The sequence below is a fragment of the Staurois parvus genome, unplaced genomic scaffold (assembly GCF_062004578.1).
Source record: "Staurois parvus isolate SC_StPar_1 unplaced genomic scaffold, SC_StPar_1.0 ptg000019l, whole genome shotgun sequence".
NCBI classification, from domain to species: Eukaryota; Metazoa; Chordata; class Amphibia; order Anura; family Ranidae; genus Staurois; species Staurois parvus.
Window position 1 is genome coordinate 34,359,111 of NW_028317815.1, and position 72,089 is coordinate 34,431,199.

Below are 72,089 nucleotides of genomic sequence, written 5' to 3' on the forward strand. Positions count from 1 at the left end.
AGTAGGTATGTATTCTCAAGGTGATGACTGCTATTAACCATCTGCAAATCTGGGGAATTCATAAAGAATGTCATAGACACCTTTTAGAATTTAATCAGGGTACAGCACTGAAAGTGGCAGTGCTTTTTACTGATTTATGTACCTGTCAGAGAAAGGTAGATGAATCTCTCCTTGCTGGCACTTAGGGAGGAGTGTCCATACTGGTCATTCCTTCTTCTGTGCAAGCCCTCCCTCCCCAGCCAGTTGGGGGGCAAGTTGTCTCTATGCTGTACACATGTAATGTTTCTGCTAATGTTTAAACACATACAGCACACAGCATAAATGGACCCTATTGGAAGTTTTCACTGTGGAGTCAATGGCCCAACCTCCACTGATCATATACTTTTGAAAGTAATGTATCAGCTCTGTATGAGTCATTTATGTATAGAATATTCTGCCTTGAAGCACTGAGGTCCCTGGCTTGAATCCTGATTAGGACATTATATGCATGTTTGCATGTTCTACCTGTGCATGCATAGGTTTTCTCCAGGTAGTCCCATTTCCTCCCATGCTACAAAAGTATGCTGGTAGTTTAAGTGGCTTTTTACAAAGTGGCTATTTTATGTGTGTGTATGTATGCATATGAGTTAGGGACCTATGTTTTGAGGGCAGGAACTGCTGTGTATATTCAGTTTGTAGAGCACTGAGTAAAATTGTTGGTGCTGTAGAAAAACCTGTAATAAACAAATAAATGATCTTGATTGCATGTGCACCACCACCCTGAGTAGTTGTATCGTATCTGTTACACTCCTTAAAGGCTCGCCCACAATTGTGCAGGATGCTGTGATCAATTGGTGGATGGTGCCACTATGCAGTCATAGAAAAATAAGGATCTTCATGAGCACAACTTGGTATAGTATACTTAAGATGCCTGTTGCTTGCAAAGGACACAATTACCACTATACCAAGGTGTGCTGGTGAACATCCGTATTTTCCTATCCCTCCCTATGAATGACTTCTTCAGGGATTATATGCAAATATTAATAGTCTATAACCATCAGTGGTGTTGCCACTCCCTACAAACTGTTGACATTTACACATTGGGCCTGAGGACTGGCAGTGACCAATAGGGTCCATGTAGGCTATGTCGTTTACACATGTAAATGATAGCACAAATGTTTACAAGTGTACAGTGTAAAACATGGTCCAAATATGGCCCTGGATGCAGTGTTGTTCAATTTTTATATGCTTCCTAATGCAATACAACATTACATTACAAGATGCAGCTATGTGAAAAGGCCCATAGCCTTCTATACTGCTGTGTACAGGTGTGTATAAAAGTATATGCTTTACACACCTGTACATAGCTTATTATATGTCCATGTGACTGAACCTGTAGACTTGAATGGAGTTGTATTTTAAGTTTACTCATTCTCACCCATTGTTTTTTTATAACCTAGCACTGGCTGGCACCATGTTTTAAAGAAAATGAAAACATTCCTAAAACATTACTAAATAATGTTTAGCTTAATTTGGAATTTGTTAAAAACTGTAGGAATTAAATAGTTAAATATGTCCTAAGCAGCAATGTATTTGTAGTTCTTTTTATTTGTTTATACTGATAAGATGACTGTCCAGTAAGTAAATGTATATTGTGTAAGGTACTTGTAAAAGGTTTAGTCCAGAGTGGAGCTTTGGCTGGTTGGAGCATTAGTGTAGTCAGGCAGGCCTGGTCAGCAACAAATCTTGATAGCTAGGTACAAAATCAGAATCCAGAAGCATAGTCGAAGGCAGGCAGGGTCATACACAGACTGGCAGAGTAATGTAGAATCATCAGGCAAAGAGAGTAGTGCAGGAATCAGGCAAAGGTCAAAGTCCAGAATTTCAATAGCTTGGAAGTATAGCACACACCCAGGGAAACAGATCCAACAAACGGACACAGTCCATAAGAAGTCCTGCAATTTAAGCTGATCTGATTGTGGATTGATTGCAACTGGAAGACAGGAGGGGCTAGAGAGTACTAGGAGCAGAAGTACTATGCTAGGTGCATACAGCAAGACTCGGGTTCCCTACGGGCAGAACAAACAGAGCCCCAGCCTAAAGACAGAGGGACCCAGGCACATGCCCAGGTACATGATAATAGCTTTAATTGTGCTTACAAATGGTATAAAATTGAGCTCTGTATGTGCTAAATGTACCATGTGTGTGTATATCTTGTTTGTTTGAAATAAACTTCAAACTCTCTTTTAACCCAAAGACAGTAAGCATTAATTCCCCAACAAGAATATGGTTTTGGTTAAATAATTCAAGGAAAGGAGAGCATTAGTGAGAGAAACAAAAAAAAGGCCAATGGTAATTCTGAAATAGCTAAAGAAATGCATACTCTATATAGCAGAATACATAGGGAACATTATAGACACTCCACAAAGCTATACACTGCCTAATAGGAAAATATAGAGAAAGAAGAGATTGCTAAAAATACCTATATAAAACCCAGCTTGGAATATGCTAAAAGGCATGCAAGAGACCTGTGGTGCCTGTTGCTTTATATCAGTGGTTCTCAACCTTTCTAATGCCGCGACCCCTTAATACAGTTCCTCATGTTGTGGTGACCCCCAACCATAAAATTATTTTCGTTGCTACTTCATAACTGTAATTTTGCAGTGGGAGGAGTAGTGCCATGTCATTGGTGTCAGTGGAAGGAGTAGTGCCCCATCACTGATGTCATTGGGATGAATAGTGCCCCATCGTTGGTATCAGTGGGAGGAATAGTGCCCCATCACTGATGTCAGTGGGATGAATAGTGCCCCATCATTGGTATCAGTGGGAGGAATAGTGCCCCATCGTTGGTATCAGTGGGAGGAATAGTGCCCCATCACTGATGTCAGTGGGATGAATAGTGCCCCATCACTGGTGTCAGTGGGAGGAATAGTGCCCCATCACTGGTGTCAGTGGGAGGAATAGTGCCCCATCACTGATGTCAGTGGGATGCATAGTGCCCCATCGTTGGTATCAGTGGGAGGAATAGTGCCCCATCACTGATGTCAGTGGGATGAATAGTGCCCCATCACTGGTGTCAGTGGGAGGAATAGTGCCCCATCACTGGTGTCAGTGGGAGGAATAGTGCCCCATCACTGGTGTCAGTGGGAGGAATAGTGCCCCATCGTTGGTGTCAGTGGGAGGAATAGTGCCCCATCGTTGGTGTCAGTGGGAGGAATAGTGCCCCATCGTTGGTGTCAGTGGGAGGAATAGTGCCCCATCGTTGGTATCAGTGGGAAGAATAGTGCCCCATCGTTGGTATCAGTGGGAGGAATAGTGCCCCATTGTTGGTATCAGTGGGAGGAATAGTGCCCCATCGTTGGTGTCAGTGGGAGGAATAGTGCCCCATCGTTGGTGTCAGTGGGAGGAATAGTGCCACATCGTTGGTGTCAGTGGGAGGAATAGTGCCCCATCGTTGGTGTCAGTGGGAGGAATAGTGCCCCATCGTTGGTGTCAGTGGGAGGAATAGTGCCCCATCGTTGGAGTCAGTGGGACAGTGGGAGGAATAGTGCCCCATCATTGGTGTCAGTGGGAGGAATAGTGCCCCATCATTGGTGTCAGTGGGAGGAGTAGTGCCCCATCATTGGTGTCAGTGGGGGGAGTAGTGCCCCATCATTGGTGTCAGTGGGAGGAATAGTGCTCCATCACTGGTGTCAGTGGGGGGAGTAGTGCCCCATCACTGGTGTCAGTGGGAGGAGTAGTGCTCCATCACTGGTGTCAGTGGGAGGAATAGTGCCACATCATTGGTGTCAGTGGGAGGAATAGTGCCCCATCATTGGTGTCAGTGGGGGGAGTAGTGCCCCATCATTGGTGTCAGTGGGGGGAGTAGTGCCCCATCATTGGTGTCAGTGGGAGGAATAGTGCCCCATCACTGGTGTCAGTGGGGGGAGTAGTGCCCCATCACTGGTGTCAGTGGGAGTAGTGCCCCATCACTGGTGTCAGTAGGAGGAATAGTGCCACATCATTGGTGTCAGTGGGAGGAATAGAGCCCCATCATTGGTGTCAGTGGGAGGAATAGTGCCCCATCATTGATGTCAGTGTGGTGGAGGGGAGAATAGTGCCCCATCATTCGGGTCAGGGGGGGGGGGAAATAGTGTCCCATCATTGATGTCAGTGTGGTGGAGGGGAGAATAGTGCCCCATCATTCGGGTCAGGGGGGGGGGAAATAGTGTCCCATCGTTGGTGTCAGTGGGGGGAGGAATAGTGCCCCATCATTGGTGTCAGTGGGAGGAATAGTGCCCCATCATTGATGTCAGTGTGGTGGAGGGGAGAATAGTGCCCCATCATTGGGGTCGGGGGGGGGGGGAAATAGTGCCCCATCGTTGGTGTCAGTGGGAGGAGTAGTGCTCCATCACTGGTGTCAGTGGGAGGAATAGTGCCACATCATTGGTGTCAGTGGGAGGAATAGTGCCCCATCATTGGTGTCAGTGGGGGGAGTAGTGCCCCATCATTGGTGTCAGTGGGGGGAGTAGTGCCCCATCATTGGTGTCAGTGGGAGGAATAGTGCCCCATCACTGGTGTCAGTGGGGGGAGTAGTGCCCCATCACTGGTGTCAGTGGGAGTAGTGCCCCATCACTGGTGTCAGTGGGAGGAATAGTGCCACATCATTGGTGTCAGTGGGAGGAATAGAGCCCCATCATTGGTGTCAGTGGGAGGAATAGTGCCCCATCATTGATGTCAGTGTGGTGGAGGGGAGAATAGTGCCCCATCATTCGGGTCAGGGGGGGGGGAAATAGTGTCCCATCATTGATGTCAGTGTGGTGGAGGGGAGAATAGTGCCCCATCATTCGGGTCAGGGGGGGGGAAATAGTGTCCCATCGTTGGTGTCAGTGGGGGGAGGAATAGTGCCCCATCATTGGTGTCAGTGGGAGGAATAGTGCCCCATCATTGATGTCAGTGTGGTGGAGGGGAGAATAGTGCCCCATCATTGGGGTCGGGGGGGGGGGAAATAGTGCCCCATCGTTGGTGTCAGTGGGGGGAGGAATAGTGCCCCATCGTTGGTGTCAGTGGGGGGAGGAATAGTGCCCCATCGTTGGTGTCAGTGGGGGGAGCAATAGTGCCCCATCGTTGGTGTCAGTGGGGGGAGGAATACTGCCCCATCGTTGGTGTCAGTGGGGGGAGGAATAGTGCCCCATCGTTGGTGTCAGTGGGGGGAGGAATAGTGCCCCATCGTTGGTGTCAGTGGGGGGAGGAATAGTGCCACATCGTTGGTGTCAGTGGGGGGAGGAATAGTGCCCCATCGTTGGTGTCAGTGGGGGAGGAATAGTGCCCCATCGTTGGTGTCAGTTGGGGGAGGAATAGTGCCCCATCGTTGGTGTCAGTGGGGGGAGGAATAATGCCCCATCGTTGGTGTCAGTGGGGGGAGGAATAGTGCCCCATCGTTGGTGTCAGTGGGGGGAGGAATAGTGCCCCATCGTTGGTATTAGTGACACAAATGATGGGGCACTATTCCTCCCACTGACACCAATGATACTTACTTTGCTGACCCCTGCTCCAGCCTGGGCTCGCTCTCTCACTTACCTGTCAGCTGTCTTCCTTCTCTGGCCGCTCTCCTCTTCACTCGCTCCGGCAGCTCCCTCGATCTTCTTTGATGTACGCGCGCTGCCGCTCGGCTCCTCCTCTCCAAGCTCCACCTCCTCGCCGGTGATTGGCCGCCTGTGTGCCTCTCCTGAGCTACAGTTCCGGTGGCCAATCAGCAGCGAGGAGGCGGAGCTGCTGAGCGATCCCGGAGGTGTGGCCAGGTGACAGGAGCAGCGTATCATCCCGCCCACACATCGCCTGAGACGGAGGAGCGGTGTCTCGGTTCCTAAGACCATCGGAAATATGTGTTTTCCGATGGTCTTAGGCGACCCCTGGGAAATGGTCGTTCGACCCCCAGGTTGAGAACCGCTGCTTTATATGAATAAATTACAAAATTATCACTACACTGATGCCACCTATTCAGGGCTTATATGTAAACATCAAGAGTGTGTAAGGATCAGCAGTGGTGCCACTGGCTACAAATTGTTGACATTTTCACGTCAGCCCTGAGGAGTGGCAGTGACCTATAGGATCCATGTACACCATATGTTGTAGGCTTGTAAATGTTGACACATACATTGCAGCATGGTTATCCAGTTCTGGGAGGGCATCATATGATGTCCTCCCAGAACGCCCCTTCCACGTGCCCCCAGTGGCACGCACCCGGCTGTCTCCTTGATCGCTGTGTCCTACGGATGATCAGTGCCTGATGATCAGTGCCCTGCAGTACCTCCCACCAAAGTCACCCAGCAGTGCCCAGCAGTGCCTTCCACCAGTGCCTCCTGTCAGTGCCCAGCAGTGCCACCCATCAGTGCTTCCCAGCAGTTGTGCCCATAAGTGCCGGCCATCAGTGCCCAGTAGTGCCGCCAGTCAGTGCTATCAGTCAGTGCTGTCAGTCAGTGCCGTCAGCCAGCGCCGGCCATCAGTGTCACCTATCAGTGCCACCTATCAGTGACCATCATTGCTGCATATCAGTGCAGCATCATCAGTGCCTCCTCATCAATGCCCACCAGTGCAGCCTCATCAGTGCCACCTCATGAGTGCACCCTTTAAGTGCCCATCAGTGCTGCCTGTCCATGCCACCTTGTCAGTGCCCATCAGTGCTGCCTATCAGTGAAGCCTCATTAACGCACATCAGTAAAGGAGACAAATTACATGTTTGCAATATCTTATAATAGAAACAAAGAAAAACTTTTTTTTTTCAAATTTGTTGCTCTTTTTTGTTTATATTGCAAAAAATAAAAAACCCAGCGGCAATTAAAAAACCACCAAAAGAAATCTCTATGTGTGTGAAAAAAATAAAAAAAGATAAAAATTACATATGGGTACAGTGTTGCATGACCGCACAATTGTCATTCAAAGTACGACAGCACTGAAAGCTGAACATTGGCCTGGGCATGAAGGGGGTATAAGTGCCAAGTAGTCAAGTGGTTAAAAAGATAACTATAAAAAAAATCTAATTTAGATTTTTTTTCCAAAAGGTGAGCAACACAGGAAACAACTGGCATGGTTCTTTGGTCTGAATTGTTAAAAGTTTATAAAACTTTATCAGGGGAGATCAATAAAGCACTAACATCACTTTTTTGGAGGTATGGGGCCTTTAACATTGCCTTCACCTAATTCATAAAAGTCTTTCACCAGTTTTGGTACAATTACTGAAACCTGCGCCAGATTCAGATTGTTTTTTTTTCAAAATAATTTAATTCAAAACTTTTTAACAGTACAAAAGTCAAAACGAAAAGATTAAAACAAAGTAAGGTACAGAGCATTAAATATAGCATAATTTCTAGTATGAAACATGCAATTTTGTTGTACAAATACAGTGTGTGTCCAGCACTATGTGCAAAGAGAAAAATCAAGCAAATATAACCATAAAACAAAATAGAAAAAAAAATAGAACTTTGGGACTTCAACATCACATCCACACAAGCCATACTCTGTCTATGACCATGTATTAAACCTGTGTGAAAGGGAAATTATTTCAACAGAATGCATTTACGAGCTAAAAATAATAGTCTGGATAAAGATGTCTGGGCATGGGGAGTCAAAAGCTCCTCATCCAAGAACCCAAGGATGCATGTCAAGGGGTCATTGCGTAGGTGAATCTGAAAAGCCCGGTTAATAATATTGATTATATCTAGAGATGAGCGAATCGAACCTGGCGAAGTGGAATTCGTTTCGAATTTCAGGAAAAATTCAATTCGCATCGAATTCGAAATTTAGCAAACTTCGGGTGCACGAATCGAATTTTTCCAATCAGCCGGCAAAAGTGTCACTACAGAGAGCTCCGCTATTTCTGACAGTTCTGACAGTTCATTTACAGCGGTTGAAACATTGTATCTATTTGTTTCCATTTAGGATACAGATGTTTTTATTCGGAAATAAATAGATACAATGTTTCAACCGCTGTAAATGTGAAGGAACTGTCAGAGAACTGTCAGAAATAGCGGAGCTCTCTGCAGATACACTTTTTGCTGTACTGGAATACTTCTTCTTTTCATTCTTCTTCTTCTTCTTTTCATTCTTCTTCTTCTTCTTTTCATTCTTCTTTTCATTCTTCTTCTTCTTCTTTTCATTCTTCTTCTTCTTCTTTTCATTCTTCTTTTCATTCCTCTTCTTCTTCTTTTCATTCTTCTTTTCATTCATTCTTCTTCTTCTTCTTCTTTTCATTCTTCTTTTCATTCTTCTTCTTTTCATTCTTCTTTTCATTCTTCTTCTTCTTCTTTTCATTCTTCTTTTCATTCTTCTTCTTCTTCTTTTCATTCTTCTTCTTCTTCTTTTCATTCTTCTTTTCATTCTTCTTCTTCTTCTTTTCATTCTTCTTCTTCTTCTTTTCATTCTTCTTTTCATTCTTCTTCTTCTTCTTTTCATTCTTCTTCTTCTTCTTTTCATTCTTCTTTTCATTCTTCTTCTTCTTCTTCTTTTCATTCTTCTTCTTCTTCTTTTCATTCTTCTTCTTCTTCTTTTCATTCTTCTTTTCATTCTTCTTCTTCTTCTTTTCATTCTTCTTTTCATTCTTCTTCTTCTTCTTTTCATTCTTCTTCTTTTCATTCTTCTTCTTCTTTTCATTCTTCTTCTTCTTTTCATTCTTCTTCTTTTTCTTTTCATTCTTCTTCTTCTTCTTTTCATTCTTCTTTTCATTCTTCTTCTTCTTCTTTTCATTCTTCTTCTTTTCCTTCTTCTTCTTCTTCTTTTCATTCTTCTTCTTCTTCTTTTCATTCTTCTTCTTTTCATTCTTCTTCTTCTTCTTGTCATTCTTCTTCTTCTTCTTGTCATTCTTCTTTTCATTCTTCTTCTTCTTCTTTTCATTCTTCTTCTTTTCATTCTTCTTTTCATTCTTCTTCTTCTTTTCATTCTTCTGCTTATTCTTTTCATTCTTCTTTTCATTCTTCTTCTTCTTCTTTTCATTCTTCTTTTCATTCTTCTTCTTCTTCTTCTTCTTCTTCTTCTTCTTCTTCTTCTTCTTTTCATTCTTCTTCTTCTTCTTTTCATTCTTCTTCTTCTTCTTCTTCTTCTTTTCATTCTTCTTTTCATTCTTCTTCTTCTTTTCATTCTTCTTTTCATTCTTCTTCTTTTCATTCTTCTTCTTCTTCTTTTCATTCTTCTTCTTCTTCTTCTTTTCATTCTTCTTTTCATTCTTCTCATTCTTCTTTTAATTCTTCTTTTCATTCTTCTTTTCATTCTTCTTTTCATTCTTCTTCTCATTCTTCTTCTTCTTCTTTTCATTCTTCTTCTTCTTTTCATTCTTCTTCTTCTTCTTTTCATTCTTCTTTTCATTCTTCTTCTTCTTCTTTTCATTCTTCTTTTCATTCTTCTTCTTCTTCTTTTCATTCTTCTTTTCATTCTTCTTCTTCTTCTTTTCATTCTTCTTCTTCTTCTTGTCATTCTTCTTCTTCTTCTTGTCATTCGTCTTTTCATTCTTCTTCTTCTTCTTTTCATTCTTCTTCTTCTTTTCATTCTTCTTTTCATTCTTCTCATTCTTCTTTTCATTCTTCTTCTTCTTCTTTTCATTCTTCTTCTTCTTCTTTTCATTCTTCTTTTCATCCTTCTTCTTTTCATTCTTCTTTTCATTCTTCTTCTTCTTCTTTTCATTCTTCTTCTTCTTCTTTTCATTCTTCTTTTCATTATTCTTCTTCTTCTTTTCATTCTTCTTCTTCTTCTTTTTATTCTTCTTTTCATTCTTCTTCTACTTCTTTTCATTCTTCTTCTTTTTATTCTTCTTTTCATTCTTCTCATTCTTCTTTTAATTCTTCTTTTCATTCTTCTTTTAATTCTTCTTTTCATTCTTCTTCTCATTCTTCTTTTCATTCTTCTTCTTCTTCTTTTCATTCTTCTTCTTCTTCTTTTCATTCTTCTTCTTCTTTTCATTTTTCTTCTTCTTCTTCTTCTTTTCATTCTTCTTCTTCTTTTCATTCTTCTTTTCATTCTTCTTCTTCTTCTTTTCATTCTTCTTTTCATTCTTCTTCTTCTTCTTTTCATTCTTCTTCTTCTTCTTTTCATTCTTCTTTTCATTCTCCTTCTTCTTCTTCGTTGTGCCCCGTGACTGCCCAAATGAGTGAAGTGTGCGGTGATTCTAAGATCGACGGCACTCATCTGCATGTCATACTGACTGACAGTATTATTTCTCTTCCCCAGCAGACTCCAAGGGCATTTAAATTAAAGGTACAGTGTTCTGCACTAATATAAAGGCTCTCTGAAGCCTAGAAACCCTTTAAATAAGTTAAATTCGCGGCGAATAAATTCGCATCGAATCGAATTTCTCCCGCAAATTCGGCGAATCAGCCAAATCAAATTTTTTAATAATTCGCTCATCTCTAATTATATCCTGCCAATATCTAACTAATTTCAGGCATTCCAGAGCATATGAAGGAGGTCTGCCGTGAAACCGGCACATCTGAAGCAATCTGGACTATCCCTGTGATGCTATTGGTACAGCTTCTGTGGCATGCGGTGCATGCTGTGTAAAATAAAAAGCTGGGACTAATGTTGGGATGTTGAAAGGGACACTAGAGCAACCTGTTCCAGAATGGCTTGCCAAATCTCCCCATCCATGGAGGCAATATCCTTAGCCTACCCTACTCTACCATGGAGCTGGATGTTTCCAAGGAAGTTGTTCAATAGTGATTTGTATATAGATGACATAAGTCTCCACTTGTTAGTTGTAGTTTCAACTGATCTATGAGTGGGGTGGACACCAGCTTAAGGTTAGTCTGCTTAGCTTGTACAGACAGGGCATACCAAAGCTGGAGAAATTGATAGAACCACTGAGGAGGAAGAACAAACTCTGTATGTATATCTTGGAAAGATTATAATCGGTCAATAGTATATTATTGGTGTAGAAAGCTAATGCCTTTAGCGTAACAGTCTTCAAAGCCCTGCAACTTCTATAGCTCAGTCAAGCGACCCCTCTCCCACAGGGGCAAATAAGAAGCCCTACCCCTGTAGCCCATGATCCCCTTCATTTCCTCCCATACTTTAAGCATAAGAACCAAGGTGGGATATTGGGAGTTGTCCCAATATCTCCCCAATTTCAGTTGAGCCACCCTTGACAAGAGTATGGTTTGTATAGGGTCTCTAACGTTAACAGCACCCCAACCAGAAAAATGCTGTAGCTGGCCAGCAAGAAAATATATTCTCATTGAGGGAATAGATAGGCCTCCACCATCTTTAGGCAATTGTAAACTAGGTAGGCGAATTCTTGGATTCTTACCCCTCCATGGTCCCTAAATAGGCAGCCTATGTGTTTAAACCAATGCTGGGTAATCTAGGTAGGAGAGCTATGCAAAACATAAAGTCATTGTGGGGCCCAAATCATTTTAATAAGATTAGACCATCCTACAATGGAAAATAATGTTCTTACTACTGCCCCTTTTAGAATCTGTCACAATGGCTGTGACAGATTCTAAAAAAATTGCTGCTACTTCGCAGACAAGCGGTAACAAAGATCAACTCAAGGTTGGCATACAGGGGGTGGTGTTTAGTGTTCAGTAGTTCATTATTATGTTTAAATGTGCTTTACATTTACATAATTGGCTACTAGGATAAAGGTCACCCAAGTCCTAGCAACTAAGGATGCAGATCAAACTGACCTGACAGTGGGTAAAGCCCACGCAACAGCAAATGCAGCCATGAATTTGAGTTATCAGGTGGATGGAGCATGATAAGGAGCTCTGAGAGACTGGTTCCTCATCAGGTCCACATTAGCTATGATAGACAGCGGATGGCAGTGGCTGAATTCTATAGGTGTTATTCAGTCATATAGCAGCTTTGATGTCTACCTACTGCAATCTTGCTCAGCTAGATACTGTGTAAATCGGTGCAGCCATGTAATTAAGGCCTATGGGGGATATCGGTAATACATTCTAGCCATTTTCAAGGTTTATAGGCAAGGGGTCAGGAACTGACATGAGGGACATGTACCAATGTAAAAAATAAATAAATAGTACCATACAGTGGAGAGAGGGTCATCCACTGAATTTAACTTTTAAGAGGACATAGGAAAACACCATACATGTTTGGGAGATGCCTTTAAGCTATATATGATGTCACAGAATAGAAGGCACTTCATGGACAGTGTCAATTACACTGTAGTTTAACATCACAGATAAGATAAATAGTAAACATCCGCATAATACTCGTAACAAAACACTAACCCTGACCAATTCGTTATCCAACTCGTATTAATTTTTACATTTATGGACTTAAAAGCCCACATAGAAATGCTCTCTCGATACCAATTTGTTATAACTTTTAGGTTTCCTATAACGTCTGCCGGATAGTAATAATTCAAATAAGTGATAGCCAGGATGAAATTAATAACTTAATATTTTCTCCACTCTACAAAGACAGTGAGACTCATACATTTCCACTATGGAGGGGAGTTTATGACCCAATATTTTCTGCACAGTGAAGATTAATTTCTGAAGAGCATTCCTGTCAGCTGAGGTACAATTGGGGTACCATACTAAAATACACTACATCAGTGCTCTCTCAATTGATGAACAATGGAAGGTCTCTAATACTTTCCCCCTGACTATTTTTCCTAAGTAATCTCAGAAAGTTGAATCCCTGTTGAGCTTTTATTAATAACAGCATTTGCATTTACTGACCATGAAAGATTATCAGAAATATATCCCCGAGCAACTTTAACTATGTGGAGACCCTCTCCACATAGTCACTCTAATAAAAAGTGGAGCCATTGCAGTCTTATTTTTCCTAAAGTCCAGAATTAGCTCTTTAGATTTCCTCATGTTCAAGGTTAAATTTGCTGCACACCACTTTACTATATTGTCAGCCTCCACTCATCCCTTCATTTAATGCAACAGACTATCCCCAGTAAATTTAATAACTCTGTGTGTACAGTAATACAGTGTACGATCATTGGTATAAAGAGCATAAAGAAGAGGGCTCAACACACAGCCCTGTTGAAATCCGATATTAAATTGTCACTCAGAAGAGGAATATCAGCCCATTTTAACCACCTGAAATCTGTTTGCAAAAAAATCCTTAAGCCAAACGCAGATAGAAAGTGGAAGACCCAGCTTCAGAAACTTTTCAATCAGTATGTCTAGAATAATGGTATTAAAGGCCAAACCATAGACTTTAAACAGCATTTTCACATAGTTTACTGGGACCTTCAGAAGACTCAATGCCATATGCAGTGCTAACGTAATGGCGTCCTCTGTACTTCTATTTGCTCAGTAGGCAAATTGATGGGGGTCAGGACTACTTGGTAAACGTATCTTAATATACCTCATGACTAATCTCCTTTGGCACTTCACAATCACCAAAGTAAGCACTGTTGGCCTGTAATAGTCCAGGCTGTCTATAACTGACTTCTTGGGGATAGGGATAATAATAGTAGATTTTAAACAGGATGGGACAATAGCTAACAATAATCACAGATTAAAGATCTTAGTGAAAACCCCAGCCAATTGCTCTGCATATTCCTTGACAGCCTACCCTCGATAACCATTTGTTCTAACTTTTAGGTTTCCTATAACATCTGCCGGATAGTAATAATTCAAATAAGTCATAGCCAGGATGAATGAACCCCAGCCAATTGCACATTCCTGGACAGCCTTCCCTGGGACTCCATCTGGACCCATCATTTCCCATGTATTTACAATTTTGAATACCTATCTCACCTTGTGTTCCTGCACAATTAGTTTAAAATTGCATTATCTAACAAAAGCCTTTTATTATGCTTTATTTTGGATTTTTTATCTTTAAGTTATTGATTGCAACAAATACAGCAGCAGCACTCAATCTGATTTATTTGGAAAGCCTGTTAAAGTTAAAGCAGCCACAATGAATCTAAAAACCATAGGAAAATGTACAATTTAAATAAAAATCAAGCTAAAATGTTAAACTCTATACAAGCTGGCAGTTGGAAAACATTATTTCATTGTGGATGGGTAAGTATATTTTGTGATTGGAAATATAGTATCCGGTTATTTATAAAGGTATTGCCTAGTTTGCATTTTCATCCTTGGCCATGTTTACTTCATCAGGATGGACTTACAAGCGAAAAACAACAACAATTTAAAAATTAAATTGTACATATGTAATAATTTGGGCTGTCTATCTAGTCTTTTGCTTTTTTGATTTATCATCATGAACATGTATTCATTATAAAATTATGATATGAAAACAGCTTTTAGACAACTGTCTCACAAGTCAACATATATTTGTTATGTGTATAGAAATAGGTGAAGCAGAATAAAACAATTTTAGTTTCTTGTGCACCTAACATACAGAAAATAAAATTAAATAATTGCTGGCATTTTATGTTTAGGTCACAGAACTCCAATCTTTCTCTTCCTCACCACCATCACCCACACATGTCTTCTTGCCACCAGTACCACAACATGCCGATACCTCCTCACCACCAGCACCCCAACCCTCCTCCTCTTCCTTCTTAATGCCAGAATCCTAAACCTCCTCCTCCACTGACTCTTGCTGCCCCATGCTGATGGAAGACAGATGGAAGACAGATATGACCTTCTGAGTGAAATATTGTGGCTCATGTATTACAGCATAATGATGGCATTTAGGTGCAGGCCACAAAATTAGATAAAGGGGTTTGGTAAAGTTGGCAATAAGCTGCTGGGCATAATTTGCACAATCATGGGGAATCATACAAGCATAGGAAAGAGCAGGCAGCAGCAAAAGATACAAAAAAAAATCCTCCTATCCTGGGATGAAACTAATTATTGAGGCAATCTGGATCTTCAAATCAGTTGTCAAAGACTGGAGGTTGTGTTCAGTTTGTGACTGAGCATACAATTATTTTACACATTTACTTAATTAAAAACTTAAATTTTTCAAATTTTCTTTTAATCTTTTTTTTTTCTTGAAATGCCTTCATGGTTTTGGTGAAGCAAACACAGGCAGGGACAGCAAGGTACTAGGTGCTTCCTTTATAAAAAGGTATAAAAAGGTTCTAGGCATTTCTACCACCTTGCCTCTAAGCAAAAGTAACAAAGGCATGTCCGCCTTTCCACAATGCAGAAAGGGCAGGCAGCAGCAAACAGATTCAAGACCATATGGATAGGGGGAGGGGAAGGGAGCAGCAAAAAGATAAAAGAACAACCATATGGCCATAGGTTGGCTGTTCTATGATGGGCAAACATATCAGAAAGCATTATGGAGGAGAACATCCAACCTCATAGACTGGGATTTGTATTTTGTGGCAGTCATAAACATTCTATTATTTACATATTTACAGCATTGTATTTACAATTTCTACTTATATTTTTTTAATGTTTTTCTTGTAAGAATATCTATTCCCTTGTTAATCAAACATTAGTAGTTCTACTACTTTGGGTACTATTTGTAAAAAAAGTAAATCCTAGCCCTAAACCCCACCTTCCTCTCTGTAGAAAATTAAAAAAGGCTGCCCAAATTTACACAATGCAGCTTTATAGGCAGGCAGTAGCAAATGGAAGGGGCAAATGATACAGCCAGGAGGTATGGCAGGCAGCACAGAAAGATAAGCAAAGAATCTTTCTGGGGATGAAATAAATTATAGAGGCAATCTGGACTGTGACATCAGTTGCCCTAGATTGGAGGCTGTGTTCTATTTCGACCTGTGTGGTAGTTTCTTCCACGTTTTCTTTACCTTTTTTTTGTTTATTTGTTTTGTTATTGTATGGCCATCCCTGCCTTGGTGAAAGAAACACAGTGGTAAATATGCTTCTGTGGTGGACACAAGTGATATACTATCAGACAACCATATACTTGTGGCCCACTTTGACCTTTGTGGTTGTGTGCCTTTCCCAGGGAGGACTGATCTCAACATATATGGACGGCATTCTGCTCTATACGGATCTCACACCATGGATTGTTTTTGACTATATATGTTGGCTGGTTAATGTGTATCAAGCACATTGGGTAATCCAGGACTCTTCGTACACCCCTGAAGAAGAGGATAAGAATATCAGCTTGAAACGCATGGTTTGTTAGGAATATCAAGGGTGTTTCAATTTGTAAAGTATACTGTGTATAGATTGCTCCTTGCTGTATACCCTGTTCAGTTTTTTTTTTTCAATGTGCTGTACCATGTGCATTTGTAACTACAAGTCACTTTTCTTAATTTTTCATTTTAGGTGTTTGTGCAGTAAAGCTTTGTTATACTTTTATATATTAGAGTCATTGCCTTGCATACTATCTTAAAAACAGGAAGTCCAAGGCCTAAGTCCCACTTTGGGGGAAATGATACAGCTAGAGGGTATGGCAAGCAGCAGCAGAAAGGAAATCAAATAATTTTGTGGCCATAGAGTGCCTATCATTCCTTTGATTATTAAAAAAAAAAATCAGGGAGGCAGTTTGGAGAAGGACATGGACTGTCATAAATTGTAGATTGTGTATGCTGTGATGTGGCTGGTATATACAATTATTTTATACATTTTATTATTTATATATTTCCTTTTGTTATAAGTTTTATTTAACACCTATTGTATATGCAAGTCGGTTCATCAGTTCTAGAATGACTACTGAAGAAGATGGAGCAGGAAAAATTACTTACTAAATATATTTTATTTTCTGCTGAATTAGCCAGCTACTACCTGAGACACATATTTTTGCAAAATTGGGTAAGTTCAACAATTGTGTTATGATTTGCTCTTCCTCATGTGGCTTTTTCCTTTTATATTTACAGAGACTGATAATAATATTTTAATTAAGCTGACCCTATTTATACTTACTCTATAATAAAAATTGCTGACAGATTCCCTTTAATTTTGATATCTGTAAAACTGCAGCTATAAGTTTCAGCAAAAAGGTCTCACTGTCTGTGGCCTTAATACCCATAAACCTAGAGCATAAGTCAATAAGCAATCAATTCTGTAACATCTGTCTAAGAGATTGCATGATAGATTTCCAGACATCCAATTGTTTTAGTAACAAGCCTCGACAATCCTTTCAGCAGAGAGGGCTCATTTAATGACACTAACAGCATGACCTGTTTGTGTCACTGCCGAATTGTACAATATTTTATAATTTGGTGGCCTATCATTACTGTTTAACTTGGTCTGAAAGAAAATGTTTTCCTGTTCTGCATGGTTCTAGCTGCATGAGCTTAGAAAGAGTGACAGTCCATAAGAAGGAATCCTTTTATCATGGAGTTAATTGTATAATGTTATCACCACTACATGCAGCCATATATTCCCAGATTCATTAGGTGCTTTGCAATAGATTTATTTTTGACATTTGGATTTCAGGTATCATCTGCAGGTGGCAATAAGAAACAATATGGTACGCTTTATCAGTTCAGCTACAGAAACAAAAGCCAAGGTAATTACTGTCATTCTGAGCAGCTAGAGACTTTTCAGACTGCAATAGGGATCCTGACAGCTCTGTCTTCCTCACTGTGGTTGATATCTGCTACAATGAACAAAGTAGTGTGCTCAGAAAAATCTTCAGTAGAATACATTAATAGAAATGTCTGACAAGTATTTATATTGCCAAATACAAGTATTCCACTTAATGTGCTCCATTTTTGTTTATGTAGCTCATCCTTTTAAATCATTTTAAATAATTATTTGAATAATACATTTTTACTATTTAAAAAAAAATAATAATAAAAGAAAAAAATATATATACACAGTATGTACATCACATATACAGAACACTATACTGTTATCAGTCCTGCCTGAGTTTTTCTTTCTGGACTACACTGCATCTGCTTACACTATATTGCCAAAAGTATTGGGACACCCCTCCAAATCATTGGATTCAAGTGTTCCAATCACCTCCATGACCACAGGTGTATAAAATCAATCACTTAGGCATGCACATTGCTTCTACAAATATTTGTGAAAGAATGGGTATTCTCAGGAGCTCAGTGAATTCAAGCATGGTTCTGTGATAGGTTGCCACCTATGCAATATGTCCATTCATGAAATTTCCTTGCTACTAAATATTCCACGGGCAAATGCTAGTGGTAATATAACAAAATGGAAGCAAATGGGAGCAACAGTAACTCCACAAAATAGTAGGCCACGTAAAATGACAGAGCGGGATCAGCACATGCTGAAGCACACAGTGCTCAGAGTCAATAGCTTAAGACCTCCAAACTTTGTGTGGCCTTCAGATTAGCACAACAACAGTGCATAGAGAGCTTCATAGAATAGATTTCCATGGCCGAGCAGCTGCATCGAAGCCTTACATTACCAAGTGCATTGCAAATCGTTGGATGCAGTGGTGTAAAGCACACTGCCACTGGACTCTAGAGCAGTGGAGACGTGTTCTCTGGAGTGATGAATCATATTTCTCTGTCTGGCAATCTGATGGACGTGTCTGGGATTGGCGGCTGCCAGAAGAACAGTACTTGCCTGACTGCATTGTGCCAAGTGTAAAGTGTGGTGGAGGGGGGATTATGGTGTTGGGTTATCTTTCAGATAATGGGCTTTGCCCCTTAGTTCCAGTGAAGGAGAACTCTTAAGGTGTCATCATACGAAGACATTTTGGACAGTTTCATGCTCCCGACTTTGTGGGAACAGTTTGGAGATGGCCCCTTCCTGTTCCAACATGACTGCGCTCCAGTGTACAAATCAAGGTCCATAAAGACATGGATAAGCCAGTTTGGGTGGTAGAACTTGACTGGCCTGCACAGAGTCCTGACCTCAACCCGATGGAACACCTTTGGGATGAATTAGAGCGGAGACTGTGAGTCAGACCTTCTTGTCCGACATCAGTGTCTGACCTCACAAATGCGCTTCTGGAAGAATGGTCAAACATTCCCATAGACATATATATATATATATATATAGCATATTGTTTGTATATGTTTAGAATATACAATTACAATTAGCCAAGTTTCAGAAAGAATTTAAGGGTTCTATTTATGAATTTGTTCACCAGAGATTCACACATTTTTTTTACCCAAGATTCACAAATTTTTCTAAAGCTGGCCATATATGGATTGAAATTAATTCAGTTCAACAGGAACTGGTTACATTTCAATCCATCTATGGCCATTCCCACTAGAGAGAAGTCAATCTAATGACTGGCTTCTCTTGAATGTGAATGCTGGAAGTTTGATTAGTGTATTCTGACAGCGGAAGAGTCCTGCTGTCCAAATAAAATTGGGCAGTGTGGAGGATTCCTTCATCATGCCAAATATGTGGATGGAGAGATCTGTTCTTTTTTTTTCACTGATCAGAAAAAAAGATCCATCTTTGGCCAGCTTAATTGGATTCAATTAGAAAATGTGTGAAAGCTGTGTGAATCTTGAGTGAAAACATTTATAAATAGACTGCTGTTGTTTACATGTTTTACAACTCTGCAAGCATTAATCTTTTCAGCATAATATTATATTATAGAGAATTGTCTTTAATAGCATTTACACAAATGAAATAATCTGTTTCAAATATATATGTAATATGAACATGTATATATGGACTGCAAAGACTGCTTACACATCTATATTTTTAAATATGAATGTATGTAATGGACAGCTAATTAGAGATGCATAGATATTGGGGCTGATTACTGAAAGAGACATCCCTTTGCATAGTGAAGGTTCACTTCCCAAAGTAAATGTTCACAGAGCTTACTAAATACAGTGATGCTGTGGGTAATGCAATTACCCAATTCTGTGTAAAAAATAATTTTCTGCATTGCTCTTGCAATTGGTCTTCTGGTACGCATAGACATGAGACTTGCTACTTGATATGGCCAATGCTGACTATAGCAGTATAGCTGTATCCTAATATCTAATTGTAATGGCTGCTTTTTGTCAAAACACAAAGATCGAGGTGGACCATGCATTTTTATATACACTGTGTATATAAGACACAGTGTGAGCTATCCCAAGGGAACATAACTTTCACTGTGCACAAATTGCATTAGAGTACAGGCAGCTTTAGAGTCAGTAACAGTAGCCATTGCTGTTTGCAGTATTAAAAGACCTTCAGATCTTACAGTCATCTCTGCTATCTGCTTGTCTTTGTTAGGCCTCCTCATTTTACCTTCAGTGAAAACAATTGAGTTCCTGACCAAATTTCTTTTGATCTCAGTCGACAAAATGTCTGGAAAATTACCTAATATCAGCTAACCGTTTTACATATATGCAGGATATTATGTGTACCATTATTTCAAATGGTTCCTTTCATACCTTGTGTCATGCTCCTCATTCTCTAACCCTAGGTTCACACCTAAGCATTTTCTGCAGCTTTTTTCTATTTTGCAGAAATGCAGTACAGTCCATGTGACATGATTTCCTATGTTCACATCTTCGCGTTTTCACCTGGTGCATTTTTTGGAAAGGGTCAGGGTCTTTGTTGAACACAAAAAGTTGCATTTTTGGCTCTATAGACTGCAGAAAAGCATTTAGTGCATTTTTCCTGTGTTTTTGCCATTCTTTTGATGCATTTTAAATCTGCCTAGCAACAAGAAAAAAAATGAAAAAAAAAACGCATCAAAAACACGGCAAAAACACTTCAAAAACTCAGGTACAAAAATCCAAAACGCAACACAAAACTCAATGCAGAAATGGCTCAAACACAACCTGCATAGGTGTGAACCTAGTCTAAGTGCCAGAAATTAAACTACCACTAAAATATGGAAAGAAAATGATATCTGCAGACAGTGAATATCACACAACCACCTGACATATAATTAAAAACAATACAAAAAGCAATCCAGACTGCAATGTGTATACAAATAAAGTGTCATAGTGGATAGATAGTGTGATAAGGGACGCTAATGTTCCTGATAAGGAACAGTCTGTGGGCAATCAAATCATATCCTGAACAGCAAAACTATAGACAATGATGAATAGTCTCTGTTCATGAATCTGAAATTGAAGACACATTAATCATGTAGTCAGCAGCCGAATAGATGATATGGCTACAGTTAAAGTAGTTGTCCCAGGTTTATGGAGAGCAGTAATGTATAACCATCAGATAATGAGGACAAGAGGGCCAATAATCTCTGACTGAATCGGATGGATATCCGAGGAGGCGTCTTGTGTGCATGTGGAAATTGTAAAGTATAGAGTCACTTCATACTGTCTTATGCACAGTGGAAATGGTAGCCGGAGATGATAAACCGCTAGGTAGACTGTGTGTATGTAGACAGAGGAAGAGATAATATTACCTCAAGCAGAGTGTGGATCATGCCAACATGAAATCACGAATGGCTGGTTCACATACTTACTGCTACCGGGTTTCCAAAATGCAGACAGTCCAATCTCTCTTTTGGTCTCGCCTTAGATCAAAGCTCCGTAAGCCGTGCAGTCGGTATTTCCATCCTTATCCATGAGTAGTCACTGCCCACACCTCAAACAGATATAAAATAATCTGTGATTCAAGGTAGAATACTCTCATGGTGCTCCAGGAAAGATGATGATTGCTCTTGCGTCATGGAAAAAATCTCAAAAGTCCGAGATGCAGACCACGTGGGACGCTGCTTCCGGGTGTGATGACATCATTAAGTTGATGCGTTTTGTCTGTCAATCAGTGCAGACTTCTTCAGAACAAGGAGGAGTCAGTTTCAAGCTGCTTAAATACTACGCATATTTTATCAGGAACATTAGCGACCCTTATCCCACTATCTGTCCACTATGACACTTTATTTGTATATGTATTGCAATCCGGATTGCTTTTTGTATTGTTTTTAAATATATGTCAGGTGATTGTGTGATATTCACTATCTGCAGATATCATTTTCTCTCCATATTTTAATGGGAAATTAATAAATATGTATTTTTACATGTGAGCTACCTTGCTTGGGTGTATTATTACCTACTTTGGTAGTCTGCTTCTTTTTGGTTTTCGTATTTAATTAGGTTCACACCCACATTTCATTTTGGTGAGTCTCAGAGCTTATCATAAGGCTACCCCACCTAATTTTGGTGGTATTTTTTCCATTTGATTAAACTACCACTACCTAGATTGGATTGTGTGTCCTGTCTCCCAAAGCTAGAGAACAGGTATTATCAGATCTCAGCAGAGCTATTTTTTAGAGCTAATGGGTAAAACCCAAGGTAGGAACCAGCCAACCTTTTCGGTCCATGTGTACAGCTGTCTTAAAAATAAAGAAACATTCAATCAGCACTTGCAGCCAATGACTGTCAGAATACAATGTCTCAGCGGGAGAGATCCATGCCGCATCATTGCTTGGGATCAGTCAGTTTTTTTTCATTTACCCACTGGTTCAACAAATAAAAAAAATTGTGTGTGTACCTAGCTTCAGAGATTCTCCTTCCCCTACAGTTTTCATTGTTTAGACCTTTAAGTGTCACTATGATTTTTGTGCAATGAAATTGTGCTGTTGGATTTACCGGTACTAAAAAAAGGAATTTGCATATACTTTTTATGGTCTGTGCTATTTAGTAAAGAGACAAAAATAGAATCTGTCTCAGGTTCACCAAAACTAAAGAGGATTTTACAGCTATAAAGCTTTTCGTGCAATGTTAAAGGATAGGTTCACCTCAAAAAAATAAAATAAATGCCCTTTTTTTTTGCAGGTAAAAAAATTTGCATTTGTTCTTTTTTTTGTGAGCTTGTAAAGCATTGCACCCATGATGAGTGGATTGTGGGTGCAATGTCAATATCTTGCAGACTGTCAGTACACTGTCTGCCTGTATCTCCGCTACAGGCAGACAGTTACTGATGTCCAGAAAGAATCAATGAACTAAAAGGATACTCAACAGTGCCCTCACAGTTCAATGATGACTACAGGACATCAGCTGCAATGGATGATGGTACTTGTTGGTATTCATTCACAGAACTCTTTTTCAAATTGTGGCAGCAGGTGTGGAGAGGTCCTCCACCTGCTGTCACAAGGAGGGAGCAGACTGGGGGGTAAATAAAGGTGTAAAATGTTGAGAAAGGTGAACTTACCCTTTAAGCACTTAAACTCTGGAAGATTTTACTCCCTTCATGAACAGGGCATTTTTTGTTATTCGGCACTGTGCTACTTTAACTGGCAATTCCACAGTCAAGCAACACTGTACACAAATTACATTTATATAATTTTTTTTACACAAATAGAGCTTTCTTTTGGTGGTATTTGATCACCCCTGGGTTTTTAATTTTTTATTATATACAAAAAAAATGTGAAAACAAATATATTTTTTACTATTTTTCTGCTATAACACATATGCAATAAAAAAAATCTATTCTGCTACATTTTGGTAAAAAAAATCTCAATAAGTGTATATTGATTGGTTCGTGTGAAAGCCATAGCATCTACAAACTGTGATATATATATATGTGAAACTCGAACCGTGATTTGTCATAGTTGTGATGATTATGGCTTACAGCTCATGAAAACCCCAAATCCACAATCTCAGAAAATTAGAATATTGTGAAAAGGTGCAATATTCAAGGCTCAAAAGTGTCCCACTCTAATCAGCTAATTAAGCCATAACACCTGCAAAGAGTTCCCGAGCCTTTAAATGGTCTCTCAGTCTGGGTCAGTAGGAATCACAATCATGGGAAAGACTGATGACCTGACAGTTGTGCAGAAAACCATCATTGACACCCTCCATAAGGAGGGAAAGCCTCCAAAGGTAATTGCAAAAGAAGTTGGATGTTCCCAAAGTGCTGTATCAAAGCACATTAATAGAAAGTTATGGGGAAGGGAAAAGTGTGGAAGAAAAAGGTGCACAAGCAGCAGGGATGACCACAGCCTGGAGAGGATTGTCTGGAAAAGGCCATTCAAAAGTGTTGGGGACTTTCACAAGGAGTGGACTGAGGCTGGAGTCAGTGCATCAAGAGCCACCACACACAGACAGATCCTGGACATGGGCTTCAAATGTCGTATTCCTCTTGTCAAGCCAATCCAGAACAAACAACGTCAGAAGCGTCTTACCTGGGCTAAAAAAAAACAGACCTGGTCTGTTGCTCAGTGGTCCAAAGTCCTCTTTTCTAATGAGAGCAACCTTTGCATCTCATTTGGAAACCACAGACCCAGAGTATGGAGGAAGAAAGATAGACACTTTCGCCTCTAACCAGACAAAGAAATCATACAATATTGAAAAATTCATTTGTTGCAACAGTAGGTATGTTGTATACTTATTAGAATGCCCTTGCTCTAAGCAATACATTGGGAGGACAACTAGGCGGCTTAGGGACCGCCTCCGGGAACATGTCAATAACATAAAAAAGGGGTACAAGGAACACTCCCTGTCCCTCCACTATAGGAAACATCACCATAGAGACCCCTCCAGTCTGGGATTCGTTGGCATTGATGTAGTAACCTCACACTGGAGAGGAACCTTCAAGACCAGGGCAGTCTCACAGATGGAGACTAAATATATTTTTGAATTGGACACTTTGCACCCCGCAGGCTTGAATATTGAGCTTGACGTCAACTGTTATATTGATAACAGCTGAACCTACAAGGGTCAAATGTGTGACACTGACAACGAAACTATGCTGATTATATCCTTGGGTCAACGGGGAGCCACTATATATTTAAATTTAAATTTCATTTTAAATTTCATTTTTAATTTTATACGTATGGTAATCTTACACTCGTGTAACCCCATTATTTATACACCTACTAAGGACGCCTAATAGAACCGGATTATATTTATCCCCAGCTCTTTTGTATTTTGCATTTTATGATACATGCTTATGACACATGTCTTTCTTAGTACTTTTATCTACTCTGTTGTTTAGCATAAGTGTGTATTTTACTTTTTGTCTGCTTACCTTGTTATTATGGGTTTGAACCTCCATGTGACAGGTATTTTATAATTTATTAAAATGCTATTTTACCATGTCGCTTTGGCCTAATATATAGGATTATTACCTATGTATAGGGCTTGACACCCAATTAGATTAAAATTTATATTTTAATTATTGGTTCACTCAATGGGGCTTATGGACCCATTGGCCCCCTAATTAGGACACTGGTATATTTACCATTAACCCTATGAGCCCTTGTCCTGGCTAGTTCACATTATTTGGGAATCCTTCTAAATTCTCCTCTCCCAAGCATTATTCCACATTGGATGCCTCCTGAGGGGGTTTCCCACACAACACCATCTAATATACAATTGTATTACAGCGTATATGACGTCTGGCATCATCAATATTGTCTCTGTCAGCGCTGGGTATTTTGTCTTTTGGCATATGGCAAAATGGCGCCTGCGCATGCGCGTTTGCGCAATACGGATGCCTACATTCATCTTTGCCCATGGTAAAATGGCACCCGCGCATGCGCACTTGATAATTGCGGACGCTCGGACCTCGGCAAGATGGCGCCGCATTAGTGCGCATGCGCCAGATACGGTATATACGTTAGAGAAGACGGTCACGGCGGTCCTATGTTCCACCTCTGAAGAAGTGCGTGCGCACGAAACGCGTCAGGTGGGACCCAGGACGCCGTTGACACTAAGCCGCCGGTGCCACGAGGAGGCCCGGCGGCCATCTTTAATACCAAAGGGGTCAGTGTGTTCATTCATACCTGCCAAATACCCTGTTCACTGTGCACCTATGTTTTATAATAAAGCCTTACCTACTACACTATGAGTACTTCCCTATGTCTCCTGTGAGGAGCTTCCTCAATTTTTACAGCCCCAAGGGATCCCTGTGTCAACTCCTGTGAAGGGGGAGGCTTACTCAGATTGACATCTCTCTGACCTGCTGGACCACTCTTTCACCACATGAGGGCGTAGGATGTCTACCTTTTCCGGCTATTCACTTGACCAGATCTGAGTGGAGAAGGGGATTCTACAGGATATATATACACATGCGTATATTTTTACGCTGTCTGGTTAGTGTAAATTTTTACCATTTGCACTAGGAATCACGGAGCACTTCTTTCACTGGACTGTGTTTTATCATCACTTTCTTTAAGCGCTGCATTTTTATATATATGAATTGTGGGACTTTATATGCGTTTTCCTTTATGTTCAGCTGCTGCCACTATTGTTGAGCGCTTACTGTATATTTTACTCTATATGGAGGAAGAATGGAGAGGCACACACTGCAGGATGTTTGAAGTCCAGTGTGAAGTTTCCACAGTCTGTGTTGATTTGGGGTGCCATGTCATCTGCTGGTGTTGGTCCACTGTACTTCATTAAGTCCAGGGTCAACACAGCCATCTACCAGGAGATTTTGGAGCACTTCATGCTTCCTTCCACAGACAAGCTTTATGGGGATGCTGACTTCATTTTCCAGCAGGACTTGGCACCTGCCCATACTGCCAAAAGCACCAAAACCTGGTTCAATGACCGTGAGATTACTGTGCTTGATTGGCCAGCAAACTCACCTGACCTGAACCCCATAGAGAATCTATGGGGCATTGCCAAGAGAAAGATGAGCTTCCATGCCACGCTGCATTGAGGCAGTAATTGCTGAAAAAGGGGCCCAAACCAAGTACTGAGTACATATGCATGCTTATACTTTTCAGAGGTCCGATATTGTTCTATGTACAATCCTTGTTTTATTGATTGCATGTAATATTCTAATTTTCTGAGATTGTGGATTTGGGGTTTTCATGAGCTGTAAGCCATAATCATCACAATTATGACAAATCACGGCTTGAACTATCTTGCTTTGTATGTAATGAGTCTATCTCATATATTAGTTTCACCTTTTAAGTTGCAAGTTTCACCTTTTAAGTTGCATTACTGAAATAAATTAACTTTTGCACGATATTCAAATTTTTCGAGTTTCACCTGTATGTGTATATATATATATATATATAGTGGGACTGTGAGGTAGCTGACTATCTGCCACTGACATCTCCAGTGACACTAATACAGTGATCAATGATAATACTGCACACTGTCACTGTACTAATAACACTGGCTGGGAAGGGATTGACATCTAAGGACAATCAAAGGGTTAACTGTGTGCCTAACAAGTGTAATGTGTATAATGTGCTGCTTTTACTAAGAGATGGAACTGTTTTATCTCCTGGCTTTGCTCAGGCAGAAAAAATACGGTAAACTGATCAGCAGGTCCCGGCCATAAATCATTGGCTGGAACCTTCTGACCGACTTGTGCTGTACCAAATGACAGCACAGATGGGGCAGCAGGGGCATAGGCATGCACCCCCCTACCCAGAAATGCTGAATCAAGTACATATACATAATCCAGCACAGAGCAGCCGTCCTGCTGTCGTGCCGCAGTATGTCTACATGGGGCAGTCCACTAGTGGTTATAAAAACCTCTGTCTTGGGATGAATTAACTAATTAACTAGTAAGAACATTTCACATCACTATTGAATTTTAGCCTACCTTATCTTAACTTACCTTACCTTAACTACTCTCACTTACATTAGTGAATGAGTAAGTCCATTACAACAATATTTTTGGAGTGCCCTTTAATACTTTTTCCATCTAAGCCATTTTTGCCCTGAATATTGTTCAAAACGAGGGTCATTGGAATTGTATATGCGTCACAATGTTAGTACAACTGTTTATATAAACTACTGTATATTTTTAGTTAATCTGGTGCACATAAACACAGCTAACTAAATGTACTGCTTTCACAAGGTATGTGTGTGTGTAGGGGTGACATTAGAGCTGTTAGACCCCTAATGCTCCCTGAAGTGATTAGGGTTTGACAGCTCTGAACCTGGAAGTGCGCAGTGCACTTTGAAATTTACACCTCACAGGGGAGATCGCTTTTACTACAAAGTTGGTAGTACTGTACAAAGATGGGGTGAACTTGGGGTGTACCACATGATTTTGTTTAATTGAATGCTAAAAAAATCCAGCTTAAATAAATGGATGAATTACATGTCAATGGATCAGCCTCGAGGAAAAAAAAAGACTAGTCTTTTCTGGATGGAATCTCTACCTTTCCAGATTTACATAATCATTTCTGTTTTGTATTTGTATTTTATTTTGGTTAATCTATGTTTAGGTAGAGGGCTTAATGGTAGTCTTTAGTTGGTGGACCTTGATGATAACTTTGAAAAGCACTATATGAAAAAAACTTTAAATAATATATACAATACCCAGAAGAAGAAATGTAATGCCACACCTGTCTGTTCATGCAAAAAAGTGTTAGAATTGTAACTGATTTGATTCAATGAGACATTTCTCATGCATAATTTATATTATATGACAATACGGAAATCAAATGTTTTTAAGGAGTTCCCTCTTAGTTGTTATTGTGATTGTTTACTGTATCCTGTAAAAAATGTATAAGTTGATGCTAATTTAAATAGCAAATGTACCAATCAATAAAGTGAGGTTTCCAAGCACAGTATTTATTTCACTTCAGTACAAACCTTATTGGTTATCTTCTCCCTCCCAATGAAGGTCTACTCAAATATACTTCTGTAAGGGGCTTCAAAGGTATTTGTATTGAAAATATAAAGAATAGAATAGCTTAGTATAGCATAGAGGACTGATTGTTTTCTATATATATTTGCATATACAAATTGGACCTGGCTTATATTTACTGGACAAATCTATGCAGCCTCTAAACGTGTTTTTTTTTATATTTGTACTGAAAGTTTAATTCTCATTATCAGCTGAATTACTTCAAAGGAGAAGAGTTGAAAGCAATGGATCTAATCACAGCCAAATGATCAACAATGGAAACTTAGAGGCATGGTTGGTTTACTCTGTGACACAATCACTTGGTTCTTTAAAGACCTATGAATGCCCCACTGCTTGTCTCTTTTCTGAAATCTTTATGTTTCGTTAGGCTTTAGTTCTTGCTACAGATTCACCATGTTTTTTTTACCCAATTATATTTTTCTGTTCCTAGTCTGCAGAGTGCTGACCCTTCTTGGGAGTGGACACATGAGAATAACAAGCTGTCATCTTTAGTGACAAAAAATTAAACAGGAGCACTGACCTCACTGGTAAATGATCTCCATCCAGAGTGAAAGTGCACTTTTGCACTCAATACATGAGGTTGACAGGGCTTTTATAGTTACTATGGTAACCCTGCATGCAAGTCTGAACAACATGAACGCAATGGTCCTACATTTCTTGTATGAGTTAATGGTGACACAGTTTAGTCGAAAAGTACTTAATACAAACAAGAAATACTAATTCCATGTGTATCCTTTTGCTCCGTTTACTGTTCACCATTGTCCGATAATACCCCAGATCTCCTCATACCTTTCTGAAAAGAATAACAAAATAAGAATAACATAATTTGTATATACTTGTTTTATGTGTATATAAACCCTCAGTGCTATGGACCTCCTAAAGAACTTGTGCGGCTAGCATATAATGTGTTCCCACATATAAAACATAAATAAATGAAAAAATGCAGCTCAACAATATTTATACAAATATGGTGCTAACAATATAATATGTGCAAATGAAAAAAAACAAAAAAACTGTGCTTGTGGAAATCAATGTATGCTATACCAGATATCTTACCAATACACACATATAGGACCCCATAGACTGCATATAACTGGTGCTATAAACGAATTTTGCACATAAATAACAAATAAAATGTCCTTAATAGTGAACTGTCCCTTTAAATCTTGAATTTCAGCACCTGGACTTATGTGGTATATATCCTATAAATCCTATACACCAACTACAAGTGTCATCCTGTAGCTGGCCAGCTAAGACCAGTCCTAGGTTGCTAATATGGTTCACATATATGTGCAGGGCTTTTTTTCTCAGAGGAAAGGTGGTGGAACTCCCCCACCCAAACCTGGCCACGCCCCCATCAAACCCTAGGACCACCCCTTTAGAGAACAGGAATGCAAGTAAAATTTGGGAGGGGCTATAAAAGTAAATGTATGGAATTAACACCGCCCCCCCCCCACATTAGTAAGAATAGCGAGTAACACTGCCCCCCCCCACATTAGCAAGAAAAGCGAGAAAAATTGTATCGCCGCTCCTTACCTGATGCTGACGATCCGCGCTATGGTAGGATCGACGAGCAGAGGGCGTGATGACGTCAGCGCGCACCGCCGGGTGTACTAAGATACACCTTTCCTATGGGGGTGGCCGCGCGCCCCCGATGTTTACACGCTGGCGGTAGAGGGGGGGGGGTGAAGCGTGCATGTCCCCGCTCACCGGCTGTGAGCAGCGGCAGTGACAGGTGCCGGGCACGCGCAAGCATGACATAAACAAGCCGCGTCCGGCACCTGTCACTTTCGCTGCTCTGCATAGCTTGTCAGCTCTGCAGAGGCAGTCGGTGAGCGGGGACAAGAAGAAAAAGGTGGCGGAACGCAGTACCGCCGCGTTCCGGCAGAAAGAAAGCCCTGTATATGTGTATACCAAACCTGCCAATAACCTCAGTACAGTGTATATGTGCATATGTTAAAGCCAAAAGCAGAATCATTGCTGTAATTTATGTCTTTGAATGTTATATGACATTTATATATTCATTGTGTTAGCAGAAGCAGAAAAGGAAAATATGCCTTTAAGAGTTAGTATAGAACTGAGCCAATCACAGCCAGCCTCACACTGTACAGAGCCTTAACCAATCCTAGCCAGTTTCACATTTATGCCTGTGTAAAACTCCCTGCTAGAATATCTTAGAGACACATGCTCACCAGCCAGAGGAGGAAACAGACAAAGTTCCAATCAGAGAAGCTCCATGGAGGCAGAGAAGGCCAAATAGGTATTTAATGCACTTGTGTGTTCCTCTATTGTTTAACAGTGCAGGTAGATCTGTGTCTAAAAACTGTTGTGTGTGTTTTACTTGTAGTTCCACCGAATCAAGTCACTGTAGAGTAATCATAATCGATACAATCTACCGAATTTAACAAATTAATCTAACAACATAAGCTAACGAATCTAATGAATCTATCGAGATAAGCTATCGAATCAACCCAATGTAATACGAATTAAACCATTGTAATATGAAAGAAATAAGCCATTGTAAGCAGTGTTATATGAAGAAGATTGAAGTTATTAAAGAAGTTAACTAAAGTATTCGGTGTGCTCTTTAAACCTACTTCATCCATAGAGCGGCATTGAAGGAATTACAGAGTATAGACAGTCTAATCAAACAAAGAAACAGCAATTGCATAATTTTTCTAATGCCACAGCGCACTAGGCACCAAAGGGTGCTGCGCCTGCCACACATCCGAATATGGTCTCAAAAAATGTGAACCGTTCCTTTAAATCTACTGTATTTCAAATAGACCAGTGTCACACACTACTGTATAAATGTGTACGGTGCTCCTGTGTCACCCCTTAGTGCTCATCCACTTCCAACACTCTGTTGCGCTCACCTCCAAGTAATGACAGGTCAAACTGCGCTTTCCCCTTTAACCCTGGAACCCATATTTGTATATATAGTGTTGTGCTGCATTTTTTCATTTATTTATTCTTGTTTTATATTTGTAGCACCTGAGAGGTTTTGGAGGGTTAAATGTTTATTTTCTTTCAGGTATTATGGGACAGTTGGCTAAACACCATAAAGAACAATCAAAATGTTTGCCTTTCTGTTGGAAGGAAGGATTGGGAATACTTTTTCAAAGTTTCAGTTGGGTAAAAAAATATGTGTAAGAATGTAAGCTTAAAATGATACTAAACATACAATGTTGAATTGCCACTATCCATTCTATTTATGTATAAAGAGCATGCCACTGTACTTAATTTCTTAAAAAAATCTGAATACCTTATTTAATCATTGCTATTCAGTGGTCACATGACATTTCCCAGGTCTTTCCCATCCTCAGGGAAAAATCTGAGGGAGGAGTTTTCAGCACTATGCTGATGTATGCTATATAGCAGAAGAGGACATCTGGACTATGGACCTGTGTCTGCACTGCACTCATTGGTGTGCTAGTCACCTGACATAAAAAAACAGCTTTCAGAATAGAGAATGAAAATAAATAATTCATAGCAACAACATGTTTTAAACCTTACTGCAAAACTATATTTCAAAGCAAATATTTATTTATTTGCAATAGCATGGTGTAGATGGAGTTTAAGTGGATTTCCAATAGCTCTCACTTTGTTTAAATTATAAAAATATCTGGAAGAGGTTTTGATAATCACTGGCTGTGTCACTCCCCTCCAGTTTATGTCTATGGTGTGTTAGTGTTGGGACCAACAGGGAGGTAAAGCCTCCATCAATCACCATGTTATATCCTGCCCCCATAACGTTAGCAATAGGAGGGCATAGAAGAGCAAGGAAGGAGAGGACTATCATTTACCACTGTTTATACTCCTATACTCCCACATGTATGTCTCTATAGTCATGTGGGCTGCACAGATAAGAAAAATGAGCAAAATGAATAGCTTAGAAGGAAACTGAAACAGCATGCTCCGTAGATTTGACGGTGGCTTGTCTACACAATCTCAGGCTGCAGTGAGGACACGGACAAGGAGGGAGTGGCAGTGAACAGCAGGATCAACCAGGTTTTCTGCAATCTACAGAAAATGAATGCACTAGTGGCAAACTGAGTAGGCACACAATGTAATATAACATTTATTGACAGTTTATTATGGTTTGGGTTTAATGATACTTTAAAGCAGAACTTCACCCAAAAGAGGAAGTTCCACTTGTTTATATCATCCTTCCATCCTCCACTGCCGCATTTGTAGCTTTTTGTGGGGGGAGCTTCACTTCCATTTAGATGTGCCATGGTGATCTGAGCTGGAAGTTGGGCCCCTTTCTTCCCTTGCAGCCTTCTGGGACACTTCACAGGTACCAGAAGACTGCGAGATCATTCACAAAGCACAGCGCACTTTGCTCATGTGCAGTTCCCTTACTGAAGATGCCAGCACCTGCACATGCACTCGAAGCCGGTTAAAGAATTAGCTTGGGTAAGGACCAGGGGTGAAGTGACAACTCATGGGGCCCCTGGGCAATAGGGGATCATGGGGCCCCTGTGTCCTTGCCCAAACTGAAACCACACCCAAAAAAGCCTATGAAAGGTACCAGGGGCATCTCATGGTCCCCCTACTGACCCCGTGAATTGACACTGGTATTAAATAACAGAAATCCTAAGAAACTGGAGAACTTAGATTATGTGAATTGCATCTGCTGCCAGAAGAAAAAGGTGCCAAGTGTGGGGGTGGAGGAGAAGGTTAGATACCAGTGGGCTTTGTCAGGTGAAATATCCCCAGAATCTAGGAGGGAAAAGTGAGGGAAGTGGGAATGGGGGAGAGATTTACATGGTAACACATTAAGCATGCACCAATACCAATACTGGTATTGATGCTGATACTCAGTATTTTAACGAGTACACATACTCATGAAAATGCTCCCTATACTCAAAATGATACTTTGTGGTGCGATTTGCCGAGGCGATTCCCCAGACTTGTGAAGCAGCTTTCTCTCCTCTCCTTGTAGGGATGACAGTATGGGCACTTTTGATTGGTCTTCCCAAAATGGGAAGATCCGCTTGTTTACATCATCCTCCCTCCACTGCACTACTGAAGATGCCACCACTTGCACCTGAAGCTGGTTGCAGAATCAGCTCGGGTAAGCACATAGCTGGATCCCTGGACAGGTAAGTGTCCTTTTATTAAAAGTCAGCAGCTACAGTATTTGTAGCTGCTGAATTTTAATTCTTTTGAGGAAGCCTGGAGCTCCACTTTAAGTCCAGTCATCAATTTTGTATACTTTTACCATTACACGACTATTACACAACTATTAGTTTTCACAAAGTGGAACACATATACATAAAAAGAAGAAACAGCTTTTCCTTCTGTTACAGCATGGGATTGGTGCAGGGAGGTTTCCAGCACTGCTCCTGTGTGAACTCAGGCTATGACAAGCCTGGGTTCACACAAGAGCAGTAGAGAATCCGCATGTGGTTTGGACAAGAATCACATTCTTGTTTAAATTGCATGCTATTCTTTGAGGTACAATTTGCGTCCATACATTTTTTATCAGTAATCTTTGCATTGCAATTTGCATCCATACATTTTGTATCATACACGAAAGTATCAGTGCTCGCCGATTTAAAAAGGGAATTGGTGCATCCCTAGTACACAGGTTCCAGTGCTGTGGAGGTTATGTCAGCATGCGGGTTCAGAATGATCAGGAGCTGGCAAGTGTAATATTAGGGGGAGGGCAGAAGTGAGGGTGATATATTCTCACCGGCCACTTTAATAGGTACACCTTGCTATTGCCAAGAAAATATACCCCGCACCATTACACAAGGCAGGATGGATCCATGCTATCATGTTGTTTACGCCAAATTTTGACCCTACCTTCAGATGAAAGTCGCAGCTGAAATCAAGACCAGGCAATGTTTTTCCAGTCTTCTATTGTCCAGTTTTGGTGAGCCTGTGCTTATTGTAGCCTCCATTTCCTGTTCTTAGCTGAGGGGTGGCACCCGGTATGGTCTTCTACTGCTGTAGCCCATCTTCTTCAAGGTTCGATGTGTTGTGCATTCAGAGATTGTATTCTGCAAACCTTGGTTGTAACAAGCAGTTATTTGAGTTACTATTTCCTTTCTATCATCTCCAACCAGTCTGCCCATTCTCCTCTGACATCAACAAGGCATATTTGTCTACACAACTGCTGCTCACTGAATATTTTCTCTTTATTCTCTGTAAACCCTACAGATGATTGTGCATGAAAATACCGGTAGCTCAGCAGTTTTTGAAATACTCAGACCAGCAGTCTGGCATCAACAACCATGCCACGTTCAAAGTCACTTATATCCCCTTTTTTCCCCATTGCTATCATGTGATTGGCTGATTAACAAGTTGTGTTACCAAGCAATTGAACAGGTGTACCTAATAAAGAGGTCGGTGAGTGTATATATGCTGTAGGGTAGAGAAGAAGGTTACAGGAATGAGAGTTTAGAGAGAGAAGAGAAAGAGAGGTAGAGAGAACATGTTATAGGTTGTAAAGAGTAGTAGTCAGAGGAAAAACTGGATAGGGAAACATAGGTTTATCTGCAGTCTGTCTGGAGTACTGTTTGTAGATGCTTTTTTGTGTGTGTCTTAATTAAAGTGCCATGCGTAAAGTGTCAGGACACTTATGTTAACAATTACCACTTTGGATAAAAAGTTACAGTAAAGAATTCTTTCCTCAAAAGACAACTTTAATAAAAGAAAGCATGAAGATAATCTGTAAATATATATTGGGTGGGTTTCACAGCAACATATAGTAAAGCGGAGGTTAAATCAGTGTACCAATGCAGGAAGCGTTGCACATCCTCTTGAGATCTACATTTTATTTCCTTTTGGTAAGTGGGTTTATATACCTATCCACATGTTATCCACATGCAGTTATTTGCAATATACACACATATATATATATACATATACTTTTTTAAGGTTATCCTTAATTGGTGGTCCTACAGGATGCTGCTGCATACTATAGTTCAGCAATGCACCCCTGCTGGGCATTTGTCCTGGTGGTGTATTTTTCATTTGGGCACCCGGTGGGGGGACCCTCCTGTATCCCTGTGAATATTGAGGTGGCACCCTTGCTCTGCCCTAGGGCTCCGAGATGTTTCTGCCCTCAGCTGACGCACTTTCAGTTTTGCTTTTCTGCCTCCAGTCCTGTTCTGATGATGCACTTCGGCTTTGTGAGCATTCCAATACAGCTGACTTCCTGTGGCCCAGGGAGTCTCTTTGGCAATCTTATAAGTTTTATCATTTTGTGAATCGGTGTGTAATCTAAGGCAAGTAATACTTACTGCATTATACCTACACTGGCTTGGAAAGTCTAGGGATCAATTTATACATGTGTTTGCTTCTTTTATCTTTGGTTTTCACCATCCATAACCAGTGGGCTTTTTTCTTATTTTCCACAATGTGGTCACATCCCACACGTCCCTTTGTGGCTTTCTACACACTTGAATAGTGCTTCAAATATATCATTCATTTTGGACGTACCTGTTTTTTCAGTCCAGTCTGACATTATTATTTTTGGCTAGTGGTGTCAGTGGGGGGCGGGGACTGCAGGATGCCTCCCGCTGAATGGCCTTGCAGACAGAGCGTAGTGCTTGGTGCATGACTATAAATTTTCTATTGGAACTGTGTGACTATTTCAGCTCTGAGAAAGGGAGCACAGCTCCCGAAATGCTTTAGCATCCACTACAACAGGTTCCAGGATGAGACCCCATCATCTGACACTGTGACAAACCTTATTGTACAGCTGGTTTGTGAGTACCTCTTTGTCTTTTGTATTTCATACAATTTGTTTATCGCAGTAATGCACGAGGAGTGTGCACCCTCTGGTGTATGTAATTTTTAGCCAGTAAAGCAGAGGTTAATATAGTGTACCGACGTAGGACGGATTGCACATTTGAGGAGTTCTTGAATCAAAAATATAAATAACATGTGTCCTCAAGACCTTGTTTAAGAAGGAGAAAAATTAGAGCAAAAAAAAAAACCACAACTAGAATATATTGTGTGACATTAGGGAACTGTCGGTATGCATATACATGGAACAAAAGAAAACCATAAAAACCAGACTTAGGCTCAACCTCAATATATCAAATGTATGATGTATCCCTGAAAAAAGTAAATGACCCAGCAAATCGCTCAATGCACATGAAATACAAAGTGGCAACTATTGAAAAACCTAATTTATACAAAAACCTACTGTCTAATAAATAAAACCATAATTGACCAAATATTAAAATCCCCAACCATTAGAGCTGTGGAAAAAAATACTAAGCATCACCTCTAGGGCTAGATCTAGCCTGTCGAATGTTGGGTTGCAGTAAAAATGTCAGAGGGGCAGAGGATGGGAAGTCAGCAGGGCAGAGGACAAGGGTCACTGCTGGCAGGGCAGAGGACAGGGGTCACTGCTGGCAGGGCAGAGAAGAGGGCACAGATTCTTCTCCCATCCCTGTACTGTACACAGCCTGGGCACAGGCAGCAGAGCTCTTCCTCTTCACACAATGCATAACTGAGATAAGTAGTGTCAGTCAAGGAGAGTATAGTGTCAAACTAGGGTGCTAAAATATCTGATTAGGGTGGTATAGAGTAAGATTAGGGCAGCATAGTGGCAGGTTAGGGTAGTATAGTGGCAGGTTAGGGTTGGCTTTGGGGGGCACAACTAAAATCTGGTGGGGCACCCCCCTAGATCCGGCCATGATCACCTCCCAATGAAGGACTACATTCATGAAAATTACAAATATGTATATGCACCCTTATGGGTGACATAAAGCATGTGAACTATAAGACTATGTTGTATGAAAGGAACTTCTCTATATTGGTATCCAAAAGTACATCACTTTATGGCTAGACGACTATTAAAGATCCATATTAGACATTAAGTAGCAAAAATGGATACACATATGGGCAGTGCAGACACAGAGTGAACTGTAGCAAATATATAGTTGGAAAGCTCCAAACAAAGAATATTGTATCTTCACATATACTGTATGTCTGTGTGTCTCACTTGTAGAATGTCATGCTAGTAATTAGATCCTTGTATGAATGTTCTTCCAACTATGTAGATTACTTGCCAGATAGGGGAGCCACCAGCCTGCTGAAAATGCTGGAAGACTCCATTGTCAATTAAATTATCCTGAAAGGATTTATTCAATTGTTTATCTTCACATATATATTTGTACAGTATGTATCACTTGTAGCCTTAAAATTCTTCCGGCTATGTAGATTTATTGCCAGATAGGGGAGCCACCAGCTAACTGAAAATGCCAGAAGACTGCATAGGAATTGTGAATGTCATGAAAAGTGTTTCCAACTATGCAAGGCATGATTAAGGAAGCCTCCAGCACAATAAGCGAAAGTTCCAAGTAATTGTATGGCCAAAAAAAAGTGAAGTGATACTTGGCCATCCAACTGGATCTCAGGACATCCAAACTGTTCTCTTGAATGATGGTACTTCATAGATGTCTGTCTGAGAACCCCCCATCATCTCTTCTTAGGTGGAGGAGATAGGGAGGAAGAGGCATTGCAACAGCTGTTAAGATGGGAGGAAGGCTGGAAACCTGACCAGTTTTGCAAGTCACACCGGCTGCTTCAGAGGTAAATGTCAACCTATCCACTTCGTATTTCATGTGTGTTGAGCGATTTGCTGTGTCTCTTGTTTTTTTCAGGGATACATAATAGATTTGATATATTTAGGCTGAGCATAAGTCTGGTTTTTATGTTTTTCTTGCTTTACATGTGAGGAGCTCCACACAGGGAGCCAGTAAAGCAGAGGTTAATTAAATGTACCAATGTAGAATATTTAACACATTAGGGTTGATTTACTAAAGATAAATATACTGTGCAATACAAGTGCACCTGCAAGTGCACTTCAAATACACTGCAAGTGCAGTTTCTTTAGATCCGAGGGGAAGCTTTGAAAAGAGGCAAAGCTCTGCTAATTTCTTTCATCCAATCATGTGCAAATTTTTTTTTGTTTATTTTCCCTTGCATGCTTTCCTCAGATCTTGAGCAATTGCACTTTTAGTGTACTTGCAGTGCACTTCCAAATGCACTTGGAGTGCACTTGCAGTGCACAGCCTATTTGTCTTTAGTAAATCAACCCCATAGCTGTAAAGCAGACTAATTAACATATTTGTCCTATTCAAGTCAACAAAAAGTAGTATTTATCCAGTGTTTTTTTAATCATCCAAAAACTTTATTTTAGAACATGTACAACATTTTGACCATACTAACCCAAAGCATTTACAGCATATCAAAAAAAGGAGTAAGAAATCCTCAACAGAACCTATAAGTAACTGTCAATATATGGGTATGACACATATACAGATAGTGTGATAAGTAAAAGACAGAACAACTGGAGGGTCCTCAGGAATGATACATATTCATAAAAGGAACACTAAAAACAACCTTATTCACAGAAGCAAGAATATACTTTCCTAATTGTGGTCAAGCATATATATTTGCGCCAAATAGTAGGAAAACTTAGATTTCAAACAGGGTATGCTTATTCTAAGTGGGGATTTAAATTTTCCCATGGAGCCCCTCATAGGCACTTCTAGCAAACATTCTTCACTAATCTACTGAATTATCAAAGCAATAAAAAAAACCAGTGAAATCTAACCTTGATAGACTTGTGGGGGACTTCCAGCAGGTGCAGAATGTACATACTATTATCACCTTCACACAAAATACTCCAGCATATAATAAACAGTATACATATATCCCAGACTGATCTGCCCAAACTGTGGGAGGCAAAAAAAAGAAATATCAGCTCGGTGGTTCAAGCTCCAACTACAATGATGTTCAAATGCTCTCAGATGAAATCTAAACAATGGGGGTGGATCCTGAATCCTAGCTTACTGACCGATCCAGTTGTTACGGTGACAATACAACAGTCACTCTCCATGTTTTTTTTAGATCAACGATACCCCAGATGTTATTCCTATGGGCATTTGGGAAACACACAAATGCTGCATTAGGAGATCATTTATATAATTAGCTGCTAAGATAAATAAATAAAAACAGGATTTATTGAATTCACTCCAATACAAAATCACCTTATCCGTGGCTCAGCATAAACATACTCTAGTGGCATAAACTCTAAAAAAACTTTAAAACAACAGAGAGAAATACATGGAGCTGAACTCTAACAAAATACAGATGGCATTTCCACATAGGGACTGCCATTTCTATGAATCTGCTGATTAATGCGCAAAACTGCTCAGTAGAGCTTTACATGCCTCACATAAAAGTGTAAAGGTTTATTCTGTTAATTTATGTAAAGGAGGCCAAACTCAATCCCTCAGAATAATAGCAAATGCTTTTCTAGAGTATAATAAATCAAAGTAAAATTCATGCCTTGCCCACATTTTAGATTTTATAAACAGGGCAAACATGCCGAAATTAAAATAAACAGAGGAATCGTCACCTGAACAGATCGAAAAAGGGAAAATCCCCGAACTGGATGATCTTTTTTGACAATACTATAAAATGTTTGGAACAATACTTACCACTTTTTGAGAGTGTTTAATAGCTTAGGAGCAGCGAGTCAACCCCTTCCCCAAACACTATGGTAGAGTTTCTCAGACATCTCCATATAACCCTAGGAATCCTCCAGCGGTTACCAGGGGTTCCTTGAGCAATGGGTAATTTCTGCCTCTCAGATAAGTTCCCACAAAACACCACTGATCTTTTCAGCTATCTATAAGGGGGTCAATCTAACCAATGACCACAAGTGTAAGGAACATTCTTCTTACTGACCATCAAACTAATATATCATGAGTTGTAGATATAGTCATTTTTAGCAGGGGTTCCCCGAAACTGGAAAGATATTTCAAGGGTTCCTCTGTGTTGAAAAGGTTGAGAAAACCTGTACTAGAGGCACAAATGATGGTCATACACAAAGAGGGTAAGGACCATTAGCTTTGTGTAAGCTATATGCTCATATCACTGAATGTAGATTTAAAAATATCCCAAAAATCCTACCGAACTGGCTTCTCCTTCTAATCCCATCACTGATACATACAGATAATGTGGATGTCATCTTGAGCAGAAAGGCCTGGAATGGTCCCCTATAAACATCGAATGCCATTATTTGGTTACAATAGCAGAAAGAGGAAAATATCCTACTGGTAACATATCCAGAGGAGGTATTCAACAGGATAGCCTGGCACTCAGTGGTGTATTTAGGTTTGGTACTGCCCTAGGCAACACAAAAATTGGGCGCCCCCCCTCCCATGCGGAGAGAGCCTGACATTGACCAACAACACCCCTGGCCATCCCCCCAGAGAGTCTTCCACTAACACACATTCCCCCCTCTCCCAGTGAGAGTGAGAGAGACAGACACTCACCTTCACAGCTTCGGACATCCCTGGGAATGAGAGTCGGGCTCTGCTTACACCATCAAGGCAAATGCCTTGTTTGCCTTGTGGTTTATTCATTTTCCATCAGATTCACATTTTTCCAATGAATTCTAAGTATTTAATATGCATTCAAACAAAATATGAATCAAAAATATTGAATTGATCTAAATTCATTGTGAATAGCTGGCTCTATTCTATTCAAAATACAAATTTTGGAAGACGGTTATATTGTTTTTATTCTATCCCATTCTATTGTATCTTATTCTATTTTTTTCTATTCTATAATTTCATTATTCTATTCTTTTTTTACTCTATTCTTTTTTTTCTATGCTATTCTTTTTGAAATTCAAATTTCGGGAGATAGCTATATTTTTTCTATTCTATTCTATGTTTTCTATTCTTTTATTTTCAGTTTTTTATTCTATTCTTTTCTATTTTATTCCTTAACTTTCTATTTTATTTTATTCTTTTCTATTCTATTTTGTTTTACGCTATTATTTTCTATTCTATTCTGTTTTATTCTATTCTATTCTTTTAGAAATTCAAAAAAATCTGCAAGTGCAGTTGCTTTAGATTTGAGGGGAAGCTATGAAGTGAGGCGAAGCTCTGCTGATTTCTATCATCCAGTCATGTGCAAGCAAAAATGCTGTTTTTTTATTTTCCTTGCATGTTTCCCTCAGATCTAGAGCAACTGCACTTTCATTGAACTTGCAGTGCACTTGGAGTGCACTGGCAGTGCACAGCCTATTTGGCTGTAGTAAATCAACCCCTTAGTCTTTGAAGGAAATCAGCAATAGTCAGCAACATGTTTATATTTTGAATTTGTTTTCAATATTTGTTTTGTTCTTTTGGATTCATTTAAATTTGTTACTATTGTAATTTGGAAATTCGGATACATCCGAATAACAAAAATGTTGTCCGAATTTCGATTCAGAATGATACCAACTGCACATGTCTCTAATCTATGTACAAAAGTCAGAGTAAATGAGACTCTATCCGGCAACCTTAGTATAAACAACGGGACCAGGCAAGGGTGTCCTTTATAGCCATTGATATTCATCCTTACACTTAAAGAATTTTTAAGGATAGTTATGACACAAACTGACATCAAGATATTCCAAATAGGTGAAAACCTATATAAAGTACCTGCCTATGTAGATGACATGATATTTTTTCCTCAATCAGTGATTCCAAATTTACTTGAGAAAGAGAGAGAGTTTAATCTCTTAACCTCTATACCTAACCTGAATATAAATTTTGATAAACCCATAGACATGAGAATTTTTCCCCATACACAAGTGCACCAAGATATAAAGCAACAATACCTATTCAGGTGAAATACAACATAAATTGCCCTCTTTTGTATCAGATAACACACCTTTTTCCTCGTTAAGCTGAAGTGCAATCATAAAAATGAACATGTTGTCACAACTGCCCAGTGAGGCAAAGGGCTCTAGTGCAATGCCAAGCTGCAGTTTCTAAAGCAAGCAAAATCCTCTCTTGTATTAAAAGAGGTTTAGACTCCAGAGAGAGAGATATCATTGTACCCCTGTACAAATCATTAATAAAACCTCATCTGAAATATGCAGTTCAATTTTGGGCACCAATTCACAAAAAGAACATTGGGGAACTGGATAAAGTACAGAGAAGGGCAATTAAGGTGATAAGAGGAATGGAGGAGCTCAGCTATGAGGAATGATTAGAGGAACTGAATGTATTCTCTCTTGAGAAGAGGGTATTAAAGAGGAATATGATCAACATGTATAAATAGTGAACTCAGTGAACAGTTATTCACCTTGAGGTCATCACAGAGGACAAGGGGCACTCTTTATGTTTGGAAGAAAATACATTTAATCTCCGAATACGGAAAGGTTTCTTCACAGTAAGAGCTGTGAAAATGTGGCATAGACTCCCTCAAGAGTTTGTTCTGACCAGCTCAGTGGATTGATTTAAAAAAGGCCTGGATTCTTTCTTGGATACACAGAATATAACTAGTTACTATTTATAGGCAAAGTTGATCCAAGGAATATCCGATTGCCTCTCGGGGGATCAGGAAGGAAATTGTTCCCCTCAGGAGTAAATTCGATCATGCTTTACTGTTTTTTTGCCTTGCCTTAATCAACTGTGGGTGTAGGATTATAACTTTTTTTTTATGGTTGAACTGTATGGTTGAAAACTGTCTACCAAACTAACTATGTAACTATGTATTTGCTATACATATTTCAAATTATTCCCATTCAGATTCTTTTAGATTTTTGCAAATCAATAGAAGAGGCATATAGCCACTTCATTTGACTAAATAAGGGGCCCTACATCCAGGAAAACAACGTTATGTTTCCCTAAAAACAAAAGAGGTATCACATACCCAGTGAAGACATTTAAGGGACTCCTCTTACACATCCTGCCCAACACTGATGAAAGTGGAAACATAGTGCGAGGGCACATAGAGTGAAAACGTTTGTAGGCTAGACTATATCTTTTCTGTAACCCTTTTTTCTTCAATTCCCTTCCACAGTCATACTCAAATCCCAAAACTGAGTTTGAAAGAAATTAAATTTCTTTGAATTAGTAATACGTCTTGGAACACAGAATCGAGCTCTCTCTCAAACCAGTAATAGCTTACTCGAGAAAACAATACATGCACACAGTCATACTCAATTCCGAAAACTGAGTTTGAAAGAAATCAAATTTCTTTGACTTAGTAATACGTCTTGGAACACAGAATCGAGCTCTCTCTCAAACCAGTAATAGCTTACTCGAGAAAACAGTACATGCACACATGAAATGATTTCGGAATATCTGGTGTGATTTCTCAACCTTCATTATGTTACTATGTGATTACTGTATATGAGAATTTTCCAATTTCATTTACCAAGCTGTATTTTACTGTAAAATGATACGATGCATATGTTCTAATTTGGAAAATTCCTTCAAAAATTTCAAATAAATAATTTTTTAAAATATGATGGTAGCCATCCAAGGAGACAATAAAAGAACTGATAGGTCAGCTGCTGTAAACTTATACTAAGCAGCAACATGGGGGAGTCAGTTGAGTATAATAAAACTCTGCATTGTAGCGAGAGGGAGATCTTCACTGAGTGATGGACGTTACTGGTGGATGTACCAGGCGCAGCCTTCAGACAGCTGACAAGCAATATCAGAAATACACACAGGCAAAAGGAGTGGGAGATGAACAAGTAAAGGGAGAAGCAGGAACACATGAAACAACATGGACTGTGGCTAGGTATTGGTCTGAGCTCAGATAAACAGTGAACTTGATCAAGGACAGGGACTCATCCTCTAGGTGCTAGCTAAACCAGCAGGTAAGTTTTGGCAAGGCCTGTACTTTCAGCCCTGGAAGAAAGCATGCTGTAGCAATGAAAGTAGTAGATCTGCTTTACTGATGATCTGTGACAAAGATCATATCTTATTTAAACATGTGGGAGGCCACTTATCTTTTAAATGAAATATTAAAGACAGAAACCTCAGCTTCGATAGTGCTGAGTAGAGATGAGCGAATCGAAGTAGCCGAAGTGGAATTCGAGTCGAATATCGGAAAAATTTCGATTCGCGCCGAATCCGAAAAATAGCCTAATTCGGACGCGCTAATCGAAATTTTTCCGAAAATGGCGGCTGACATGTGCGGCGACGGAGCGGGGATGTCTGGGAAGGCGCGCAGACAAGGCGCGCTGACCCATAATGCATTCCTCAACGACATGTGATCGCATCAGCCAATCAGCAGCCAGCCAGCTAGCACTGTGTAATGGTCGAGCTATAAATAGCGGCCATTTTGGAATTCTTCATTTGCCTGCAGTCATTGAACAGAGGCAGACCGCTCTGTATTAGGGACAGGGACAGAGTTAGGGCCACAGAAACGATACTTGGGGACAGAGAAACGATACTTAGGGACAGAGAACTATTACTCAGGGACACAGATTTGTTAATTAGGGCCACAGAATCGTTACTTAGGGACAAAGAAACGCTAGTTAGGGACACAGAATTCATACTCAGGGACAGACAGAATTGTTACTGAGTGCCAGAGAATTGTTACTTAGGGCCACAGAAACGTTATTAGGGCCACAGAATTGTTACTCAGGGACAGACAGAATTGTTACTGAGTGCCAGAGAATTGTTACTTAGGGCCACAGAAACGTTATTAGGGCCACAGAATTGTTACTCAGGGACAGACAGAATTGTTACTGAGTGCCAGATAATTGTTACTTAGGGCCACAGAAACGTTATTAGGGCCACAGAATTGTTACTCAGGGACAGACAGAATTGTTACTGAGTGCCAGAGAATTGTTACTTAGGGCCACAGAAACTTTAGTTAGGGCCACAGAATTGTTACTCAGGGACAGACACAGAATTGTTACTGAGGGCCACAGAACTGTTACTTAGGGCCACAGAATTGTTACTCGCACAGACACAGAATTGTTACTCGCACAGACACAGAATTGTTACTGAGGGCCACAGAACTGTTACTTAGGGCCACAGAATTGTTACTCGCACAGACACAGAATTGTTACACAGGGACACAGAACTGTTACTGAGGGCCACAGAACCGTTACTTAGGGCCACAGAATTGTTACTCGCACAGACACAGAATTGTTACTCGCACAGACACAGAATTGTTACTGAGGGCCACAGAACTGTTAGTTAGGGCCACAGAATTGTTACTCGCACAGACACAGAATTGTTACTGAGGGCCACAGAACTGTTACTTGGGGCCACAGAAACGTTAATCAGGGACACAGAATTGTTACTGAGGGCCACAGAACTGTTACTTAGGGCCACAGAATTGTTACTCGCACAGACACAGAATTGTTACTCGCACAGACACAGAATTGTTACTGAGGGCCACAGAACTGTTACTTAGGGCCACAGAATTGTTACTCGCACAGACACAGAATTGTTAAACAGGGACACAGAACTGTTACTGAGGGCCACAGAACCGTTACTTAGGGCCACAGAATTGTTACTCGCACAGACACAGAATTGTTACTCGCACAGACACAGAATTGTTACTCAGGGACACAGAACTGTTACTGAGGGCCACAGAACTGTTACTTAGGGCCACAGAATTGTTACTCGCACAGACACAGAATTGTTACTCAGGGACACAGAACTGTTACTGAGGGCCACAGAACTGTTACTTAGGGCCACAGAATTGTTACTCGCACAGACACAGAATTGTTACTCGCACAGACACAGAATTGTTACTCTGGGACACAGAACTGTTACTGAGGGCCACAGAACTGTTACTTAGGGCCACAGAATTGTTACTCGCACAGACACAGAATTGTTACTCGCACAGACACAGAATTGTTACTCAGGGACACAGAACTGTTACTGAGGGCCACAGAACTGTTACTTAGGGCCACAGAATTGTTACTCGCACAGACACAGAATTGTTACTCGCACAGACACAGAATTGTTACTGAGGGCCACAGAACTGTTACTTGGGGCCACAGAAACGTTAATCAGGGACACAGAATTGTTACTGAGGGCCACAGAACTGTTACTTAGGGCCACAGAATTGTTACTCGCACAGACACAGAATTGTTACTCGCACAGACACAGAATTGTTACTGAGGGCCACAGAACTGTTACTTGGGGCCACAGAAACGTTAATCAGGGACACAGAATTGTTACTGAGGGCCACAGAACTGTTAGGGCCACAGAATTGTTACTCGCACAGACACAGAATTGTTACTCGCACAGACACAGAATTGTTACTGAGGGCCACAGAACTGTTACTTGGGGCCACAGAAACGTTAATCAGGGACACAGAATTGTTACTGAGGGCCACAGAACTGTTACTTAGGGCCACAGAATTGTTACTCGCACAGACACAGAATTGTTACTCAGGGACACAGAACTGTTACTGAGGGCCACAGAACTGTTACTTAGGGCCACAGAATTGTTACTCGCACAGACACAGAATTGTTACTCGCACAGACACAGAATTGTTACTCAGGGACACAGAACTGTTACTGAGGGCCACAGAACTGTTACTTAGGGCCACAGAATTGTTACTCGCACAGACACAGAATTGTTACTCGCACAGACACAGAATTGTTACTGAGGGCCACAGAACTGTTACTTGGGGCCACAGAAACGTTAATCAGGGACACAGAATTGTTACTGAGGGCCACAGAACTGTTACTTAGGGCCACAGAATTGTTACTCGCACAGACACAGAATTGTTACTCGCACAGACACAGAATTGTTACTGAGGGCCACAGAACTGTTACTTGGGGCCACAGAAACGTTAATCAGGGACACAGAATTGTTACTGAGGGCCACAGAACTGTTAGGGCCACAGAATTGTTACTCGCACAGACACAGAATTGTTACTCGCACAGACACAGAATTGTTACTGAGGGCCACAGAACTGTTACTTGGGGCCACAGAAACGTTAATCAGGGACACAGAATTGTTACTGAGGGCCACAGAACTGTTACTTAGGGCCACAGAATTGTTACTCGCACAGACACAGAATTGCTACTCAGGGACACAGAACTGTTACTGAGGGCCACAGAACTGTTACTTAGGGCCACAGAATTGTTACTCGCACAGACACAGAATTCTTACTCGCACAGACACAGAATTGTTACTCAGGGACACAGAACTGTTACTGAGGGCCACAGAACTGTTACTTAGGGCCACAGAATTGTTACTCGCACAGACACAGAATTGTTACTCGCACAGACACAGAATTGTTACTGAGGGCCACAGAACTGTTACTTGGGGCCACAGAAACGTTAATCAGGGACACAGAATTGTTACTGAGGGCCACAGAACTGTTACTTAGGGCCACAGAATTGTTACTCGCACAGACACAGAATTGTTACTCGCACAGACACAGAATTGTTACTGAGGGCCACAGAACTGTTACTTGGGGCCACAGAAACGTTAATCAGGGACACAGAATTGTTACTGAGGGCCACAGAACTGTTAGGGCCACAGAATTGTTACTCGCACAGACACAGAATTGTTACTCGCACAGACACAGAATTGTTACTGAGGGCCACAGAACTGTTACTTGGGGCCACAGAAACGTTAATCAGGGACACAGAATTGTTACTGAGGGCCACAGAACTGTTAGGGCCACAGAATTGTTACTCGCACAGACACAGAATTGTTACTCGCACAGACACAGAATTGTTACTGAGGGCCACAGAACTGTTACTTGGGGCCACAGAAACGTTAATCAGGGACACAGAATTGTTACTGAGGGCCACAGAACTGTTACTTAGGGCCACAGAATTGTTACTCGCACAGACACAGAATTGTTACTCGCACAGACACAGAATTGTTACTGAGGGCCACAGAACTGTTACTTGGGGCCACAGAAACGTTAATCAGGGACACAGAATTGTTACTGAGGGCCACAGAACTGTTACTTAGGGCCACAGAATTGTTACTCGCACAGACACAGAATTGTTACTCGCACAGACACAGAATTGTTACTGAGGGCCACAGAACTGTTACTTGGGGCCACAGAAACGTTAATCAGGGACACAGAATTGTTACTGAGGGCCACAGAACTGTTAGGGCCACAGAATTGTTACTCGCACAGACACAGAATTGTTACTCGCACAGACACAGAATTGTTACTGAGGGCCACAGAACTGTTACTTGGGGCCACAGAAAAGTTAATCAGGGACACAGAATTGTTACTGAGGGCCACAGAACTGTTACTTAGGGCCACAGAATTGTTACTCGCACAGACACAGAATTGTTACTCAGGGACACAGAACTGTTACTGAGGGCCACAGAACTGTTACTTAGGGCCACAGAATTGTTACTCGCACAGACACAGAATTCTTACTCGCACAGACACAGAATTGTTACTCAGGGACACAGAACTGTTACTGAGGGCCACAGAACTGTTACTTAGGGCCACAGAATTGTTACTCGCACAGACACAGAATTGTTACTCGCACAGACACAGAATTGTTACTGAGGGCCACAGAACTGTTACTTGGGGCCACAGAAACGTTAATCAGGGACACAGAATTGTTACTGAGGGCCACAGAACTGTTACTTAGGGCCACAGAATTGTTACTCGCACAGACACAGAATTGTTACTCGCACAGACATAGAATTGTTACTGAGGGCCACAGAACTGTTACTTGGGGCCACAGAAACGTTAATCAGGGACACAGAATTGTTACTGAGGGCCACAGAACTGTTAGGGCCACAGAATTGTTACTCGCACAGACACAGAATTGTTACTCGCACAGACACAGAATTGTTACTGAGGGCCACAGAACTGTTACTTGGGGCCACAGAAAAGTTAATCAGGGACACAGAATTGTTACTGAGGGCCACAGAACTGTTACTTAGGGCCACAGAATTGTTACTCGCACAGACACAGAATTGTTACTCAGGGACACAGAACTGTTACTGAGGGCCACAGAACTGTTACTTAGGGCCACAGAATTGTTACTCGCACAGACACAGAATTCTTACTCGCACAGACACAGAATTGTTACTCAGGGACACAGAACTGTTACTGAGGGCCACAGAACTGTTACTTAGGGCCACAGAATTGTTACTCGCACAGACACAGAATTGTTACTCGCACAGACACAGAATTGTTACTGAGGGCCACAGAACTGTTACTTGGGGCCACAGAAACGTTAATCAGGGACACAGAATTGTTACTGAGGGCCACAGAACTGTTACTTAGGGCCACAGAATTGTTACTCGCACAGACACAGAATTGTTACTCGCACAGACACAGAATTGTTACTGAGGGCCACAGAACTGTTACTTGGGGCCACAGAAACGTTAATCAGGGACACAGAATTGTTACTGAGGGCCACAGAACTGTTAGGGCCACAGAATTGTTACTCGCACAGACACAGAATTGTTACTCGCACAGACACAGAATTGTTACTGAGGGCCACAGAACTGTTACTTGGGGCCACAGAAACGTTAATCAGGGACACAGAATTGTTACTGAGGGCCACAGAACTGTTACTTAGGGCCACAGAATTGTTACTCGCACAGACACAGAATTGTTACTCAGGGACACAGAACTGTTACTGAGGGCCACAGAACTGTTACTTAGGGCCACAGAATTGTTACTCGCACAGACACAGAATTGTTACTCGCACAGACACAGAATTGTTACTCAGGGACACAGAACTGTTACTGAGGGCCACAGAACTGTTACTTAGGGCCACAGAATTGTTACTCGCACAGACACAGAATTGTTACTCGCACAGACACAGAATTGTTACTCAGGGACACAGAACTGTTACTGAGGGCCACAGAACTGTTACTTAGGGCCACAGAATTGTTACTCGCACAGACACAGAATTCTTACTCGCACAGACACAGAATTGTTACTCAGGGACACAGAACTGTTACTGAGGGCCACAGAACTGTTACTTAGGGCCACAGAATTGTTACTCGCACAGACACAGAATTGTTACTCGCACAGACACAGAATTGTTACTGAGGGCCACAGAACTGTTACTTGGGGCCACAGAAACCTTAATCAGGGACACAGAATTGTTACTGAGGGCCACAGAACTGTTACTTAGGGCCACAGAATTGTTACTCGCACAGACACAGAATTGTTACTGAGGGCCACAGAACTGTTACTTAGGGCCACAGAATTGTTACTCGCACAGACACAGAATTGTTACTCAGGGACACAGAATTGTTACTCAGGGACACATAATCGTTTAATTAAAGAGTATGTCAGACAACATGCAGAGGAGTGGCAGAGGAGGCAATGTTTTAGGAGCGAGCAGACGTGGCAGCAGAGGAAGGGGTCGAGGCAGCACTATTCGCAGCCAGAGGCCAGTGCTCCCGGTGTCATCCAGCGGTCGTGTCTCCACCGACAACCCTGCCGTCATCGATTGGTTGGCTCGGTCGTCTTCCTCTTCCCAGGTCACCTCTGACACCTACAGCCAACGGTCGGTGGGTACGTCAGACACAACCGTTAGTTGGCATGGCCCGGGAACAAGCCCACTGAAATCACGTGTCCTCTACCTGCCCCTGTCCTTTGGTGTTCCCTCACCAAGCGAAGTATCGCATGCTGTGGGCTCAGCCCCACTGTACAGTGAGGAAGAGCTAACAGAGGGCGGTCAGGAACGGGGGGAGACATCCGCCTTTTCAGCAGCCAGGCGAAGAAGTAGTGGCGAGGAGAGTGGCCCGGTAGCCGGTCTAGAGACAGGTCTGTCTCCTGACCCAGACGCAGCCGAGGGGGCTAGTAGTGAGGTGGAGACCCTACTTGATGATGAGGAGGTTGATCGCACTTGGCAGCCTCGTCGTCATCAGGCAATTTCTTCCGCATCATCAGGAGAAGAGGGTGGCAGCTTGGCAGTGAGCAAAACAGTCGGTGGGTTGCCCAAGAGACAGCAGCAGGGTCGCAGCAGTGTCAGTGGAAGCAGTGTCAGTGGAGCCAAACGGCCACGGAGTAGAGCACCAGCTCCACTGCAGCCTACCACCACGGCCAGTAGTGGTGCCGGTGTGCACGGAGGAAGCAGCAGTCAGCCAGTGAGGAGTATCGGGGGCAAAGTTTCCTACTTGGCGGTGTGGCAATTTTTCGTCAAGCCGCCCGAGGAAGTAAACGTAGCCGTATGTCGACTATGTGGCCAGAAAGTCAAGCGTGGCCAGGGGGCCCATGTTGGGACTACAGCGTTGCGGCAGCATATGCAGCGTCGCCATTTGGTGGCCTGGGAAAACCGTGATAAAGATACGGCGGTTCTGCCCGCCCCAGCCCCCGCTCCATCACCCGCTCCGTTACTTGCTCCGTCACCCGACGTCAATCGCCCTCCATCAGCCAGTCAAGGCTCCAACACCTCTGCTGAGGGGAGTTGTCGCTTGTTGGCATCTTCCGCTCGTTCAGATGCTCCTTCTCCTGCTACTCCTCTTCACGGATTCAGTCAGTCTTTCTTGGAATCCGTTTCCAAGAGACAACAGTTTGCGAGCACGCACCCGACGGTGCAAAAGCTGAACGTCCTCCTGTCCAAGTTGCTGGTGCTGCAGTCCCTCCCTTTTCAAGTGGTGGACTCAGCACCTTTCAGAGAAATGATGGCTTGTGCCGCCGCGGTGGAGAGTGCCAAGCCGTCATTTCTTCGCCAAAAAGGCAGTGCCAGCCCTGCATTCACATGTAGAAGACATGGTGGGCCAGTCTTTGAGCATGTCGGTCTCTGCCAAAGTGCACGGCAGCGCCGACGTGTGGAGCTGTAACTACGGTCAGGGACAGTACATGTAATTTACGGCCCACTGGGTGAACGTGGTGCCGTCACAGCCGCACCAGCAACTTGGACAGGTCACGCCGCTTTTGCCTCCACGTTTGCACGTCCTTGGTCCGGCAAAGATGTCCGCCTCTACCACCTCTTCTTCCGCCGTGTCCTCAGCCGCCACCCCCGTGCCAAGTCCCATTACCCGACCGGCATATCACATGTGCAGGGCGCAACGGTGTCACGCTGTTCTGCACCTGGTATGCCTTGGCGAACGTAGTCACACAGGGGAGGAACTTCTGAGTGTAATGAACAGAGAAATCGACAGATGGCTGTCTCCGCGCAAACTGAAAATCGGAACCATGTTGACCGACAACGGAAAGAACATGGTGTCTGCTCTGCGTCAAGGAAGGTTGTGCCATGCGCCATGCATGGCTCACGTGTTCAATCTGGTTGTCAAGCGGTTCCTAAAATCCACCATCCCACTGCAAGACATCCTTAAAATGTCACGTAAACTTTGCATGCATTTCAGCCATTCCTACACCGCAAAGCACACCCTCCTTGAGCTGCAGCGGCAGAACGGAATTCCACATCATCGCCTGATCTGCGACGTTGCAACAAGGTGGAATTCAACCCTACACATGTTAGACCGCCTTTACGAGCAGCGAAAGGCCATCACCGATTTCCTGATGTTACAAGCGGATAAAGGTACTCCCCTGTGTAACTTCTATGTCAGCCATTGGCAGCTCATGTGTGACACCTGCCGCTTGCTCAGGCCCTTTGAGGAGGCAACGCTATTCGTGAGTCGGCAGGACTATGGGATGAACGACGTCATTCCTCTGTTGCACGTCCTTGAACAAATGCTGTTAACAATGGCTGGTCAGGGTGCGGTAGACGTGGCGCACAGATCTCAACGCCACATGACCCCTGTGGGGGCAGGACAGGAAGAAGAGGAGGAGGTAGAGGAGGACATTTGTGCTCAGGAATTATTGAGTGAAATGGGTGGTTTTTCCACTCAGCGGACAGGAGTGGAGGAGCAGGAGCATCTGGTAGAGGAGGAGGAGACAGAGGACCCAGACGCACCGTGGCAGTATGCTGTGGAGATGAAGGCAGGGAGTCCCTCGCATTCCTTGGCACAAATGGCCCATAGCATGCTCGGTTGCTTGCGTAGCAACAGCCGAATAATAACCATCAGACAGAGGGATGACTTTTGGCTGTCCACCTTGTTGGACCCTCGCTACCGTTCCAAAATGGTGGCCTTTTTCACACCTGCTGAGAGGGAGGCCAAAATAACGTACTATAAAAACCACCTATGTAGTCAGGTGGTCTCTGCCTTTGTGCGCCAACGTCCATCCTCAGACACTGTGGGCCCTGTGCGCTCGCGTTCCGCTGCCATGGCAGCAGGGGAGGGGTGGGGTGGTAGGAGCAGTGGCAGCTCCACCAGCAGCGGCTGCCTCAGTCTGCAGTCGATGATGAGTAGCTTTCTTCACCAGCGCAGTGAGGAAACTACTAACCAGCCGCAGCAGCAGCAGCAGCATCAGGTGGACCTGGAGCAGGACCTCAAACAACAGGCTTGGGCCTACTTGGACAGCACCCTGCCAACCGAGGTAGACAATCCCCTTGACTACTGGTCAACGAAACTTGACCTTTGGCCCCAACTAGCTGAATTTGCCCTTGAAAGGCTGTCATGCCCGGCCAGTAGCGTGGCATCGGAGCGCGTGTTTAGTGCGGCAGGAGGTATTGTAACTCCGCGGAGGACACGACTGTCCACCCAAAGTGTGGAGAGACTCACGTTTGTGAAAATGAATCAGGCGTGGATTAGTCTGGATTTCAAACCACCAGTTCCTGACACAACTGACTAAATCCGCCATGAATCATGCCTCAAACATGTGCCACTTTGAGGTCTCCTCACACACTGCTGGTGTGTACAATTTTTTGACATAGGGTGCTGGCAGATTACGGGCCTCCCATAGCTGCTGCCAGGCCCCTAATCTGCCATAGGCCCCTATATACCGCCTCCTCATGCTGCTGCCAGGTCCAGAGTCTCTCATGGTTCCCTGTACGGCCTCCCATTGCTGCTGTCTCCATCGCCACACTCTGCCATGTGCCACTTTCAGGTCTCCTCACACACTGCTGGTGTGTAGAATTTTTTGACATAGGGTGCTGGCAGATTACGGGCCTCCCATTGCTGCTGCCAGGCCCCTAATCTGCCATGGGCCCCTATACCGCCTCCTCATGCTGCTGCCAAGTCCAGAGTCTCTCATGGGTCCCTGTACGGCCTCCCATTGCTGCTGTCTCCATCGCCACACTCTGCCATGTGCCACTTTCAGGTCTCCTCACACACTGCTGGTGTGTAGAATTTTTTGACATAGGGTGCTGGCAGATTACGGGCCTCCCATTGCTGCTGCCAGGCCCCTAATCTGCCATGGGCCCCTATACCGCCTCCTCATGCTGCTGCCAAGTCCAGAGTCTCTCATGGGTCCCTGTACGGCCTCCCATTGCTGCTGTCTCCATCGCCACACTCTGCCATGTGCCACTTTCAGGTCTCCTCACACACTGCTGGTGTGTAGAATTTTTTGACATAGGGTGCTGGCAGATTACGGGCCTCCCATAGCTGCTGCCAGGCCCCTAATCTGCCATGGGCCCCTATATACCGCCTCCTCATGCTGCTGCCAGGTCCACAGTGTCTCATGCCATGTGCCACTTTCAGGTCTCCTCACACTGCTGGTGTGTTGAATTTTTTGACATAGGGTGCTGGCAGATTATGGGCCTCCCATAGCTGCTGCCAGGCCCCTAATCTGCCATAGGCCCCTATATATCGCCTCCTCATGCTGCTGCCAGGTCCAGAGTCTCTCATGGTTCCCTGTATGGCCTCCCATTGCTGCTGTCTCCATCGCCACACTCTGCCATGTGCCACTTTCAGGTCTCCTCACACTGCTGGTGTGTAGAATTTTTTGACATAGGGTGCTGGCAGATTACGGGCCTCCTATAGCTGCTGCCAGGCCCCTAATCTGCCATAGGCCCCTATATACCGCCTCCTCATGCTGCTGCCAGGTCCAGAGTCTCTCATGGGTCCCTGTACGGCCTCCCATTGCTGCTGTCTCCATCGCCACACTCTGCCATGTGCCACTTTCAGGTCTCCTCACACACTGCTGGTGTGTAGAATTTTTTGACATAGGGTGCTGGCAGATTACGGGCCTCCCATTGCTGCTGCCAGGCCCCTAATCTGCCATGGGCCCCTATACCGCCTCCTCATGCTGCTGCCAAGTCCAGAGTCTCTCATGGGTCCCTGTACGGCCTCCCATTGCTGCTGTCTCCATCGCCACACTCTGCCATGTGCCACTTTCAGGTCTCCTCACACACTGCTGGTGTGTAGAATTTTTTGACATAGGGTGCTGGCAGATTACGGGCCTCCCATTGCTGCTGCCAGGCCCCTAATCTGCCATGGGCCCCTATACTGCCTCCTCATGCTGCTGCCAAGTCCAGAGTCTCTCATGGGTCCCTGTACGGCCTCCCATTGCTGCTGTCTCCATCGCCACACTCTGCCATGTGCCACTTTCAGGTCTCCTCACACACTGCTGGTGTGTAGAATTTTTTGACATAGGGTGCTGGCAGATTACGGGCCTCCCATTGCTGCTGCCAGGCCCCTAATCTGCCATGGGCCCCTATACCGCCTCCTCATGCTGCTGCCAAGTCCAGAGTCTCTCATGGGTCCCTGTACGGCCTCCCATTGCTGCTGTCTCCATCGCCACACTCTGCCATGTGCCAATTTCAGGTCTCCTCACACACTGCTGGTGTGTAGAATTTTTTGACATAGGGTGCTGGCAGATTACGGGCCTCCCATAGCTGCTGCCAGGCCCCTAATCTGCCATGGGCCCCTATACCGCCTCCTCATGCTGCTGCCAAGTCCAGAGTCTCTCATGGGTCCCTGTACGGCCTCCCATTGCTGCTGTCTCCATCGCCACACTCTGCCATGTGCCACTTTCAGGTCTCCTCACACACTGCTGGTGTGTAGAATTTTTTGACATAGGGTGCTGGCAGATTACGGGCCTCCCATAGCTGCTGCCAGGCCCCTAATCTGCCATGGGCCCCTATATACCGCCTCCTCATGCTGCTGCCAGGTCCACAGTGTCTCATGCCATGTGCCACTTTCAGGTCTCCTCACACTGCTGGTGTGTTGAATTTTTTGACATAGGGTGCTGGCAGATTATGGGCCTCCCATAGCTGCTGCCAGGCCCCTAATCTGCCATAGGCCCCTATATATCGCCTCCTCATGCTGCTGCCAGGTCCAGAGTCTCTCATGGTTCCCTGTACGGCCTCCCATTGCTGCTGTCTCCATCGCCACACTCTGCCATGTGCCACTTTCAGGTCTCCTCACACTGCTGGTGTGTAGAATTTTTTGACATAGGGTGCTGGCAGATTACGGGCCTCCTATAGCTGCTGCCAGGCCCCTAATCTGCCATAGGCCCCTATAAACCGCCTCCTCATGCTGCTGCCAGGTCCAGAGTCTCTCATTGGTCCCTGTACGGCCTCCTATTGCTGCTGTCTCCATCGCCACACTCTGCCATGTGCCACTTTCAGGTCTCCTCACACACTGCTGGTGTGTAGAATTTTTTGACATAGGGTGCTGGCAGATTACGGGCCTCCCATTGCTGCTGCCAGGCCCCTAATCTGCCATGGGACCCTATACCGCCTCCTCATGCTGCTGCCAAGTCCAGAGTCTCTCATGGGTCCCTGTACGGCCTCCCATTGCTGCTGTCTCCATCGCCACACTCTGCCATGTGCCACTTTCAGGTCTCCTCACACACTGCTGGTGTGTAGAATTTTTTGACATAGGGTGCTGGCAGATTACGGGCCTCCCATTGCTGCTGCCAGGCCCCTAATCTGCCATGGGCCCCTATACCGCCTCCTCATGCTGCTGCCAAGTCCAGAGTCTCTCATGGGTCCCTGTACGGCCTCCCATTGCTGCTGTCTCCATCGCCACACTCTGCCATGTGCCACTTTCAGGTCTCCTCACACACTGCTGGTGTGTAGAATTTTTTGACATAGGGTGCTGGCAGATTACGGGCCTCCCATTGCTGCTGCCAGGCCCCTAATCTGCCATGGGCCCCTATACCGCCTCCTCATGCTGCTGCCAAGTCCAGAGTCTCTCATGGGTCCCTGTACGGCCTCCCATTGCTGCTGTCTCCATCGCCACACTCTGCCATGTGCCAATTTCAGGTCTCCTCACACACTGCTGGTGTGTAGAATTTTTTGACATAGGGTGCTGGCAGATTACGGGCCTCCCATAGCTGCTGCCAGGCCCCTAATCTGCCATGGGCCCCTATATACCGCCTCCTCATGCTGCTGCCAGGTCCACAGTGTCTCATGCCATGTGCCACTTTCAGGTCTCCTCACACTGCTGGTGTGTAGAATTTTTTGACATAGGGTGCTGGCAGATTACGGGCCTCCTATAGCTGCTGCCAGGCCCCTAATCTGCCATAGGCCCCTATATACCGCCTCCTCATGCTGCTGCCAGGTCCAGAGTCTCTCATGGTTCCCTGTACGGCCTCCCATTGCTGCTGTCTCCATCGCCACACTCTGTCATGTGCCACTTTCAGGTCTCCTCACACTGCTGGTGTGTAGAATTTTTTGACATAGGGTGCTGGCAGATTACGGGCCTCCCATAGCTGCTGCCAGGCCCCTAATCTGCCATGGGCCCCTATATACCGCCTCCTCATGCTGCTGCCAGGTCCACAGTGTCTCATGCCATGTGCCACTTTCAGGTCTCCTCACACTGCTGGTGTGTTGAATTTTTTGACATAGGGTGCTGGCAGATTACGGGCCTCCTATAGCTGCTGCCAGGCCCCTAATCTGCCATAGGCCCCTATATACCGCCTCCTCATGCTGCTGCCAGGTCCAGAGTCTCTCATGGGTCCCTGTACGGCCTCCCATTGCTGCTGTCTCCATCGCCACACTCTGCCATGTGCCACTTTCAGGTCTCCTCACACACTGCTGGTGTGTAGAATTTTTTGACATAGGGTGCTGGCAGATTACGGGCCTCCCATTGCTGCTGCCAGGCCCCTAATCTGCCATGGGCCCCTATACCGCCTCCTCATGCTGCTGCCAAGACCAGAGTCTCTCATGGGTCCCTGTACGGCCTCCCATTGCTGCTGTCTCCATCGCCACACTCTGCCATGTGCCACTTTCAGGTCTCCTCACACACTGCTGGTGTGTAGAATTTTTTGACATAGGGTGCTGGCAGATTACGGGCCTCCCATAGCTGCTGCCAGGCCCCTAATCTGCCATGGGCCCCTATATACCGCCTCCTCATGCTGCTGCCAGGTCCACAGTGTCTCATGCCATGTGCCACTTTCAGATCTCCTCACACTGCTGGTGTGTTGAATTTTTTGACATAGGGTGCTGGCAGATTACGGGCCTCCTATAGCTGCTGCCAGGCCCCTAATCTGCCATAGGCCCCTATATACCGCCTCCTCATGCTGCTGCCAGGTCCAGAGTCTCTCATGGTTCCCTGTACGGCCTCCCATTGCTGCTGTCTCCATCGCCACACTCTGCCATGTGCCACTTTCAGGTCTCCTCACACACTGCTGGTGTGTAGAATTTTTTGACATAGGGTGCTGGCAGATTACGGGCCTCCCATTGCTGCTGCCAGGCCCCTAATCTGCCATGGGCCCCTATACCGCCTCCTCATGCTGCTGCCAAGTCCAGAGTCTCTCATGGGTCCCTGTACGGCCTCCCATTGCTGCTGTCTCCATCGCCACACTCTGCCATGTGCCACTTTCAGGTCTCCTCACACACTGCTGGTGTGTAGAATTTTTTGACATAGGGTGCTGGCAGATTACGGGCCTCCCATAGCTGCTGCCAGGCCCTAATCTGCCATGGGCCCCTATATACCGCCTCCTCATGCTGCTGCCAGGTCCACAGTGTCTCATGCCATGTGCCACTTTCAGGTCTCCTCACACTGCTGGTGTGTTGAATTTTTTGACATAGGGTGCTGGCAGATTACGGGCCTCCTATAGCTGCTGCCAGGCCCCTAATCTGCCATAGGCCCCTATATACCGCCTCCTCATGCTGCTGCCAGGTCCAGAGTCTCTCATGGGTCCCTGTACGGCCTCCCATTGCTGCTGTCTCCATCGCCACACTCTGCCATGTGCCACTTTCAGGTCTCCTCACACACTGCTGGTGTGTAGAATTTTTTGACATAGGGTGCTGGCAGATTACGGGCCTCCCATTGCTGCTGCCAGGCCCCTAATCTGCCATGGGCCCCTATACCACCTCCTCATGCTGCTGCCAAGTCCAGAGTCTCTCATGGGTCCCTGTACGGCCTCCCATTGCTGCTGTCTCCATCGCCACACTCTGCCATGTGCCACTTTCAGGTCTCCTCACACACTGCTGGTGTGTAGAATTTTTTGACATAGGGTGCTGGCAGATTACGGGCCTCCCATAGCTGCTGCCAGGCCCCTAATCTGCCATGGGCCCCTATATACCGCCTCCTCATGCTGCTGCCAGGTCCACAGTGTCTCATGCCATGTGCCACTTTCAGGTCTCCTCACACTGCTGGTGTGTTGAATTTTTTGACATAGGGTGCTGGCAGATTACGGGCCTCCTATAGCTGCTGCCAGGCCCCTAATCTGCCATAGGCCCCTATATACCGCCTCCTCATGCTGCTGCCAAGTCCAGAGTCTCTCATGGGTCCCTGTACGGCCTCCCATTGCTGCTGTCTCCATCGCCACACTCTGCCATGTGCCACTTTCAGGTCTCCTCACACACTGCTGGTGTGTAGAATTTTTTGACATAGGGTGCTGGCAGATTACGGGCCTCCCATTGCTGCTGCCAGGCCCCTAATCTGCCATGGGCCCCTATACCGCCTCCTCATGCTGCTGCCAAGTCCAGAGTCTCTCATGGGTCCCTGTACGGCCTCCCATTGCTGCTGTCTCCATCGCCACACTCTGCCATGTGCCACTTTCAGGTCTCCTCACACACTGCTGGTGTGTAGAATTTTTTGACATAGGGTGCTGGCAGATTACGGGCCTCCCATTGCTGCTGCCAGGCCCCTAATCTGCCATGGGCCCCTATACCGCCTCCTCATGCTGCTGCCAAGTCCAGAGTCTCTCATGGGTCCCTGTACGGCCTCCCATTGCTGCTGTCTCCATCGCCACACTCTGCCATGTGCCACTTTCAGGTCTCCTCACACACTGCTGGTGTGTAGAATTTTTTGACATAGGGTGCTGGCAGATTACGGGCCTCCCATAGCTGCTGCCAGGCCCCTAATCTGCCATGGGCCCCTATATACCGCCTCCTCATGCTGCTGCCAGGTCCACAGTGTCTCATGCCATGTGCCACTTTCAGGTCTCCTCACACTGCTGGTGTGTTGAATTTTTTGACATAGGGTGCTGGCAGATTATGGGCCTCCCATAGCTGCTGCCAGGCCCCTAATCTGCCATAGGCCCCTATATATCGCCTCCTCATGCTGCTGCCAGGTCCAGAGTCTCTCATGGTTCCCTGTATGGCCTCCCATTGCTGCTGTCTCCATCGCCACACTCTGCCATGTGCCACTTTCAGGTCTCCTCACACTGCTGGTGTGTAGAATTTTTTGACATAGGGTGCTGGCAGATTACGGGCCTCCTATAGCTGCTGCCAGGCCCCTAATCTGCCATAGGCCCCTATATACCGCCTCCTCATGCTGCTGCCAGGTCCAGAGTCTCTCATGGGTCCCTGTACGGCCTCCCATTGCTGCTGTCTCCATCGCCACACTCTGCCATGTGCCACTTTCAGGTCTCCTCACACACTGCTGGTGTGTAGAATTTTTTGACATAGGGTGCTGGCAGATTACGGGCCTCCCATTGCTGCTGCCAGGCCCCTAATCTGCCATGGGCCCCTATACCGCCTCCTCATGCTGCTGCCAAGTCCAGAGTCTCTCATGGGTCCCTGTACGGCCTCCCATTGCTGCTGTCTCCATCGCCACACTCTGCCATGTGCCACTTTCAGGTCTCCTCACACACTGCTGGTGTGTAGAATTTTTTGACATAGGGTGCTGGCAGATTACGGGCCTCCCATTGCTGCTGCCAGGCCCCTAATCTGCCATGGGCCCCTATACTGCCTCCTCATGCTGCTGCCAAGTCCAGAGTCTCTCATGGGTCCCTGTACGGCCTCCCATTGCTGCTGTCTCCATCGCCACACTCTGCCATGTGCCACTTTCAGGTCTCCTCACACACTGCTGGTGTGTAGAATTTTTTGACATAGGGTGCTGGCAGATTACGGGCCTCCCATTGCTGCTGCCAGGCCCCTAATCTGCCATGGGCCCCTATACCGCCTCCTCATGCTGCTGCCAAGTCCAGAGTCTCTCATGGGTCCCTGTACGGCCTCCCATTGCTGCTGTCTCCATCGCCACACTCTGCCATGTGCCAATTTCAGGTCTCCTCACACACTGCTGGTGTGTAGAATTTTTTGACATAGGGTGCTGGCAGATTACGGGCCTCCCATAGCTGCTGCCAGGCCCCTAATCTGCCATGGGCCCCTATACCGCCTCCTCATGCTGCTGCCAAGTCCAGAGTCTCTCATGGGTCCCTGTACGGCCTCCCATTGCTGCTGTCTCCATCGCCACACTCTGCCATGTGCCACTTTCAGGTCTCCTCACACACTGCTGGTGTGTAGAATTTTTTGACATAGGGTGCTGGCAGATTACGGGCCTCCCATAGCTGCTGCCAGGCCCCTAATCTGCCATGGGCCCCTATATACCGCCTCCTCATGCTGCTGCCAGGTCCACAGTGTCTCATGCCATGTGCCACTTTCAGGTCTCCTCACACTGCTGGTGTGTTGAATTTTTTGACATAGGGTGCTGGCAGATTATGGGCCTCCCATAGCTGCTGCCAGGCCCCTAATCTGCCATAGGCCCCTATATATCGCCTCCTCATGCTGCTGCCAGGTCCAGAGTCTCTCATGGTTCCCTGTACGGCCTCCCATTGCTGCTGTCTCCATCGCCACACTCTGCCATGTGCCACTTTCAGGTCTCCTCACACTGCTGGTGTGTAGAATTTTTTGACATAGGGTGCTGGCAGATTACGGGCCTCCTATAGCTGCTGCCAGGCCCCTAATCTGCCATAGGCCCCTATAAACCGCCTCCTCATGCTGCTGCCAGGTCCAGAGTCTCTCATTGGTCCCTGTACGGCCTCCTATTGCTGCTGTCTCCATCGCCACACTCTGCCATGTGCCACTTTCAGGTCTCCTCACACACTGCTGGTGTGTAGAATTTTTTGACATAGGGTGCTGGCAGATTACGGGCCTCCCATTGCTGCTGCCAGGCCCCTAATCTGCCATGGGACCCTATACCGCCTCCTCATGCTGCTGCCAAGTCCAGAGTCTCTCATGGGTCCCTGTACGGCCTCCCATTGCTGCTGTCTCCATCGCCACACTCTGCCATGTGCCACTTTCAGGTCTCCTCACACACTGCTGGTGTGTAGAATTTTTTGACATAGGGTGCTGGCAGATTACGGGCCTCCCATTGCTGCTGCCAGGCCCCTAATCTGCCATGGGCCCCTATACCGCCTCCTCATGCTGCTGCCAAGTCCAGAGTCTCTCATGGGTCCCTGTACGGCCTCCCATTGCTGCTGTCTCCATCGCCACACTCTGCCATGTGCCACTTTCAGGTCTCCTCACACACTGCTGGTGTGTAGAATTTTTTGACATAGGGTGCTGGCAGATTACGGGCCTCCCATTGCTGCTGCCAGGCCCCTAATCTGCCATGGGCCCCTATACCGCCTCCTCATGCTGCTGCCAAGTCCAGAGTCTCTCATGGGTCCCTGTACGGCCTCCCATTGCTGCTGTCTCCATCGCCACACTCTGCCATGTGCCAATTTCAGGTCTCCTCACACACTGCTGGTGTGTAGAATTTTTTGACATAGGGTGCTGGCAGATTACGGGCCTCCCATAGCTGCTGCCAGGCCCCTAATCTGCCATGGGCCCCTATATACCGCCTCCTCATGCTGCTGCCAGGTCCACAGTGTCTCATGCCATGTGCCACTTTCAGGTCTCCTCACACTGCTGGTGTGTAGAATTTTTTGACATAGGGTGCTGGCAGATTACGGGCCTCCTATAGCTGCTGCCAGGCCCCTAATCTGCCATAGGCCCCTATATACCGCCTCCTCATGCTGCTGCCAGGTCCAGAGTCTCTCATGGTTCCCTGTACGGCCTCCCATTGCTGCTGTCTCCATCGCCACACTCTGTCATGTGCCACTTTCAGGTCTCCTCACACTGCTGGTGTGTAGAATTTTTTGACATAGGGTGCTGGCAGATTACGGGCCTCCCATAGCTGCTGCCAGGCCCCTAATCTGCCATGGGCCCCTATATACCGCCTCCTCATGCTGCTGCCAGGTCCACAGTGTCTCATGCCATGTGCCACTTTCAGGTCTCCTCACACTGCTGGTGTGTTGAATTTTTTGACATAGGGTGCTGGCAGATTACGGGCCTCCTATAGCTGCTGCCAGGCCCCTAATCTGCCATAGGCCCCTATATACCGCCTCCTCATGCTGCTGCCAGGTCCAGAGTCTCTCATGGGTCCCTGTACGGCCTCCCATTGCTGCTGTCTCCATCGCCACACTCTGCCATGTGCCACTTTCAGGTCTCCTCACACACTGCTGGTGTGTAGAATTTTTTGACATAGGGTGCTGGCAGATTACGGGCCTCCCATTGCTGCTGCCAGGCCCCTAATCTGCCATGGGCCCCTATACCGCCTCCTCATGCTGCTGCCAAGACCAGAGTCTCTCATGGGTCCCTGTACGGCCTCCCATTGCTGCTGTCTCCATCGCCACACTCTGCCATGTGCCACTTTCAGGTCTCCTCACACACTGCTGGTGTGTAGAATTTTTTGACATAGGGTGCTGGCAGATTACGGGCCTCCCATAGCTGCTGCCAGGCCCCTAATCTGCCATGGGCCCCTATATACCGCCTCCTCATGCTGCTGCCAGGTCCACAGTGTCTCATGCCATGTGCCACTTTCAGATCTCCTCACACTGCTGGTGTGTTGAATTTTTTGACATAGGGTGCTGGCAGATTACGGGCCTCCTATAGCTGCTGCCAGGCCCCTAATCTGCCATAGGCCCCTATATACCGCCTCCTCATGCTGCTGCCAGGTCCAGAGTCTCTCATGGTTCCCTGTACGGCCTCCCATTGCTGCTGTCTCCATCGCCACACTCTGCCATGTGCCACTTTCAGGTCTCCTCACACACTGCTGGTGTGTAGAATTTTTTGACATAGGGTGCTGGCAGATTACGGGCCTCCCATTGCTGCTGCCAGGCCCCTAATCTGCCATGGGCCCCTATACCGCCTCCTCATGCTGCTGCCAAGTCCAGAGTCTCTCATGGGTCCCTGTACGGCCTCCCATTGCTGCTGTCTCCATCGCCACACTCTGCCATGTGCCACTTTCAGGTCTCCTCACACACTGCTGGTGTGTAGAATTTTTTGACATAGGGTGCTGGCAGATTACGGGCCTCCCATAGCTGCTGCCAGGCCCTAATCTGCCATGGGCCCCTATATACCGCCTCCTCATGCTGCTGCCAGGTCCACAGTGTCTCATGCCATGTGCCACTTTCAGGTCTCCTCACACTGCTGGTGTGTTGAATTTTTTGACATAGGGTGCTGGCAGATTACGGGCCTCCTATAGCTGCTGCCAGGCCCCTAATCTGCCATAGGCCCCTATATACCGCCTCCTCATGCTGCTGCCAGGTCCAGAGTCTCTCATGGGTCCCTGTACGGCCTCCCATTGCTGCTGTCTCCATCGCCACACTCTGCCATGTGCCACTTTCAGGTCTCCTCACACACTGCTGGTGTGTAGAATTTTTTGACATAGGGTGCTGGCAGATTACGGGCCTCCCATTGCTGCTGCCAGGCCCCTAATCTGCCATGGGCCCCTATACCACCTCCTCATGCTGCTGCCAAGTCCAGAGTCTCTCATGGGTCCCTGTACGGCCTCCCATTGCTGCTGTCTCCATCGCCACACTCTGCCATGTGCCACTTTCAGGTCTCCTCACACACTGCTGGTGTGTAGAATTTTTTGACATAGGGTGCTGGCAGATTACGGGCCTCCCATAGCTGCTGCCAGGCCCCTAATCTGCCATGGGCCCCTATATACCGCCTCCTCATGCTGCTGCCAGGTCCACAGTGTCTCATGCCATGTGCCACTTTCAGGTCTCCTCACACTGCTGGTGTGTTGAATTTTTTGACATAGGGTGCTGGCAGATTACGGGCCTCCTATAGCTGCTGCCAGGCCCCTAATCTGCCATAGGCCCCTATATACCGCCTCCTCATGCTGCTGCCAGGTCCAGAGTCTCTCATGGTTCCCTGTACGGCCTCCCATTGCTGCTGTCTCCATCGCCACACTCTGCCATGTGCCACTTTCAGGTCTCCTCACACTGCTGGTGTGTAGAATTTTTTGACATAGGGTGCTGGCAGATTACGGGCCTCCCATTGCTGCTGCCAGGCCCCTAATCTGCCATGGGCCCCTATACCGCCTCCTCATGCTGCTGCCAAGTCCAGAGTCTCTCATGGGTCCCTGTACGGCCTCCCATTGCTGCTGTCTCCATCGCCACACTCTGCCATGTGCCACTTTCAGGTCTCCTCACACACTGCTGGTGTGTAGAATTATTTGACATAGGGTGCTGGCAGATTACGGGCCTCCCATAGCTGCTGCCAGGCCCCTAATCTGCCATGGGCCCCTATATACCGCCTCCTCATGCTGCTGCCAGGTCCACAGTGTCTCATGCCATGTGCCACTTTCAGGTCTCCTCACACTGCTGGTGTGTTGAATTTTTTGACATAGGGTGCTGGCAGATTACGGGCCTCCTATAGCTGCTGCCAGGCCCCTAATCTGCCATAGGCCCCTATATACCGCCTCCTCATGCTGCTGCCAGGTCCAGAGTCTCTCATGGGTCCCTGTACGGCCTCCCATTGCTGCTGTCTCCATCGCCACACTCTGCCATGTGCCACTTTCAGGTCTCCTCACACTGCTGCTGGTGTGTAGAATTTTTTGACATAGGGTGCTGGCAGATTACGGGCCTCCCATTGCTGCTGCCAGGCCCCTAATCTGCCATGGGCCCCTATACCGCCTCCTCATGCTGCTGCCAAGTCCAGAGTCTCTCATGGGTCCCTGTACGGCCTCCCATTGCTGCTGTCTCCATCGCCACACTCTGCCATGTGCCACTTTCAGGTCTCCTCACACACTGCTGGTGTGTAGAATTTTTTGACATAGGGTGCTGGCAGATTACGGGCCTCCCATTGCTGCTGCCAGGCCCCTAATCTGCCATGGGCCCCTATACCGCCTCCTCATGCTGCTGCCAAGTCCAGAGTCTCTCATGGGTCCCTGTACGGCCTCCCATTGCTGCTGTCTCCATCGCCACACTCTGCCATGTGCCACTTTCAGGTCTCCTCACACACTGCTGGTGTGTAGAATTTTTTGACATAGGGTGCTGGCAGATTACGGGCCTCCCATAGCTGCTGCCAGGCCCCTAATCTGCCATGGGCCCCTATATACCGCCTCCTCATGCTGCTGCCAGGTCCACAGTGTCTCATGCCATGTGCCACTTTCAGATCTCCTCACACTGCTGGTGTGTTGAATTTTTTGACATAGGGTGCTGGCAGATTATGGGCCTCCTATAGCTGCTGCCAGGCCCCTAATCTGCCATAGGCCCCTATATACCGCCTCCTCATGCTGCTGCCAGGTCCAGAGTCTCTCATGGTTCCCTGTACGGCCTCCCATTGCTGCTGTCTCCATCGCCACACTCTGCCATGTGCCACTTTCAGGTCTCCTCACACTGCTGGTGTGTAGAATTTTTTGACATAGGGTGCTGGCAGATTACGGGCCTCCTATAGCTGCTGCCAGGCCCCTAATCTGCCATAGGCCCCTATATGCCGCCTCCTCATGCTGCTGCCAGGTCCAGAGTCTCTCATGGGTCCCTGTACGGCCTCCCATTGCTGCTGTCTCCATCGCCACACTCTGCCATGTGCCACTTTCAGGTCTCCTCACACACTGCTGGTGTGTAGAATTTTTTGACATAGGGTGCTGGCAGATTACGGGCCTCCCATTGCTGCTGCCAGGCCCCTAATCTGCCATGGGCCCCTATACCGCCTCCTCATGCTGCTGCCAAGTCCAGAGTCTCTCATGGGTCCCTGTACGGCCTCCCATTGCTGCTGTCTCCATCGCCACACTCTGCCATGTGCCACTTTCAGGTCTCCTCACACACTGCTGGTGTGTAGAATTTTTTGACATAGGGTGCTGGCAGATTACGGGCCTCCCATTGCTGCTGCCAGGCCCCTAATCTGCCATGGGCCCCTATACCGCCTCCTCATGCTGCTGCCAAGTCCAGAGTCTCTCATGGGTCCCTGTACGGCCTCCCATTGCTGCTGTCTCCATCGCCACACTCTGCCATGTGCCACTTTCAGGTCTCCTCACACTGCTGGTGTGTTGAATTTTTTGACATAGGGTGCTGGCAGATTATGGGCCTCCTATAGCTGCTGCCAGGCCCCTAATCTGCCATAGGCCCCTATATACCGCCTCCTCATGCTGCTGCCAGGTCCAGAGTCTCTCATGGTTCCCTGTACGGCCTCCCATTGCTGCTGTCTCCATCGCCACACTCTGCCATGTGCCACTTTCAGGTCTCCTCACACACTGCTGGTGTGTAGAATTTTTTGACATAGGGTGCTGGCAGATTACGGGCCTCCCATAGCTGCTGCCAGGCCCCTAATCTGCCATGGGCCCCTATATACCGCCTCCTCATGCTGCTGCCAGGTCCACAGTGTCTCATGCCATGTGCCACTTTCAGGTCTCCTCACACTGCTGGTGTGTTGAATTTTTTGACATAGGGTGCTGGCAGATTACGGGCCTCCTATAGCTGCTGCCAGGCCCCTAATCTGCCATAGGCCCCTATATACCGCCTCCTCATGCTGCTGCCAGGTCCAGAGTCTCTCATGGTTCCCTGTACGGCCTCCCATTGCTGCTGTCTCCATCGCCACACTCTGCCATGTGCCACTTTCAGGTCTCCTCACACACTGCTGGTGTGTAGAATTTTTTGACATAGGGTGCTGGCAGATTACGGGCCTCCCATTGCTGCTGCCAGGCCCCTAATCTGCCATGGGCCCCTATACCGCCTCCTCATGCTGCTGCCAAGTCCAGAGTCTCTCATGGGTCCCTGTACGGCCTCCCATTGCTGCTGTCTCCATCGCCACACTCTGCCATGTGCCACTTTCAGGTCTCCTCACACACTGCTGGTGTGTAGAATTTTTTGACATAGGGTGCTGGCAGATTACGGGCCTCCCATAGCTGCTGCCAGGCCCTAATCTGCCATGGGCCCCTATATACCGCCTCCTCATGCTGCTGCCAGGTCCACAGTGTCTCATGCCATGTGCCACTTTCAGGTCTCCTCACACTGCTGGTGTGTTGAATTTTTTGACATAGGGTGCTGGCAGATTACGGGCCTCCTATAGCTGCTGCCAGGCCCCTAATCTGCCATAGGCCCCTATATACCGCCTCCTCATGCTGCTGCCAGGTCCAGAGTCTCTCATGGGTCCCTGTACGGCCTCCCATTGCTGCTGTCTCCATCGCCACACTCTGCCATGTGCCACTTTCAGGTCTCCTCACACACTGCTGGTGTGTAGAATTTTTTGACATAGGGTGCTGGCAGATTACGGGCCTCCCATTGCTGCTGCCAGGCCCCTAATCTGCCATGGGCCCCTATACCACCTCCTCATGCTGCTGCCAAGTCCAGAGTCTCTCATGGGTCCCTGTACGGCCTCCCATTGCTGCTGTCTCCATCGCCACACTCTGCCATGTGCCACTTTCAGGTCTCCTCACACACTGCTGGTGTGTAGAATTTTTTGACATAGGGTGCTGGCAGATTACGGGCCTCCCATAGCTGCTGCCAGGCCCCTAATCTGCCATGGGACCCTATATACCGCCTCCTCATGCTGCTGCCAGGTCCACAGTGTCTCATGCCATGTGCCACTTTCAGGTCTCCTCACACTGCTGGTGTGTTGAATTTTTTGACATAGGGTGCTGGCAGATTACGGGCCTCCTATAGCTGCTGCCAGGCCCCTAATCTGCCATAGGCCCCTATATACCGCCTCCTCATGCTGCTGCCAGGTCCAGAGTCTCTCATGGTTCCCTGTACGGCCTCCCATTGCTGCTGTCTCCATCGCCACACTCTGCCATGTGCCACTTTCAGGTCTCCTCACACTGCTGGTGTGTAGAATTTTTTGACATAGGGTGCTGGCAGATTACGGGCCTCCCATTGCTGCTGCCAGGCCCCTAATCTGCCATGGGCCCCTATACCGCCTCCTCATGCTGCTGCCAAGTCCAGAGTCTCTCATGGGTCCCTGTACGGCCTCCCATTGCTGCTGTCTCCATCGCCACACTCTGCCATGTGCCACTTTCAGGTCTCCTCACACACTGCTGGTGTGTAGAATTATTTGACATAGGGTGCTGGCAGATTACGGGCCTCCCATAGCTGCTGCCAGGCCCCTAATCTGCCATGGGCCCCTATATACCGCCTCCTCATGCTGCTGCCAGGTCCACAGTGTCTCATGCCATGTGCCACTTTCAGGTCTCCTCACACTGCTGGTGTGTTGAATTTTTTGACATAGGGTGCTGGCAGATTACGGGCCTCCTATAGCTGCTGCCAGGCCCCTAATCTGCCATAGGCCCCTATATGCCGCCTCCTCATGCTGCTGCCAGGTCCAGAGTCTCTCATGGGTCCCTGTACGGCCTCCCATTGCTGCTGTCTCCATCGCCACACTCTGCCATGTGCCACTTTCAGGTCTCCTCACACTGCTGCTGGTGTGTAGAATTTTTTGACATAGGGTGCTGGCAGATTACGGGCCTCCCATTGCTGCTGCCAGGCCCCTAATCTGCCATGGGCCCCTATACCGCCTCCTCATGCTGCTGCCAAGTCCAGAGTCTCTCATGGGTCCCTGTACGGCCTCCCATTGCTGCTGTCTCCATCGCCACACTCTGCCATGTGCCACTTTCAGGTCTCCTCACACACTGCTGGTGTGTAGAATTTTTTGACATAGGGTGCTGGCAGATTACGGGCCTCCCATTGCTGCTGCCAGGCCCCTAATCTGCCATGGGCCCCTATACCGCCTCCTCATGCTGCTGCCAAGTCCAGAGTCTCTCATGGGTCCCTGTACGGCCTCCCATTGCTGCTGTCTCCATCGCCACACTCTGCCATGTGCCACTTTCAGGTCTCCTCACACACTGCTGGTGTGTAGAATTTTTTGACATAGGGTGCTGGCAGATTACGGGCCTCCCATTGCTGCTGCCAGGCCCCTAATCTGCCATGGGCCCCTATACCGCCTCCTCATGCTGCTGCCAAGTCCAGAGTCTCTCATGGGTCCCTGTACGGCCTCCCATTGCTGCTGTCTCCATCGCCACACTCTGCCATGTGCCACTTTCAGGTCTCCTCACACACTGCTGGTGTGTAGAATTTTTTGACATAGGGTGCTGGCAGATTACGGGCCTCCCATAGCTGCTGCCAGGCCCCTAATCTGCCATGGGCCCCTATATACCGCCTCCTCATGCTGCTGCCAGGTCCACAGTGTCTCATGCCATGTGCCACTTTCAGATCTCCTCACACTGCTGGTGTGTTGAATTTTTTGACATAGGGTGCTGGTAGATTATGGGCCTCCTATAGCTGCTGCCAGGCCCCTAATCTGCCATAGGCCCCTATATACCGCCTCCTCATGCTGCTGCCAGGTCCAGAGTCTCTCATGGTTCCCTGTACGGCCTCCCATTGCTGCTGTCTCCATCGCCACACTCTGCCATGTGCCACTTTCAGGTCTCCTCACACTGCTGGTGTGTAGAATTTTTTGACATAGGGTGCTGGCAGATTACGGGCCTCCTATAGCTGCTGCCAGGCCCCTAATCTGCCATAGGCCCCTATATGCCGCCTCCTCATGCTGCTGCCAGGTCCAGAGTCTCTCATGGGTCCCTGTACGGCCTCCCATTGCTGCTGTCTCCATCGCCACACTCTGCCATGTGCCACTTTCAGGTCTCCTCACACACTGCTGGTGTGTAGAATTTTTTGACATAGGGTGCTGGCAGATTACGGGCCTCCCATTGCTGCTGCCAGGCCCCTAATCTGCCATGGGCCCCTATACCGCCTCCTCATGCTGCTGCCAAGTCCAGAGTCTCTCATGGGTCCCTGTACGGCCTCCCATTGCTGCTGTCTCCATCGCCACACTCTGCCATGTGCCACTTTCAGGTCTCCTCACACACTGCTGGTGTGTAGAATTTTTTGACATAGGGTGCTGGCAGATTACGGGCCTCCCATTGCTGCTGCCAGGCCCCTAATCTGCCATGGGCCCCTATACCGCCTCCTCATGCTGCTGCCAAGTCCAGAGTCTCTCATGGGTCCCTGTACGGCCTCCCATTGCTGCTGTCTCCATCGCCACACTCTGCCATGTGCCACTTTCAGGTCTCCTCACACTGCTGGTGTGTTGAATTTTTTGACATAGGGTGCTGGCAGATTATGGGCCTCCTATAGCTGCTGCCAGGCCCCTAATCTGCCATAGGCCCCTATATACCGCCTCCTCATGCTGCTGCCAGGTCCAGAGTCTCTCATGGTTCCCTGTACGGCCTCCCATTGCTGCTGTCTCCATCGCCACACTCTGCCATGTGCCACTTTCAGGTCTCCTCACACTGCTGGTGTGTAGAATTTTTTGACATAGGGTGCTGGCAGATTACGGGCCTCCTATAGCTGCTGCCAGGCCCCTAATCTGCCATAGGCCCCTATATACCGCCTCCTCATGCTGCTGCCAGGTCCAGAGTCTCTCATGGGTCCCTGTACGGCCTCCCATTGCTGCTGTCTCCATCGCCACACTCTGCCATGTGCCACTTTCAGGTCTCCTCACACACTGCTGGTGTGTAGAATTTTTTAACATAGGGTGCTGGCAGATTACGGGCCTCCCATTGCTGCTGCCAGGCCCCTAATCTGCCATGGGCCCCTATACCGCCTCCTCATGCTGCTGCCAAGTCCAGAGTCTCTCATGGGTCCCTGTACGGCCTCCCATTGCTGCTGTCTCCATCGCCACACTCTGCCATGTGCCACTTTCAGGTCTCCTCACACACTGCTGGTGTGTAGAATTTTTTGACATAGGGTGCTGGCAGATTACGGGCCTCCCATTGCTGCTGCCAGGCCCCTAATCTGCCATGGGCCCCTATACCGCCTCCTCATGCTGCTGCCAAGTCCAGAGTCTCTCATGGG